The 71,039-nt window shown below is 39.6% G+C and overlaps 5 protein-coding genes across 10 annotated transcripts; 3 read left to right on the top strand and 2 right to left on the bottom strand.

Moving 5' to 3' along the window:
• The first annotated feature begins 6,865 nt into the window (after positions 1-6,865).
• LOC119892180 (bryoporin) lies at positions 6,866-9,544 on the top strand. The gene is given in 4 exon segments (XM_038704329.1): positions 6,866-7,352; positions 7,706-7,814; positions 8,846-9,088; positions 9,090-9,544. Coding segments are annotated over 4 exon segments (657 nt in total). The 5' UTR covers positions 6,866-7,231; the 3' UTR covers positions 9,274-9,544.
• Positions 9,545-9,696: 152 nt separating this feature from the next.
• Positions 9,697-11,710, top strand: apnl (actinoporin-like protein). 2 transcript variants are annotated; one of them, XM_038704339.1, is made up of 3 exons: positions 9,697-10,182; positions 10,637-10,759; positions 10,847-11,710. In XM_038704339.1, exons 2-3 carry the CDS (start codon positions 10,659-10,661, stop codon positions 11,301-11,303), a joined length of 558 nt encoding a protein of 185 aa, XP_038560267.1. In that variant the 5' UTR covers positions 9,697-10,182; positions 10,637-10,658; the 3' UTR covers positions 11,304-11,710. The 2 variants fall into 2 exon arrangements, with proteins under 2 accessions (XP_038560267.1, XP_038560275.1); XM_038704347.1 differs by having other exon boundaries at positions 10,634-10,759.
• Positions 11,711-19,946: 8,236 nt separating this feature from the next.
• ramp2 (receptor (G protein-coupled) activity modifying protein 2) lies at positions 19,947-25,419 on the bottom strand. Of its 2 annotated transcripts, none has more exons than XM_038704317.1 (6): positions 24,326-25,419; positions 23,782-23,844; positions 23,663-23,692; positions 21,803-21,835; positions 21,464-21,641; positions 19,947-21,351 (listed from the first exon to the last, which is right to left on the bottom strand). In XM_038704317.1, exons 1-6 carry the CDS (start codon positions 24,483-24,485, stop codon positions 21,102-21,104), a joined length of 714 nt encoding a protein of 237 aa, XP_038560245.1. In that variant the 5' UTR covers positions 24,486-25,419; the 3' UTR covers positions 19,947-21,101. The 2 variants fall into 2 exon arrangements, with proteins under 2 accessions (XP_038560245.1, XP_038560236.1); XM_038704308.1 differs by having other exon boundaries at positions 23,782-23,847; positions 24,326-25,417.
• Positions 25,420-31,224: 5,805 nt separating this feature from the next.
• Positions 31,225-44,665, top strand: ezh1 (enhancer of zeste 1 polycomb repressive complex 2 subunit). 4 transcript variants are annotated; one of them, XM_038704286.1, is made up of 20 exons: positions 31,225-31,361; positions 33,018-33,198; positions 33,371-33,496; positions 33,910-34,032; positions 34,512-34,629; positions 34,806-35,030; positions 35,636-35,738; positions 36,025-36,188; positions 36,430-36,521; positions 36,624-36,786; positions 37,957-38,141; positions 40,397-40,488; positions 40,817-40,845; positions 40,943-41,068; positions 42,172-42,350; positions 42,476-42,571; positions 42,687-42,768; positions 42,853-42,933; positions 43,044-43,128; positions 43,257-44,665. In XM_038704286.1, exons 2-20 carry the CDS (start codon positions 33,022-33,024, stop codon positions 43,315-43,317), a joined length of 2,307 nt encoding a protein of 768 aa, XP_038560214.1. In that variant the 5' UTR covers positions 31,225-31,361; positions 33,018-33,021; the 3' UTR covers positions 43,318-44,665. The 4 variants fall into 4 exon arrangements, with proteins under 4 accessions (XP_038560214.1, XP_038560223.1, XP_038560197.1 ...); XM_038704295.1 differs by having other exon boundaries at positions 31,236-31,421; positions 36,669-36,786; XM_038704269.1 differs by having other exon boundaries at positions 31,238-31,421.
• Positions 44,666-45,840: 1,175 nt separating this feature from the next.
• cntnap1 (contactin associated protein 1) lies at positions 45,841-66,386 on the bottom strand. Its single transcript, XM_038704256.1, has 24 exons — positions 65,325-66,386; positions 60,936-61,037; positions 60,002-60,195; positions 59,565-59,718; positions 58,966-59,169; positions 58,426-58,610; positions 57,979-58,128; positions 57,606-57,867; positions 56,840-56,989; positions 56,576-56,750; positions 55,972-56,078; positions 55,730-55,852; positions 55,248-55,451; positions 54,985-55,141; positions 54,763-54,890; positions 54,483-54,656; positions 54,168-54,386; positions 53,797-54,036; positions 53,461-53,700; positions 53,137-53,264; positions 52,222-52,315; positions 51,856-52,086; positions 51,729-51,773; positions 45,841-48,239 (listed from the first exon to the last, which is right to left on the bottom strand). Exons 1-24 carry the CDS (start codon positions 65,383-65,385, stop codon positions 48,040-48,042), a joined length of 3,927 nt encoding a protein of 1,308 aa, XP_038560184.1. The 5' UTR covers positions 65,386-66,386; the 3' UTR covers positions 45,841-48,039.
• Between the last annotated feature and the right edge of the window lie 4,653 nt (positions 66,387-71,039).

Raw genomic sequence — 71,039 nt, 5'->3', positions numbered from 1 at the left:
TGTCCATGGCTCAGCTACTTTCAGTGCAATAAAGCCTTCACCGGTGACAACATGCTGACGTAACATTTCACTTCACAGTATCATGGCTGAATAGACAAAAAAATAAACAAGCAATCTAATGGAAACAGTGTTCAGTAACATGTATTAAATATTGTATTTGTTAAGGTTTCACTCAGATTTGGGGTTAATGATGCCTGCTACAATCTGTCATATGATTCTGACAAATAGAATTTATTGTGACCATTTCAACAAACCATTAACTTGACACTCACTTTTCTCATAAAAAATAGACTGAGAGAGGGATGTAAGTAAAAGTGTCTGACAGACTACAAAAGCGGCGTGAGTTACATGAGGTTGAGACACTGATAATGCAACCACTGTAATTAAATATGGTTTCATCTTTAACATACATTTATCCTTGTCATCATAACACTTTAAAAGGCTCAGCAACCTTTGAATAGAGATTACTGACATTCTGTCTTTTTGTCACCTTCTTAATTGCCTCTTATTAACTGTTCTCCAGAACTGCAAAGATAACTCTACAGCGTGATTAAATTTAACAGACTTCCATAATAAAATAAGGAGGAAATTTGAATTAATTCTGACATAAATCAATTGATGATAGTTGTGTTACTGAATGGGTCATTATGTATTGCGGGATAGAAGACGGCCACTTATAGAACATTAGGTTTTTTGTTTTTTGTTTTGCATTTCAAATTCCTTAAACGTAGTTCAAAGGACACTACTCAAGACTTGTGGTTCAGTGGGGCTCTGTGAGGCTGCGATGCTCTACACATAGAAAACAGTCTTTTGGATGGCTGAAAAATTCAGTCCTGACCTAGGAAAACAGAAGTTTGTTTGAAAATAACACATGCTATTGTGGGTCTGTTTATATCAACTCTATTTTATTTTTTTCCATTAGACATACATGGCTCTTGATGCCTAATGTTGCATCTATGACTTTTCACAGGACGTAATGAAGGGCATGCTGAATATGTAATGTTTGTCAGAGATTTTTGGTCACTGTCTAACCATCAGAAAGCAAACATTAACTGACAAAGTCTGTGTAGTGCAAATGCAATTCTGCAAATGCATGTTTGGTGCCATCTGGTGACTTCAAGCATTGGAGTTGAAGGATTTAAATAAAGTTCCAGACGCCTGATGTATGGAATAGAACAGCTGCGATAATATAACTTGAATTGGTTAGATGATAATCTCAAAACACAAAAAGTTTGCAAAACACACTTAATTGGGAAGACACTCATGCACAATTATCTTAATGATAAATACAACACTGCAGTGTACCATACTGTGTTAAACGGTCAAGGTAATCTTTATTATCATACAAAAGGAAATGCATGTGGTCATAAACATCTTAGTACTACACAATGCAACAAGTACACAATACATGCACTGACAAACACATACACACACAAAAAGATTTCTTGAGCTTTGCTAGCGATATAAAATATGCGTCATACAATATACAATCTAAATATACGACCAGAAAATAACACTATGCCCACAATCAAAATACAGTCTAATCTACATCAACTTGTCAGTGCTCTCTGGTGGACAAACTATGTAATGGTGACATTGTCAAACGTAGTTAGTCAGTTTCCTATATAAAAAAAATCAGCCAGTCTGTTGCCATGCACATTCATTAAATCTCATCAATTGTGATCATCACTCCAAGATATTTATAAGTTGAGACCCACTCAACAAATTCACCTTTAATCCTTGTGGGGAAACTACTGTCCTTTTCCTTCTAAAATATAAACCGTCTCTTTCCTTTTCTTTACGTTGACCTCAATAAAATGATCTGAACACCACTGAATAAAATACTCTCAAAACCAACTGCTGATGAATTGTCAGATTTTAGGAACCCTATCAATGCTGTGTCATCTGCATATTTGACATAGGTGTTAGTTGAAGCAGATACTTGACAATCATTGGTTTAGATATGGGACAAAACGCACCCTTTGGGGGAACATGTGTTAATGATTTTGGGGTGTGACATGGCAGAAATTAATCTAACTTGCTGAGTGTGGTCAGTTAAGAAGTTATTAATCCACAAAGTAAGCTTGGGATTCACCAATTTGTCCACCATAAGGTGGAGTTGGGTCGTATAGAAGGCACAGCTAAAATCAGCAAACACAGTTTTGATCAGGCTCTGAGCCTGTTCAAGGTGTTCATAGATGTTATTAATCATAGTCAGCAGTGTGTCGTGCACACCTGTATTTGCACGATAGGCAAATTTGTTATGATCCAGAAGAGGCGAAACCTCAGAGAGGAGTTGTTTTAACACAATCTATTCAAAACATTTAATCACTACAGAGAACTGGGCGCATGTCATTAAGTTCCATGGGTTTGTTCATTTTAGGCATAGACATTTTTCACAGGTTAGGGACTACCGCAGTGTCAAAACAGCCTCTGGAAAGGCTGCACCAGCTTATCCTACACCTATGCCACAAGGGTTTACACTTTTACACATTAAAATATGATATAACATCCTTAATGAAATTACAGTATCCACATATCTCTCTTGCTTTCATAATGACATTTGCCTGTTCCAATTGTATGGGGGTAGTTATGTTTCAATATTATTTGTGTGAACAGATAAGCGATCCGTGTGTAAATGTGTAATCTGTAAATATAAAACACACAAAATGGAGATTTGTAAACTCACAAAAATATTTTGCAAATAGAAAACAAATTTCACAAATAATAAAAATATCTGTGAATATTTAATAGTTTACAAGTAAATGAACCACATTTGTGAATATCTTCCTAACATTTACAACTTTCAAACAGGCATTTGTGAGTCCAGTTTTAATTTACAAATTGTAGAAAAGTATTTGTCACTTTCAAACAGGCATTTGTCAAACTCAGAGTTTTGAAACAAACTTTCCGCCAATGGAAAGAAAATCGACTCGTGTCATTCGGCTGTTTTTCGGAGACCACGTGATAATGCCTGCTGACGCCTGCTGATGACGTCATTTCCACATTTCAAAGTAAAACGGCCTCTGAACTGCCTGAATGTGCGAGCCTGTTGCTATCGCGAAGGAAATATCAGCTGCTGTTTCAACAAAATGTGAATGCAGACTGAAATTCTACCATGTTGTTGTATCGGGAAAGGCAGCAATTCAAACCAGCGGTGATTAAGAAATAGTATAATTATATAATATAACAATGAATTAAGCTATGAGCACAGGGAAAGTCCGCTAGCCGCTAGGCTAATTTCAGCAGTTTGAAAATGCCACCGGCTGTAGGCTAGCTAATGATGGTGTTTAGCAAAAATTAGTCATTTTAAGCAATTGAGGAGACATTTCTATTTAATGTGCAAATTAAATGCTTAGTAATTATCCAGAAATCACAGGGAAAAAAAGATGGATCGCTGCCCTCTGAACTGTAATCAAATCGAATCTTAAGGTGCCAAGAGACTCCCTCCCTAACTGCCCCTGTCTCCAATTGTCCACTGCATCTGTTAGGGCCTGTCCATATGGTCGCCACTCTTTCACCATGATGTAATTAAGTTGTTTTTGTGCTAAACTGCAAAGTGTTCAAAACTCAGATTGTTCATAAAGTGAAGAAACATAAATAAAAGTTGTTTTCCTGTTATAAGTTCTTATAATTAGTTCATGTGGTATTATGCCCACCTGTAATATTATACAGGGATGGACATTTTAACACTTTACTTAAACCTATCAAAGCTATTATTCCATTTTATATCACTAATTCTAAATTGTGACTAAAGTGTATTTATTTAGAGGCAGAGTGGATGGTTATATAGAACATGGTCGGAGATTCTTTGCACACAGTGGTATAAACTCGTATTACTATTAAAATATTAAATCAGAAAGTCATAATGACTTATGAACTTTGCAATAGAGCCTAATGCATGTTTTTAAGTGATTATAACAATTGTTATAAGGTCTTATGGAAGCATTATATCGTGTTATAAATAAATGCATTAGTCATTATAGCGATGACCTTCATAGAAAGTGTTACTAAACTTATCAGTGGTTTGTGCTGTGGCTCAGGAGGTCTGAGTCTGTAGTAGTGTCTTTGGGCAGGACACTGAACCCCAAGTTGCTCCTGATGGCTGTTCCATAGTTATTTACATCAATTACAAAACCTTGTTACCATAGCCTGTAACTGAAATAATGTAGCTAACCTGACTACATATGATACAGCTCTACAGACATTACAGTTCCATTCCACAATTTCAAGTGTTTTCTGACTTTTACGCACCTGAACATTAAAGGATGAGTTGGTTGGCCCTCAGCGATGACTGCCAACTCAAGAAGCAGTGTCTATTAAGTAACTATGGTGTCTTACCTCAATTGTGATGTGTTACCACAACGCAATAATATAAAAAGAGAAATAAAACCATTAATTTGTCCTGCCTTCAGAAAGACAGCCACACTGCAGGGATGTGCATGTATTCTCCTTTACTGTATGATTAGGAATAAGAACAAGTTTAGAAAGTCATCCTGCACTGCAGCAGCTTATAAGACAGGCTGGAGTGGATAACAAACGTATCTTTCTCAACTAATACAGTGATGTAGTAATGTGATATAGGCTATATGTATGTATGTGTTACACGCCCCAGGCACAGGGCATGTGGACAGATGATAAAACCTGTAAAACAGGAGAAATGAATAACACAAAAACCTGCTGCCAGTGGGTTTGACAGTCTTGCCAGAATGGCAAGATTACCACAGCTAGGTCATCAAAACAGTCCCCAACCAGTAGTAGGAAAGCGTTCTGCTTCCCCCTACTGTCTGTAGTGGAGTACATATTCGTAATGCTAAAACATTGGAGGACTTCGGTGACTCAACATCAAAAGATCTTGTTAAATTAAACCAATAAAATTTTGTGTGCGTCACATATGGCCTATATGAAGTGGGATCAAGCATATCTTAAATGAGCTACAGAGGAACCTAGTAAGTGTCCACTGTTCTCCTATACTCTAATTACGCAGTAACGTTACACATATTCTTCCTCTGTATTTACACAGAAAAAACAAGACGTGGGGTAGATTATAAAAGGATTTTATTATATTGTTTGCATTAAACTGTGATTTATATCTTAAGGACTTATGAATTTTTAATTTCGTTGTTGTTCTTTTTGTCCACTTCTTGATGCTGGTGTCGACCTCAGGACAGGAACTACCACCGATGTCCACTCGGCTTTTGGCCATACTAGGAAAAAAAGTATATGGTTAAATGTAAATTCAGTACAGTCCACTAACATGCACCGAACATATCTCACAACAACCTTTAACAAACATTCGGCTCATAGTCATGGTTTGCTTTTTGCTAAACACCATCATTAGCTAGCCTACAGCCTGTGGCATTTTCAAACTGCTGAAATTAGCCTAGCGGCTAGCGGACTTTCCCTGTGCTCATAGCTTAATTCATTGTTATATTATATAATTATACTATTTCTTACTCACCGCTGGTTTGAATTGCTGCCTTTCCCGACACAACAACACAGTTGAATTTCAGTCTGCATTCACATTTTGTTGAAACAGCAGCCGATATTTCCTTCGCGATAGCAACAGGCTCGCACATTCAGGCAGTTCGGAGGCCGTTTTACTTTGAAATGTGGAAATGAAGTCATCAGCAGGCGTCGGCAGGCATTATCACGTGGTCTCCTGAAAACAGCCGAATGACACGAGCCAATTTTCTTTCCATCGGCGGAAAGTTTGTTTCAAAACTCTGTGTGTGAAGAACTGAGATTGACAAATACAGGCGGGACTCACAAATGCCTGTTTGAAAGTGACAAATACTTTTCAACAATTTGTAAATTAAAACTGGACTCACAAATGCCTGTTTGAAAGTTGTAAATGTTAGGAAGATATTCACAAATGTGGTTCATTTACTTGTAAACTATCAAATATATTCACAGATATTTTTATTATTTGTGGAATTTGTTTGTGTATTTGCAGATCTGTTTTCTATTTGCAAAATATTTTTGTGAGTTTAAAAATCTTCATTTTGTGTTTGTGCAAAGTGTTTTATATTTACAGATTACACATTTGCACATATAATTGAAAATCACATGCAACAAATCTAGAGCAGAAATTATTTAAATAATTTGCCATAACAAGTTCATTAGCAACTGTCAAACAATAGCTCTTTGGCTTGTATCCCTGTCATGCTCTTGTTGCATAATTTTTAAAAAGACTTTCTAATTTGTGTTTATACGCTGCCTTACAATCAACAATCTTGCCTTTAATCTTCATCTGCACTAACCTTTCCTCTCCAAACACCTTTTCTGATTAAGAAGTTGCTTTAACTCAACGGTTATTGTTCAGGAAGACCTTGACAGACTTATGTGATAGGGAATAATTACATCCTCGCAAAATTGTATGTACCCCAAAATAGCGAGCGCTGCATCTTCAATGTTATCAGTCACATCTATTACTACGTCCCAGTCCGTGCACTCCAGACTGTCCTGGAAGTCTACAGCTACATAACACATAGTTTTAGTAAGTTGCTCCTACATGGAAGAAGGGAGTGTCTCCTTTTCTACTCCACACACTCACACTACTTCACCAGTGGGAGTAGAGTCAGCAATAAAAGAATTAGTGATATAAGAGTCAGTGTGTTGAAATTTGTGACTGATGGAGGGAGGTTCCCACAGCTATCTGTGCCATCACCTGCAGAAACAACAAGCATTCAGTTGAGCAATGCCTGGAGGATTATAGTTTCAATCTAAGCAAGTCAGAGCATGTAATCTTCCACAAATGAACTGAGCTGAGCTGCAAAAGGTCCCATATGAGCAAAGAGGTGAGTTTATTGAAAAATGATGAAATGAATTGAATTAAACTAATAAAATAACATAGGAACAACAATTGAAATAAGGTTTAAACAACAGAATATATAATCTCATAATATTTCACAGCAATGTGCTGCATAAAGTTACAGTTGTAGGAAAAACAATTTTCTTGAAATCATTTTTGGGCCTTCAAGGTACAGAGGTGATATCACTATCAATGTCTGATGTGCAGGCAAATATGCTGACATTGTGATGTTCTCTAATTAATACATAATTTTATTTATTTATTATTAGTATTTTGTTATTATTTATTAGTAATTTATATATTATTATTTGACCCCCTAATTAGTATTATTGATACTATTTACTGGGATGGGATATTAGGTGGCCCAAACACTTTTCGAGATGTGATTTTCCATAAGGGAAGGTGTGTGCTCATTTCATGGTGGACACGCCCGTGCTTTTGTTGGAGTACTGTAGAGGTGTAATCACACAAGGAGACTCTCTGCAGGAACTGAGAAAAAGGAACTTGACGCTGCTGTCTTGCAAAACTCGTGTTAAAGGTGAATATAATTACTCTCCTACTTTTAGCAAGATTATAACTAGACCGTGTCTTAATTATTCTGTAGAAAATATATATATTTAATCTATATTCACAATGTATATAACGTACTAGAGCAGGTATTTTTGTTATTGAAAAGAAGAAAATGAGCTTGGTTTGTGCATATAAAGTTTATTTGCCTTTGTAGCAATAAAAGACTTGAAATTTTCCTTTGTCCCAATATGATTTGATCTAAAGAGGTCTTTTCTTCAAGTTATATTAAAGAAAAGTATTTAGTTACTGCTCAATACATGCTGATTGGTGAGCTATTACCAGATAAACTGTTCTAAGCTTTCAGTCTTGTTCCTCTTGCAGCCAAGATGCCAGAAACAGCAGAAGCTGTGTCAGCCACTCTCACCACCAACAGAAACTGCACTATAGAAATAACCAATGTCAGCAGTAGCTACTGCCTCATCAATCCCAAGTAAGTCTGTAAATGTATTTTACAGTTTATGACATTAAAAGTCATTCAATTAACATACAAGCAGAGAGGCCAAAACCCAACTGGATGGACAAACATGTAAAAGTATAATTAATTAATGACCTCATATAGTAACAAGCAAATATAATGTGATGAAAATTGCTATTTATAAAAACTGTTGGTAATGTAGGTCAAATTAATTTTAAAGAGCTTTTGTCTTTTGGATAAAATTAATTTCCAAGATGCAGTTCAACGCAGGTTTGGAAAGTCTATTAGTTACCTGCATCAACTTTGTTGAGATAAGTCGCTGCATAGTATCAAGGACTTTGTGTGTACTCAAGTTTGATTGGTTGCAGGGAGAAGTATTCATTTTCAAAATGCTTAATGTATCGCTTTGAAGTGCTTTGAGATTGCAATACCTGATTACAGCTCTAAATCAGCTAACTGAAAATATTAGCATGCAATGCTTTCAGAAGTACCCACAATGTTTTTTCTCTGTAATAGCCATAAATAAAGCACATATTTCTAGCATAAAAAGTCTGTTAATTCAATGTTGTTATACGGCACTTCATTACAAGTCAAGCCAGTGAAATGCCAGTGTAACATCTATTTAACATGAATAAATTATTAGATTAGACCCATGTCTTTTGGTATTTCTACCAAGCGTTTACATTTATCTAGCTGTGGCAGGACAGACCATATCTTGGATGGGTGGTTTTCATGTGTGACATCACTTTGCTGAGAACATCCACCTATCCATCATGCAGTGACACACACTGCCTCATTGCACATCGCATGCAGGTACACTCACTGTTGCTTAGAAGTCCACCGCAGTACTTGTACAGTCACACTTCATCCATCAGCATAAGGTATTTCAGGTACCCCGGAAAGTCCAACACTCAAAAAGTACACTGACAATCTCCACAAAACTTAGAAAACTCTGTTTTTTCATCAAAAGTCCGGGAAGTGTGACATGAAAGTTATCGATTGCTTGGTAGTGATGGTAAGGATGTGTCTCCTACTCTCCTGTATAGGGTATACATGGAAAGTGGCTTCTGTCACCACCCGCCCCAGCCTACAATTCGCCCCACCAAGATCGAAGTGTGCTCTTTCATCAAGAATGACAACACTGCCACAGGCGCTGTGGGCATACTAACCTATGACCTGTTCCATATGCAGAGCCGGGTTTGCTCTGAGCGCATGGCCATTATGTTCTCTGTGCCCTTTGACCACAACCTGTACAAGAACCGGCTGGCCGTGGGTGTGGTTGAGCAGTCCTGCCTGTGACAAAAATCTGTACAAGCAGATGTATGATGGGAAAGACCTCAATAAATTCACCCGCTCTGAGACAAACGGCTGTGGGCTGGAATATAAAGCTACATATGTTGATTTGAGGGCTACAATGTCTTCCATTGGCAAAGCTATTGTAAAACTGGAGCTCTATGATAAAATGGGTCATTAGTGTAGTGTAGTCTAGTTTTTTTACTTTGTTGATTTGTACCCAACAGAATAAATAAACTTCATTTGATTTGACTACTGTTGCATGTTGTCACCCAGAGAAAAATCCAGTGGAGAGGAAGACTGATTTTGCTGTCATCTGTATTTTGCGTCCACTGAAAGATATCAATATCTGACAGCCAGCTCATTGATTCTCCATTAGCTTATTCCTTGAGCTCATGTATATTGTACACTCCCCTTTTCTTTGATTATGGTAATAAAACATTCAGACCCAATGCTTGTGTTACTTTGGATATGTTTTCACTCAGTATGCTCTCATTATTACTGATGAACAGTAATCATTTTTTAATCTCTTAGCTGGATACATCCAATTCTAATGAGTAGCAACAGATGGAATATCTGCATAGATGTTTTTTTAATCGGCACGATAACAATATTGTTCTTCACTGGCTGTGAGACTCTCCATCGTGCTCTGAAGTGTGTGGTTTTTGGAATGCAAGAGATAAAACAAAAGAAAAGATAAGAGTAAAGTAGCTCCTGAGATATCTGTCTTAACTTATTCAGGTTGCTTTTTTCTCCACAGGATACCACAGGAATGAGATTCTCAAAGCACCTCAGTCAGACAAACAGTCAGTAGGAGAAAATGAATGTGCTGAGTGAATGATCCGGCTTACCTAACAAATTAGGGTGTGGCAGTTTAATCCACAGGGAAAACACAGGGATGTTTGTGTGAGTGATAAATGTGTGTTGAAAGAGGGTGTGTACTGTCCAACTGCCATTGTGTTGCAAGTAGGAGGGTTTCTAGGTGATGGCATGCCTCCATGTTTTTCTTTTTTTTAAACTACCAACACCTCCCTTTCAGGTAACTTTTCTCATTTTGGGACTTGAGTGCACCAACAGAGGTTCTTAGCAGGTAAGTGACTTAGAACATTTGGGGGGAAAAAAACTTTGACAAGAGGCAGGACAGAAAAAGGCTCATTTGCTCATGACTCTAAGAAAAAAGCAATTTGTAGAGGCATACAGAAGCCTGATGGGGCATTTGTTTGATTTGTATCTTATATCGGTTGATAAAAGGCGTAATCATTTTCTCTAGTGTTTTCACTGCAACTTCATTACTGCATGCTACTTAGTGCTGTAATTTAAGAGGTACACTCTCTAATGAGGCAACGAGAATCTGCAGTTATTCTCTGATTGTTTACAACTGTTTTGAAATCTCATTAGCCTCTTAAATGGATCATTCGTGCCCAGCACTGTTGAAGGTCACTATAATACTAATACAGCATGGCATCAGAGGTCAGGAGGATATTTTATATTAGAGTGCTTGTCACAGCTGTGTAACATCTGAATTACCCTTGTTTTGCAAGCAGATCTCACAGCCATTCCAACACGATGGAGTCAGCTGAAGCCGTAGCAGCCGATGTGACCAGCAAAAGAAGTGTTACTATTGAAATCTCAAATGTCACTAGCAACTACTGCCTCATCAATCCGAGGTAAGTCATGTATTTTCAGGCTTATTTGAAACATATTATAAAGATTAAAAAATGTGTAAAGTATGCTTTTATTTGTGTACTGGTTAGGGTGTACCTTGACAATGGGGAGACATACAACCCACCTCAACCCACAGTGCGCCCTCTAAAGACAGAGGTCTGCACTTTCACCAAGTCCAGTGGCAAAGCAACCGGCAGCATTGGTGTACTGACCTACGACCTTTTTGAGAGGTCAAAGAATGACTACATTGAGACTCTGTCCATCATGTTCTCAGTTCCTTGGGACTACAACCTGTACAAAAACTGGTTTGCAGTGGGCATCTATAAAAAGGGCCAGAACTGTGATAAGGATTTGTTCAAGGAAATGTACTATGAGAAGAACCAGCATGAGCACGGGTTTGTCAGAGAGGAAGCCACTGGCTCAGGAATCAATTATGTGGGCAACTACCTAGATATCAAAGCTACCATGGGTCCCTTGGGCAAAGCCATCATGAAGGTAGAGGTATGGGATAAGCTTTTCACACCCATTGGCCAGCAGGCGTACTAGAGACCCCTCCTCACCAGTATTTCTGTCATGAGTCCCAGTATCAAAATTCATCCCTTCATCTCAAGCTTTTAGCTGACAGACTCTTGCCAATACAGTCAACACGCATGATTTAACAGATGTATTGTTGCTGACATGTGTCTGTATACCTGGGTATTACCCTTCGGTAAATCTGCTTAAGATCAGAGTTTAGTTTGTTTATAAATCCAGGCAGCTATAACCCCCCCTTTATAGTCGAAGCCCCTGTCTGTTTCAATAGCAATCGGTTTTAAAATGGACTCTTTAGAAATGAAAATCAAAGGATGACTCACCAAAGAACCAGGGCACATAGCTTAATAAAACAAACTGAGAGCTTCTCTATATTTACCTTGACACTGTAGTCTGAGGAATAAAGAAAGCCTTTTGCAGAACCATTTGTGTATGTCTGTTGATTGAGTTGAGAAAAGCGCAAAAGTGCATTAAAAGAAAGAATTACATTTTTTAATCTAAAATGATGTTGTTTGTGCATGCATACTATGCAAAATATTCTATGTGTGTTTGCAATGGATTCAGAGGGATCACTTTGAAGTGAAATTTAGATTTGAACAGAATCAAAGACTGCGTAATTTCTTTCTATAGGGGTTGTATGAGTTCAGCAGGGACACACCCTTTCTCGTGTTGCCCAGCATCAAAGCACATCCATCACTGTATTAACAGTACACCAAAGGTTCTAACATTTTATAGAGGTTAGTTTAACATGAATCACATTAAAAAAAGTTAATCAAATAGTTAGCACTTTGTTCAAAATAAATATTATTGTGATTTTTCAGAACATAAAATTGTTGCATCTTTTCTGCTTTTCTGTGAAGATTTTCCATTGTTGTTTTTTAGTAACCTCTAGCTAAATTACAAGACACCAGAGACTGAAAAGACTGATCTGCAGTAAATATATTCTAAGTAATATCTACACAAATTCCTAGATGAAAACAAATAGTCAATTCTTGGCTAAATAAAACCTTGTGTTATTAAAATCTCAGATTATTTAGATAAACAGGGTTTAAATTGGGTTCAGTTATGCGGTTATTGTTCAAAACTCATTCACTGGTTCATTTTTCTGAACCAGTAAACTCAAGGAGAAAATGAATAGATACATTTGCTGTTTTTGTGATAATGATCTTGGCAGACTTTGAGGTAGTGGTGAATGACACAGGAATGGGTTTAGGTAAAGACCCTAGTATGACTGCTCAGAAACTCATTACACTTACTAAAAGCTTTATAATTCTTTAATTGGGTAGAAATGACAATCTTAATTTGTTGTATCTCCATCAAATAACTTGTTTTGCAGTAATGCCACAGCCAATTTTGTGTAGGATACAGTCATTAACTTTAGGACAATATGAGTCTACAGGCAGGAGGCAGTATATCAGCTCTTAATTTACATCGCAGGCAAAGTTACCAGGGTCCCCTGATTCTATTCAAAATCTCAATACTGCATTCTTGATAATGTTTTCCCTTTAGATTTATGATGTTTTTGCTGCATTAACTGTTCCAGCCACAAAGATCAAAGGTTTTTGCTCACTGTCAGAGTTGCATTTTCATAAAAGCCATACATAATACAGTGGCGTTAACTAGGCCTGTTTAGGCTCAATCCCTGAGGCATTGTTGGGTAGTGTATTGCAGAAATGTTCCTGTAAACAGATGGAGACAAAAGAGAAACTTTTGTTTGTCACAGCAAGTTCCAATACATTCCTTTCATATTTTGCCTTTCAGTCTCTCCTCTCTGTTTACTATACCTGCACATAAGCCTTCTTTCATGTTTTGTATTGTATTGTTTACAGTGTGCATTTGTGAGTGAGTGCTTTTGTGTTTGTGTTTGCATTTGTACGTACAGTAAATGTGTTTGCATGCTTTCGTGATGAGCATCTCTGAGTATTGGTACAAAATGCACCTGGGCATGCAGAGATACATTCTTTTGTGCATTATGTAATTTCTATTTAGCAAGTCAAAATCTTTCAAGAACAGAGTAGGATTAGACTTCTTAAACAGGAAACAAAAGATATGTGAAAAATGTATTTCCAGGATGCTCCGCATTTGTGGATTGAAACTGATGCTATTTACCACCAAGCAGGAGTGAATCTGTATCTGGGAGTGAATGTTTGTCATGGTAAAAGCTTCTAATCCTTCCAGGATGTTAAGATGAAAGAGAGGTGGATGAGTTCAGGTGCACCACCGAAGTCAACACCTTGGCATGTCTTTTCATCCAATAAAAATCAGCTGATCACACTAAACAACATTAAGGCTCCAGTTAAACCTAGTGCATGGAGATGAGCGAGAAAATGAGAAAGAAATTGAAATCCTGGAAAACATGATTTTACCAAGAAATTCTTACAGCCTGTTACAGTCTTTTAAAAATATTTCTTGGTATTTTCTGTATTTTGACAACACATGGGTTAACTTTTAATTAATTTACTTTGTTGAAATGTTTTTGTGCTATCAATAGAAAAAGGTTGAAATATAAAGTTACACAGCAGCATGCATCTCCTCTCCCTGTTATCATCACCACCTATTATAAGAACGTGCAGTGGTCTCTTCAGAGCATGAAGAAAATGATTTAGTCAGATATGAGTCAAATCATAACATATGTCTCCATTAAATATTCCATTAAATATTCAGCCTCCATGTTTGTCTGAATTTCAATCATTCTATTCGCTTTGACACTAAGCCTACAGTACACGAGAACTGTACTGTATATTGTCCAAAAAGAAGCATAAAATGACTATATTTCAATGACCTGAGGTTTGAAAGTGAACCACCGACTTTTAACAGCCTAAACCACTGCATTCCCATGACCAACGATCCAATGAGCAATAAATTACACATTGTTCTCTCTCAAAGGGAGTAGAAAAATACTACACATTTTGAGTGCCTTCAACTACTAAATATGCTCTCAAAGACTGCCATCTAGAGGCCATCGCTGATATCAAGTGCACTCACACAATTTACAGTTTATATACTCAAAGCACTCCTGGCAAGTCTTGAAAAAGGAATTTATTTCCATGCTATTTTTAGAACTCTGTTCAAAATATTTTCTAGATTCTACTTGACAGTAAAATATAACGTATACATTCAGAAGGGTCAAGAATCTGGAAAGGACTGGTTTTTAGGAGAAAAGCTGTCTTTGTGTCCTTAAACCACATAGCCATGAGCAGACAGTGGTATCACTGTGGCTCACCACTGTCTTCTCCTGCTATTCTTGGCTCCAAACAGTTCTTGACATCCAGCAGGGTCTGGTACTCACTCTGTGTCTGCCCTGATGTGTGTCAGGTTTGCAACAGGAGCCTGCAGCCCTATCATCTGAGCTCAATTACAGACCTCGGTCTCAGTCAGGTTGCCCCACAAAGAGTCTACATAGATAAAACAATAAAGTCAGATATTTTTAAGATAAGCTGTAGTTGCATTGTTCTGAATGTTTGTTTTGTTTTTCAAAATTTCACTTGGTCAAATTTTGCTGACTGTTAATTAATAATAATAATTTCTTTGGATGAGATGTGAGGGTCAAATGTCATGTTATTCCTAGCAGGCTTTGGAAACTGTCTAATCATGTTAGTTTGTTATTTTGGATCTTCTCATCGTGCAGAATGACACATACGTGTATCATGTAACAATAGAGATAACTTAATGACAGGTACTCAAATTTTTTCTGTTAAATTACGTAAACTAAATTAGCAGCAATAATTTTTTTTTCTTTTGAAGATGTAAGATCCAAACACCCACACAATGTTACTACTCAAAGCATCTATAATGAATATTTTTATGTTAATAACGGATCGCAACACGCTTCCAGTGATGATCCCACAGAGAATCATCTGACTCTGCCTGGCACCAAACAGCGGGACAGACAAAGTTAACAACTAGATGGTGAATATAGAGGAGAATTTATCAGCTTCAGAGTCAGTGTTAGTGGAAACCAAACACAAAACTAAAACAGGGTGTTGGTTTTACATTCATCCACAGATTGTTTCCACTGCACCAAAGTGACGAAATGCACATTTAAATTATCCATGAGTGAATTACTTGCTAGAGACTAGCAAGTAATAGGATCAAGTCTTCAGTGACAATGTGAGGTGATCTCCCTTTAGCACCTACGTTATTGCACATGCTTATTTACTCATCTTTTGTTTCACCCTTTTTGCCTTAATGAACTAACAGACCCAGCAGCTCCTGCTTTATTTGTCTTTTGCCAACTATTATATCGTTTAATATTAGAGCCCGACCAATTTATCGGCCGTCCGATATTATCGATATGAGCTAATTGCATTTAATCGGTATCTGCAGTTTATAACAGCAGATATATGACAATTAAAAAAAGAAACAGAGAGTCAGATCCTTCACTCATATCATGAGTGTTGCATAGTTTGCGCACCAGTTGTTGCAGCTCCACTATTAACAACACTGCCTCAACACAAAAACCACAGAAGAAAACAATCAGCTGACCAGAGTCTACCGCCTGTCTGCAGTTGCAGTCGGCATGTCTGAAATTATTAAATCAGAGCGGACATGTCAATAAACTGAGCTGAACAAGAATCTACTCCCTGAGCTGCATCCACTTCCTTTGCATGTGACGACTCAGCCAGCAATGCATGTCAATGTATTGTTTTAATTTCCTGATTCTGGTGATCCCATCTCCCTCCGGTAGCGGTGTGGTAGCAGGTCTATTTTTATTTTTTTTTTCAGGGATAAATCTCTCAGGATCTTACTGCACTGTCAACCAACAATATTGACCTTCACAGGTTGGTGCAGGCCCTGCTCCTTTTCCATCATCATCAAAGAAATGAGGAAAAAAAGAGGAAAATTCCTTCCTCTTGTCACTCAGATTTTCAGCTGGCAGAGCAACACAGTTGGTCATGCAATGTATTTCTTTCACTTTATTCTGGCTGATCGAGCTGCAGTTTTGATGTCAAACCTACTTGAATATACAGTTATCTGCTGCCAGTTTGGTGTCATCCAGCTGACGGGTCAGCTCTGACAAAGCAGTGCCAGCTGCCTGGATCTCACACAACAAAGTAATTACTCTTGTCACACTGAATGACTCGCATCAATGCTTGCAATCTTTTAATTTCCATCAAGTCTGGCAAAACTCCAGCAAGTGCAACAATAACTAGTCGGTGAGAAAACATGTAATTCAAACAGATTTTTATGAATGAAGACATCTATAAATCCCATGAGATATCAATATCTCATCATTACCTTGGCATAGACTCCAGGAAGCTGACCCTCTCTGGCCAGCTGTAGAGATTAACCAGCAGTTATTGATGCTGCTGTATGCTCCTTCACATGAAGCAGTGAAGTTGACACTGTCAGCCACCTCTATTATTTCCAGAGGCAAAGTCCCCAGCTATACTACTAAGGCTGCCAAAGGAACCAGCAGTTGATGTACAGATGCCCTTACCCGCTGTCCTTCCAACCACTCTGCCAGATCTCTGGGACATAACAGGCATCGGCTCCCAGAGACCCTGACAGAGCTCCAGAGCCAAGAACCACCACCCTGCAACTGGAGACACAGCTGTAGCATCATGAGTGTGATCACTACTGCAGAGTGAGGAAGGTCTCTGGTGTCTTCTGAAAACACTGTCTCAATTCTAGAAAAAAATATATATGTGTATTCATGTGTGTGTCATACATCTTCTTATTTCTAAGCTAAAATAAAGCCTCTATGTGTAGGATTAGAAATGGGCTAATTTTGGTGGAGCACTGTGGCAGGCAGCAATGAAACAATTAAAGCAATAAAACTATTTCCAATTATATTTTATTTTAAATTGGAAATAGATTTATTTTGTGGAAACACCACAAAATAAAACTGAAAAACTGCTTAGCCTTAGTTCTAATTTTACTTTTATTTTCATTATCACTAAGTTATAATACAATATATGTATAAATGGTGCTTTTGCAACCTTTGTACAATAGGCCGAAATTTATTTTTATATTGTTTTATGTTCTGTCAATTATAAACACATATTTTTTTTGGCTTAGTTTAAATATGTTTAACAGTAAATACCTTCCCCAATCACACATACTGTACCTAATATTTTAATCTTCTCAGTGAGTTTAATCCAAGTATTCCTGGTTCATTGTGCCTTTATTTTCCTAATATGTCAATCAAAACTTTCTCTGTCAGTTATAATATTACAAAATATATCTGGAGGAAGACAGACATGCTCCCTGGCCCATTTCAGCCCCACAACATCAAGTCAACCCACTTCAGTGTCAGCACAGATCATTGAAACCGAGGCCCATGGGATTGTGTTCACATCAGCTGATTTATATACAAGTTGAAGCATCTCAACATGTTACATAATCATGCTGTGGCATAGCTGAGGGGCTGGAGAATAACCTCTTGGCCTCATATACTGCTTTAAAGGATTTTTGGTGATCTATGTATCAAAGGCTGAGCGCACCAATTTTGAATTGTAAGCATTTACAGTACCTGACATTATTGTGTTGTTAGTTACATAAAAATATGACAATGTTTTTATATATTTAGAAATATTACTCTACATGACATAAGAAAATTTTCCATGTTAAAAAAAACATTCTGTAAGGTGGGTTTTTTTGCGTTTTGGCGCAACTGCCATTTCAGAGTGTCTCTTCATTCACTGCCGTTGTAAATAAGCAGAGCTGTACACATGCATTTGTTATGATTACATTCCTTATGATCAAAAACTAGCAAGTCGATAACGTTGCTAACACAGCCAAACACCAAGCAAGTGTAACAACACAAGACACAGCAATATTACTTAATAGTCCAACAGCAAGCTTGTGCAAAGTTCTCACCAACATCCCGGAGCCTCTTGCTTGGTCACTCTGTTCTGTGATGGAACCCACCTCTCACTCAAAGAGAACACGCATTTAATTGTGCATATCTTTAAGCCTTAATATAATTTAAATGGGTGAGTTGTATAAACATTCTAAATTCATTATAATGAGAATTGCTTGCATGGCACATACCCCAAAAAAAGTTTCTAGCTTTACTTTCGGGGTATGAGGTCCACTAAATATGCACTGTAGATTTTCTTCCACTGGCCCCGACTGGGACCCATAGACATTATGATGATGTCACAGATTTTTTAATTGCTTTTCTTAGTTCGAGGAAAGTTTTACAAACATAAAACCTCCATGGATCAACAATTCTTAATAGAAAGAGTCATAATTTACCTTATTTGCAGTCTGAGGTGTCCTCTCAACGGTTTTACAGTCTTTTTTTAATGGTGGTCTATGAGGAAAAAGGGTTTGGGGCCACAGGGCTGAGTGGCAGCGCCATATCCAGGTCTTATTATACATCCATGGTTACCATGGTATGGTAACTGCATAACACTCTAACTCTAACCCTAGAACTGGGGAACATGGGACTCTGGGAACATAGCACCCTTTGTCAGTTCCCATTATGTGCCATATAAGTCTGGGGAACATAGGATCCTGGAAACAATGACCCCTCCATGGGGAGTAAAAGTCCATACATCAGCTTAGAAATCATAAAAAAACGCCCTTTTTACTTCACAACTTGCCTGAGAATCATTTTTAGGGTTTTTTAAGTGTTTAAGTAATATATTGATAGTTGTCTCACATCCATGGGTACATTGCAAACAGGAATTGCTAATAGAAATAAACAGCACACTTTTAACAGTGGTAGTTTGAAAAAAAAAAGTAAACAAATATAGACTAAAATGGGGCCTGAAGTTGTAGCCTCACGACATACTTGTTAGGTATTATAGAACATAGGGTAGTTAGGTAAATTAGCTCTCAACTTTGTTCACTAGTTGCTGAATGCAAGGCATCTTTTTATATCTATAGACTACACTGTTTGCCTGTATACAAAGATAAGCAGCAATGGGTCAGCCAGGAGTTACTATGATCCTACTGTAGCTCAAGAAAAAATTAATTTTGAGTTAACCTCTTTTAACATTTACTGTGTTGCTACTGAGTCATAACGCAGTTTGTCACTGCATCACCCACTAGAGGGCAAGGTTTCCTGTCTGAAAATAAACTCATGTCCTGTATATTGACCTTGGGTATATGACTGATCGCACGCACATATTGTTTAGTGAAACAATTCATGTAATGTGACTTATAAAATCCAATTATTGTTTTCACAATCGCGTCTTGTATAATGCAATTAAAAATGGTTTCTGGCTTGCTGTAGCAATAAGGATTAATGCAGAATTGGATGAGATCAGAATGGGGTGGGGATGAGGATGACCTGACATCTAGAGAGGAAGAAGGTCACCAAACACACTTTCCCACCCAGCCCTGCAAGACAGACACACACACACATACACGAAAACACAGACCCACCCTGCAGAGTTGTGTTTGCCAGATGAGGGCGTGATACATGGCTGCTGTCACTGCTTCGTTCACTGCTTCCTACATCAGCATAGCAACTACACCACAATATACTGTGCTGCTAACTGATGATATGATGAAATACTACCTGAGGCACAAAGCACTGTCATTTGCACTGCACTCAAGGGAAAGGAGTGTTTAATCAAATACTGACGAAAGTTAAAGGCTGTTTTGCCAGAATGATGCAGCAATTCTCTTTATGTATCCTTGTGAACATGAACAAATTTTGATGGTTTTCATTTATCTACAGGAGTAAAAATAAGCAACGGCTAAGAATCCAACTGTAGATTTAATTGTATAAAATATAAAACAGTATATCAAAATACATACAGTACATGGTGTGAGAGCAGGCAGAATGTGTTCTCTCAGACGGTACAGTAAGTCCATTAAGTCCTGACAATGGCAGAAATATAACACAGTATATAAATAAACATTTTGTTCCAAATCTAAAAGCACTTACAATGGCTTTATCGTCATTCAAGGCTAAGCAATACATAACGACATTATCATGATTCAAGCAAAAGATAACCTAACCTTTATCTTCCTGTCATTGCTCAGTGTTTATCACTATGCTGCACAGACAATTTCAATGTCTTTTCGTCATCACTTCAATTAGCTCATATGATCATGAAGATTTTCACTATTTGGACAGAGGACAGTACTAAAGGATTTCTTACTGTTCTGAGCATACCCACTCATCTGCAACCTCTGTCCCCAAACCTTACATACACTATGACTCACATAACCAGATCCATGCATCAGATTATACTAATTTTTTTATCCCTCCCTTTGCACATACAGAGGACCCTTTTCATAGATCTAACATGGACACATACCTGCAGACTTAAAAGCAGTTTAGGTCACACATGTCCTCTGCATACATTGTCCAATTGTCCAATTAGTGGCTCAAAGCAGAGTTAAGTTTGCTCAGTAGCAATAAAAAATACTTTTTCTTTGTTTTTCTTATCAACACAACTGTTGTCCAACATAATGAGGACTGTCAACACAAATATAGTTTCTCTAGGTTCTCAAATAAAAATCAAGCTCTGTTTTCTGAATAGTGTGTGCAAATTGGATGTGACCAATATATAAATCAGGTGGTTGAAAACAAAACTTCTGTCACAGTCTGGTACTGTTATAGAACAGCTGCAATAATTGGGATGTCACTGATTATGACATTCACTCTAAATCAGTGTCATTTTCTCGTTTCCTCTGTGGCTGATATCTCAGAAAAGTTGTAAAGCGCAAGTACACTTGTCAGAAAGATTAAGTCCTCTGTAAGGTCACTGATGAGTTGAAAGCACATCAGCAGCGTATGTGTAAACAAGCTATAGTCCTCAGGTTGGGATAGGGAGAGCATTGGTCAGAAACCAAACACGATTTTGTCTTCTTGGTGACTGTGAGCATCGCAGGAAATTAGGATTTTCAGGAGCTACCATCCCCATTCTTGGTCTTGAGCACCACTAGGCTAACCATGACAGGGATCAGGCAGATGGGAGTTATCACTAGCGCAAAGACGATGACTGGTTGTGGGTCGCTTAGCTCCTCTGTGGGACAAGCATTGAAATACCGGGTGTGAATGTTCACGAAGGTCTGTTCCACCAGAGGGTTGGGCCATGGGATCAAGAGACAGTCAGATATCTCCTCTGTGCAAAGGCTTAGGTTACTATACAATCTGCAGTGTAGAGAGAAGGAGTGTGTGGAAGATTAGTCCAACACTGGTAAACATTTAACAATACTTTTAAGTAAAATATGATTAAGTGCAAATATAAATACAAACTACTTACCCACTGACATTGCCCCAAAGGCACCAGCCAGTGCTGTTTAGTGAGCTCATTGCACTTTCAAAATTGTAGAGACATAGATAGTCAAACAGTTTGGAAAGGCAATCCATTGTTGGTGCACCTTGATAATAATTACATATTTCGCAAAAATTCTCACAACGGTGAGAATTATTCCCACAAGCTGCATGAATTAAAAGAAAGTTAGAAAAATAATGAGATTAGAAAATGATGATAAAGATATATTGGACATCTTCAAAAGATCTCCATTAAATTGTTCACAGAAGTTCACAGAATCATATGTGGTTGTATGGCTATCTAAGGTTATAAAGTAAAGTTACCTACCAAATGACAAAGGATGATCTAGAAAAGTAGCATCTAAAACGGAGAAAAATAAGATTTTTAGATTAAAAACCTTTACATAGTAGTAGACCATCTAATTCAGTTCATTTAAGAAGTTCATCAAAGACATGCATCGAAGCAAAAAAATAGTATTTTTTGTCTATTGTAGCTCATGAGCTCCTTCACATTCTGAGGCAAACATTTGCAGCTGTAGAACGGAGACCACACACTCACCGGAGAAAAAGGAGAGGAATACCCCAATGAAACCAAGTGCTCCCTTCATGTCAGAAAAAATGAATAAAGGTGCGTTTTTCCCAACTGATAACCATGTATAATAAACCTGAACTTCTTAGATTGTGTACAGCGAGGCATAACAGGAAACCCGACAGGATGGAAGAGACGCAGTGTAACCTTCGGTTACCAGATGTCCAAACAGTGTTACCCGCGGTTACCAGATGTTCTTCGAAGAGCTGTCTGACGGCCCTGTGCCTTGGCACTCTCTCCAACACACGTTTCTTTAGGATTTTCTTCCTCTTTTAAAGGGGTGGAGGCAACAAAGATTGTCCTCTCCATTCTCCCAAATAAAAGGGAGCACACCCAAGCTGGGCTGGACTCACATCTGAAAACCCTTTACTCTTTAACTCTTGTTCTGCTTTTTAGTCTCAGTTTCTCACAGTGGAAGGCCTGGCCAGCTCACAGCATGTGATTTATTTGCCTTTTGGGCTGCCTCTGCCAAATAGGAAACATAAGTAAACATTTAGGGCTTAGAGTTTTGGGGTGGATGTAATCATGACTCTGCAGGGTGTGCTGTGCAGACAGACATGGTTTCATATTTAGGTTAATTTGACCAAACCTTGAAGAACTTATTAGTCAGAGTTGACCAGCTGTTTTAAAGGCCAACTATCTTTGCACACACATACAATTGAAGAAAACAAACTGACATTCTTTACCACAAGTGTGGGAACCTTTGTTTTTCATGTCTTGAGGAGCTCATGAGTGTGCTACATCTGTTTAGTTGTTTCTCTCTGTCACCATTCACCACTTAAAAGAGCAGTGTGAATGAGGTGGTTTCATTGATTAAATGAAAAACAAAATGTATGGTTCATGTTTTCTCATGACCAACTTGTTAATTTATGTCACTGAATCCACATGTTGGGCCTCTCATAACATCTGTTTGCCGAGCAGCATTTTGATTTAGTAATGACATCAGGAAATGTGCCTTTTCAGCAAAGGAGGAGCTCAGAGTTGGGGGGAGTTGGCAGGAAAAGGAGGGGGGACAGTCAGGGGAAAGAGAAAAAAAACGAAGGCACAGGATGAGGAACAGTGAAAGGGGCTCTGCTCCAAAGTTCTAGTTGTTTCACAACTTGGAGTTCATGCGTTGATCACAGACGTTGCATGGGGTGAATGACGAACAAATTCAGGCAGTTGAGCCAGGTGGGGGCTGCTCATAATGAGGTTTAAGTTAACCTTTAACCCCAAACCATTATGGGCCTCGTGTCTACTGCTGTTGACCCCTCACTTGTAGAGACCTCCCCGGGAGTTTGTCTTGGTTTCTCATGATAATACACACAAGGAGATCTTGGCAGAAACCAGGATCTCTGAGTTCTGCTTTCTGTGTTTGTCAGTTCCAGGCCAGGCAAATGAGTTTAAGGAACTGATCCAAAACAATACCCCAGTCCCCCGTCTCCCCCAGCGACAGACATGTAAGTGAGTCTATAATGTTATTTTTCATTCTTATTTTACTTATCTGTATTTTTTTTTACGTTTATTTCACACTTGCTTTGGCAATGTAAATTTCTGTTTGTCATGCCAATAAACACAAATTGAAGTGGATTGTCGAACAGAAAAGGGTTGTAAACTTACTGGCATTTGTGGTCCCTGTTGAGTGATAACCTGTAGAGAAAGGAGGTCAGGTTAGTCAAAGTATTTGTGGTCATGCATGAGATATAGCTATTTCCTTTTATTCTTTCAAATAAAAATACCTGTTGTTGTGGTAGGTTCCACCAGTGACTTTTCATTAACCAGACAAACCACTGTTGTGCATCCTGCTATAAGAGAAAGAGGAATTATTAGACTGAATTATGATAGGTAATCCTGTATGCACATTTCAGAACTTGTAAACTATTGGAAGTAAAAAGTTCAAAGCATCCTCTCTTTGTCTGCCACTGCTTAGAGGAAATAATAATATATTCAGTTTAAGAACATTTAAACTATATTTCCCTCCCACAAAAATAAATTAATAAATTATTCAGTAAATAGGAGAGAATAATAACTAGTTAGCATGAACACACAATTCTTCAAAAAACAAACTCATATGATGTCTCAGTTTGATGAAAATCAATCAATGACTCTTAAACCCAACTGTTTAATGGTAAAACTTAATCATGAGACTCGCTAAGCTCCTTTATGAAAGCCACTCAATCACTGAAAGTCCCTAAGCATTCCTCTTGAGAGGTGAGATTGAGGACAAGTAAAGAAGTTATATCATAAGAGTGAAGAAATGGACAGAATAAATCCTCTACTTACCCCAGATGAGAAGAGTCACAAAACACACAGAAAACATAAATGAGAAACTAGTGGCTGTCATTTTGTCTGCCAATGCTCTGTCCGTCTTCCCTGGTGGGTGCGGATTACATATCTCAACCTTTTTGCAGGAAGGCTCTATAAAATAACAGGAAGCACTCATTTCCTATGATGGGCGGATTCACACAACAGGACGGTGAGCCTCTGATAAGGGTAGAACGTCTGTGGTCCACTGGTGCACTACCATCACACTCTCTCTCTATCTATCTATTTCTTTCTCTCATCCCGCCCTGTTTTTAAACAGAAAGAGAGAAGTTGGGGAGAGCCTACCCTCTGTTTTTCCATCTCCCTTTCTCTGTATCTACTAGCCTTTGACTTTACTTCACTTTTTTTTAGTACAAGCAACAATTAGAATGAACGAATTAATTAATTTTTATTATTGTGTCATGCACATAATTACAGAAGACACCAAAATAAATAAATAATATAGCCAGGTCCAGAGAACATCATATACAGTGTGACCCAAAAGTAGCAGTTGAAAGTAAAAACAAAATTGCACTCCTTTGTCATTGTTGGATCATGATGTTCAGTTTCTTCATTGTCAAAACTTGGTACCCACAATGCAACTTGACTGCACACAGTTCGGGCCCACTAGTTTAAGCAGAGTTGAGGAGCGGACTACAGAGGTCTTGTAAGCTCACTTCCTTCGAACTCCTCGTTCCTAGATTTTTAAACTTGTAGTCTTCAGCCCCAACCACCACTGATTCAAGTGACATCACTTCATGCAATTTATCTGATTTCATCATAGACTGTGTAAAACATGGACTTACAGTATGCCGCGTTCTAGACCGGTCGGAACAGGGAAATTTCCAAGTTGAAATATCCAATTTCCGACCTGAAAGCATTTCAGGTGAATGGTGGTGCATGACGCCAAATGTAAACAATATAAATGGCTGACCGTGACAAACCTATGTTTCTTTGGCAAGTTTATGCACAGTGCATTTGGTGTTAATAAAAAGGATGTCAGTCTATGAAGATTCTCAGTCATCCAGGTCATAGTTATCCAACAAAGGTTAAAGTCAAGGGCAACTGGACTTGGTTGAAGATACTGGAAGACGTTTCGTCCCTCATCCAAAGGACTTCTTCAGTTCTGACTGACTGGCAGGGAAACTCAGCTATTTACAGCTGAGTTTCCCTGCCAGTCAGTCAGATGGAGATTGGATGAGGGACGAAACATCTTCCAGTATCTTCAACCAAGTCCAGTTGCCCTTGACTTTAACCATCGTTGGATAAAAACGATGGTCATTTTATTAAAAACAAGTGATAAATATTCGTTACTCGTTAACTCTGTATCCTTCTAGCAACATCAGTTGATAATCCTCAAAAGTCAGCAAAAGTTGTAGGCTATTAGGGCTGACCCCAAATAGTCGAAGATTTAATGCTTCGATGGGCGGAGCCTGATTCGACTGTTAGTCTCACAGTCGAAGCTTCGCAGCGACACAAGGATCATGCCAATTTGGCGATATTGGGGTGCTCAATGTCTGATTTTACAAAGAACTACCAGTTTTCTCCCAATAAGTTAATATACAGCTTATTACAATATACATTTTAACGTTTAATGCTGTAAATAAACATGTAAAAAGAAAACAAAACTTCCAATAAATGTCTGCGCTTCGCGGGACTTTAGTATAATTTATCACCGTTCACGAAGCACACAAAGAATATTATATCGTTTTTAAACAGCCGCTACTTGAAATAGACCCGTGAGGAACCGCGACGCGCATGCAGTTGCGCAGCATGGCAAAAACTCTGCACAAGACCAGTGAATGGCAGGTGAGGGGGAGAGAGAGAGAGAGAGAGAGAGAGAGAAAATGGTCAACAATAAGCCTCATTTTAGCTTCGGCTCGCAATTGCCATGCACAAAGACACACGATTTGACTATCAGTCGACTATAGGCAGGATTTGACAATTCTGATTCCACTATGTAAATGTGTTTTTTAACATTTCCCAGAATAACTTTCAGATTGTTTCTGTAACCAGCTACCTAGTAACATTAACAAAATATTTCTAAATCAATTTCATTGCAGAAAAAGTTTTACTATTTGATACTAGTATTATTTTAATTTATACTTTACTTTGCCATTTAGTTTATGGTTTATTATTTACAATGTGTGCTTCCATGGGAGCTGCCATTGTTGTGTGACGTCATTCGGCAGTGCAAGGTTGTGATGTTGCAGCAATTGAGTGGTTCCAGTGCTGGTGCTTGACACCCCTGCCTCTGACATTCAGTAAAGTCAGGGTTTACTGGCATCACTTCCGTCATCCATTAAAAGAGTAATAGTCCACATGGGAACAAATTACACAATTCAATCTGATTTTAACCATCTTTTTAATTTCCTAAATCACGGTGGAAAGTCTGTTTTTATCACAGGTCCCATTCCCACAGTTGGGAACAGCAGTACTAGTTGTGTTACACCATCAGTGCTGATGACAAGCAACCTCTTCCCACCACCTCTGGATCTGACGTCACACTGAGCTTCTGTGGTTAAGAGAGGGAGCTCCAGTGGGAAATTGATGCACTCATCCACGTCACTGAAAAATGAGTACTCTTTCTCAGCTGCTAGTCTTGGGAAAGAGCCAGGCTTGGGGCCAAAATTGCTTCCACATTTTATTTCAGATAAAGGAGACCGCTCTTTTTTATGTAACTGACTAAATGTTTTTTTTAAAACACACATAGACGCTTAAATAGGCTACATTTGGATCAAACTTTCAGTATGAGTAAAGTTAAATTGCTGAATGGAGGAGCTAAAAACATTTCAAATGTTCTGTTGAGGTAAGGTAGAATGAAGTGAGAAGTCAAAGTTTACTTGCCGCACCTCTTTTCAATGAATAAAGGCTTCTCACACCAGTCATGACTTAAAGAGGTAACTATTTAATCAGATACTTTGTGAACCTTTGTCACAGATCATAAAAGGTACCCCATACTTGAAGACAATAGTCCCACAATGATAGGCGCCAGACCAACAAACAGTTTTCCTTTGTACAGAATTTAAAACTTCCTGCTGATAATAGCCCTATTCTCTAAGCCTATCTCCCTGTGTGTGTGTGTGTGTGTGTGTGTGTGTGTGTGTGTGTGTGTGTGTGTGTGTGTGTGTGTGTGTGTGTGTGTTTGCTTGTGTTAGACAGTTCAGTATCAACATGGCATGGGCTATTTTAAATACCACTGTAGACACTGCAAATATGCTGTATCATTAAAGATACAATGAATGCATAATAAGTAGGTTGGGCTGATAGACGATACCATAGTCCATTGGCGATGGCTGACAGACATCATGGTGTTGAGCAGGCATAGTGATTGTAACACCCCCCCCCCCCTTTCCCGGTGTTCCCCAGTGTTCTGTCGAGTTATGCTACCTATCGAGATGTGCTACTTAGCAGTTCTGTGCATGCGTATGACCCACAAGCTTGGTCTGTTTCCACGCCCATAAATCTGTGCACCCTTGTTGTTGGGCATGCCATCAAGACACTGGCTGATCATCAGATATACATATTTTAAAAAATCATTATTAGTCTATCAGAATACGCTAACCCTGATATCTTAAATAAAGATGGCATAATACAGTATTTCAACTAGTGATGTGCGGATCGATCCTAAAGTATCCATATTTCTGATACCAACGTTTCCTACTCCAGGATCGATACTCATATAAAAGGATCGATATCTAAACTCAGTCCTTTGGAATGAGTGTGTGTTTTATCATAAGTATCTTACTGTCACCAGGATGGTCTAATTATAGGCTACACGGTTGATAGGAACTACTTTTCCTTCCGCCTGTCAAAGTCATGCTTGCACTATGGCTCTGTGACAGAGCTTCTTTAAAGTGAGCCGCTGCAGCCCTCGCGATTTCTCGCGATTGAATACTGACTCTGTAAAAACAGTCACATCTGGCTGTATTTTAGCTGTGAAAGTAATAATGTGACATGTGAATAATGTGACTTGACAGTGAAATACTTTGGCCACACTCCAAACTTCGCTAAACATATGAGATTAAGTCAAAATAATAGGATGAAGTTTATGAAACAGCAGTTCTGAGCAGGATATTTTTATTATAATTAAAGAATATGTAGTTTGATGTCTTGTCATTATACAGCTATTATTTTGAATTGGTAAGGCTACAGCCTACTCCTTATTTCTCTCATAAATACAGAAACGGAAGAAGGGAGGTCACATTTTTCCGATACCATTAAATTTGAAATATCACATTAAACTTGCATTAAATATGTAAAAAGTATTGGTATTGGTATCGGAAAAACCAGCCTGGGTATTACTTGGTATTGGATCCTATAGGAATTAAGGGGTATTGCACATCACTAATGTGGTGCAGTGGTTAGTGCTGTTGTCTTACAGCCTGTGTACAGGGTCTCAGGGGGCTGGAGAATTTCAGCTTATGTTATAATATATTCAAAAAACAGAAGATGTCATAATACTGTGAGAGTTATAACTTTATGGAAATAGGAACACATAAGGTAGCATTTTTCGATAGGCAGAGTAAAGAGAGAAAGAGTCTGCTATCGATTTACACTACGGTAGCATTTTTTTTCCACAAGGCATCGTCAGAACACTGGCAAAAAATCTAAATTTTTCACATAATACCGCCATACAAAAGCAGGTTTTAATCACCACTCCAGGATTATTATTATTATTAATTAAAATATGCTTTGCACCTTTTCTTCGGAATTCTCTTGTACCCACATTCAGACACACAAGAGGCCTACACCTCAGTTATACACACCGGCTTGTTCAGCCTCTCTCTGTCTCCCTCCCCCGCCCGTCTACTCCACTTTCTCCATCAGTACATTTTATAAAGTCCCCTAAAAGACACAGAACTCGTCTTTTTTCCATTATCACGGCAGCAGATATCAAACTACCTAAACCAACATCTGCACAGTGTGTTTACTGCTGCTTTACCCGGTCTGAGCTTGTATAATATCCACCGCAACTTGTAACGTCATAGGCTACCACGTTGTTTAACCGAGTTAAGTCTGTGCGAGTGAACACGTGCACAAATGACGACCGCTACCCCCCCATGCATCGTCCATCCTAATGTTTCAATGTAGACATCGTCCGATGGAAATTTTGTAGACATCGCCCAACCCTAATAATCATTAACCAGGAATGCATGACATAAACACCAGAACCAGAGAGCAAAAGGGATAAACGGCAGCTCAGTGATCAGAGAGAAACTCAACGAGGCAGTCATGTTGGTGTAGCATGATATCAAACCAAACCATGTCAAGCCAGGTATGTACTTGTATAAGCCCGTTGTGTCATGGTATTACTAGCTTAACAGTGCCATCTTGTGTGCCAGAGAAGAAGCATTTCTGTGGTTTCCTTTTTATCCATTAAGAGTTTATTTTCAAGAAATAAAAACCTAAACTGTAAATATTAACAGAATAATAACAATTAAAATCTTTACAGCCTGTCAGATATTATGCTGGGTTACATTTTACAATATAGCCTACATTTATGAACTGAACTGATATTTGAATTTGCCCTCATATGTCCACAACTTCAAAACAATAATAAATCAGTAGGCTATGTAAAATGAGACATATTTCTTCTCTGAATGTCCTTGTCCAAAGGGACATCAAATGCAAAGACTAAAGATAACAAACACCCTTAGAATTTGTTTGTTTTTTTCTTTTTGATTTATAAAACTAAATATATGTTTTGCTAATATACTGAGTTTCAATGTCTGTGAAACAGACAAATTGTGTTAAAATATCTATTGTAAAGAGTGAAAACAGCAATGTTTGTCAAAGCAGCAATACCTCAAGTAATCATGGACATTTAATATTAATAGCCTATGCAATGTATGTTGCTTCCTTAACATTAAAACATAAGTAGTATATCCTGTTTTGTATTTTCACACTGTCAATTTAAACTTATGTAAATATAAAACTGCTCCAAATACCAAATGTAATGATGATCAACAAAAACAAAGGAATTTGCCCTACCATTCCAATACTTTTGGAGGGGACTGTATAATGTAAGGTATATAATGTAAGTATATAAAAGCAATAATACATGCTTTAAATCAATAATAATCACAATCCCTAAAAGGTAACTGATTAGGAATTCACTTGGTGGCCATTTGCAGTTTCCATTGGTGGCTACTTGTCAATAATTTGTTCCATTGATCTGATAACTGTACCACCAGTTTACACAGGGCTGTTGTCTTTGTCAGATTCAGCAACATGGTCAGCTAGCTGTCCGTTCAATGTGTGTGTGTGTGTGTGTGCACTGAAAAAAATCGGAAACTCTGGCTCGGGTAACACTGTAAATGGGAAACAAGTGGCTCGGACCAAGTGTGTCAGATAATGTTAATGTACTTGCCCACTGACATTCAGCTTACTTCTACTTCGCCCCGATATGCTGTTGTGGCGTTAGCTAATGTTATAGCAGCAGGAGAGTTGAATTGGTGTGCTGGCTCTATATAACCTCCTCTGCATGTTAGCTTCACAGCAGCAGCTGTAGGGGCAGTTTGCTAACCCACGTTAGTTTCATTCCTTTCTGTGTCGTTGTTTGCTTTATGTCCTGGTATTTGTCACTGTCTTGGATTTCTCCAGAATCACATACCCTACCTTTAAAGGATATGACGTTGCTGACGTTTCTTCACCACCATCTGTGAAAACATTTAAAACAAAAACTGTTTATCATAGATTGAAGATTATACGGTTTAAGGAATTCTTCATTAAATTGTGGCTTTAATATGTTGTTCTACTCATCAGGATAACCCTTTCCAGAATTTCAGCACAAACAAAAAACATGCATTTGATGCTTTTATCATGTTTTCTACTTAAATTGTCTAAGTTAGGATTTTATGTAGAGTACGTGACCGCACCAGTGTCCCGAGGACCTCTGTTTCAACACGGAGGATGAAATGCGTTGGGTTCTCCCTGGAGGAGGAGTGCAGAACAACAACTGAACTGTTTTCCATCCGACGAACTCCACTGTTGGAGTTTTCAACTATTGATGGTTTTTAAATCTTACGTTTTTTATACAGTTCATTTTATCTACAAAATCTGCACAATCGGGGTAATTACTCCTATTATGTACATGTGTTTCCGGTGTGTGAGCCGTCTATTTGTTTCGCTATTCAAAAATACTATACTATTCCTGTGAGATTGTTTCATTTATTTATTTGAAATTATGCATTTTAGACCCCACAGGGTTTTATGCCGTCACGCATTTAGATGGCGATCTAGCACTCAGGACAGTTGCATCAGTTCCTGTGTGTGCGTGTAAACGGCTGTGCTGTGGCTACTCCACGCTACTTTTTATTCCCAGGATGCAGAATAGTAATAAATCCTCCTCTGCTAGGAAAGGCTGTGATCATAATAAAGACGTCACCCTCCTGCTCGGGTTGGCTCAACCAAGCCAAGTGCGCAGCTATTTGTAAGCGACAACAACAACAACCTCCAGCACCATGCCCATGGATAACGTAGGGATTTCTCTGAGATTCCCTCGCCGTGCGGAGACGATATATGCGTCAGATCCATAGCAAAGGCAGCCTTTAATTGCTCCGGATCGCTCTACTATTGAAAAACACACAAGGACTTGGTCGCGTTGTGGGCTCCTGTAGCAACAAATAAGACGCAAGACGTGGATTTGAAGGTATTTAATAACTGCGACACTGGATGTAGAGGCAGACGTGCACACGCGTCCCCTAGAATAACGTCCTGTCATTGTGGTGCTCGGTGCGCACGTCTTTAAAGTATTGCACATTTAAATGGATACTGTGCAGCTCGTGTCTTAACGGGCTGCAGCTACAGGACGTAGCGCACTTCATAGCTGTGGCTGAAACGTGTGCACGGCTGATAGACCAGAAAAATGGACTACAGCAGTTTTCCGAGCTCAGTGTTCTCTTTATACGTATTTTTGAATCTGTTTTAGCGCAGACAGAAAAGTTGATGTTCAGTAAGAAGATTATGAAACATAGAAAAACTGTACTACGCACTTTTCTGCTCTGCTTCATATTGGTTTTCTGGAGAGGCACGCCCACTCCGGAGCAATGTGGATGCCCCGTGCTGTTAAATTCATGGAGACCTTACTTATTTGTGTGCACACCATGGGTCTGTTTGTTCTTTATTTGGTCAGCTGCCATCCATGATTAAAAAAGGACCGACGGAAGTCTTACCGTAAGCAGTTAAAGCACCCGTGTGGACGGCATTTTTTTACATTAAATGTCAGTTTTGTTTTTCCAACAGAGGGGGGCACTCTTTCAAATGCACTCAGTGAGGGTGAATGGGGAAGTTTTATGTCTGTGAGAGGCATAGGGAGAGTATTTAGTACGTACTGTGTGTTGTAATAAAGATTAAATAGGCTAGTAATTATTATATAGTAATTTAACAAGGGACTCTATCCCGCTATCAGTCATTAATTATTGAGAATTATAGTGATAGAATAGTTGAAAGCAGTATTAAATTCACTATACACCTACTATTGAGTCCCAAGCACACTTTAAATAAATAAATAAAATTGCCCAAAATTATTATTATTTTTCTGGGAGTATTACCTTGCACCCTTTAAACTCCCTTTTTGTATTTACCCTGTTTAATGGTCTTGATGCATCATGCAGCCTACCACAGTGAGGTTGGACTGGTTTTTCATATAGTATCTGTCTTTTTAAAGAGTCATGGAGGAAACAGCTACTGCAGCCCCAGCCCCTGGCACGGGTGCTGCCCCACCAACCCTAAGACCTCAGCTTTCCTTTGCACCCTCCCAGAGCCTGCTAGAGTGGAGACGAAGGGTCAAGTCTGAGTATATGCGCCTTCGCCAATTAAAACGCCTTAAAAAAGCAGAGGCGGTCAAGGTGGGTCAACTTATTTATGGACACCTTTGCTTATAAAAAATATAAAAGATGCCTGTGAACTGTATGCATGGTATGGGAACTTGCATTAGGTGTGTGTTTTATATACAGCATTCATTGTGTATGTTTATGTGCACAGTGAACGTGACATGCTCCTTGTTCTGTTTGTTTCTAGACCCTGTACATGTCCAACAGGCAAAAGATTGAGCAGCAGACAAATGTCCTGAATGCAGAGTGGTCCAAGCTCAGGATTCAGTCCATCCCTCTATCAACTTCTAGTGGAGCTCTTGCCAGCAAGAAGGTGTGTGTGTGTGTGTGTGTGTGTGTGTGTGTGTGTGTGTGTGTGTGTGTGTGTGTGTGTGTGTGTGTGTGTGTGTGTGAGAGAGAGAGAGAGAATGTATGCTTTGTGAGAAAACTCCTTAAGTCCATCATGTTGAGTTTTTTTTACCAGCCCCAGTGTTCTGGTTTGATTCCCACCTGGTTGTCAGGTGTTACTAAAATAGCTCGAGACGAAGCTATGTGCCAAAAGTGGAACATATGGCAGCCTAAAAGTGGCTGGAGCTAGTGAGGGCATAACAGCATCATTCGCTTTGCACATGCTGTCAGAGTCTGCTTTATTGTGTTTACTGGGTTTAGGTTATTTGTTGGTTGTTGCTCAGCATGTGTCTTCAATTAATAATTCTATAACCCAACCCACCTCTGGTTCTCTTACAGATGTGTACAGTGGAGTTTGGTTTCCCAGCATTTAAAGCTCAAGCCATTGCCATGAGACCACTGTCAACAGTGGCAGGAATCCCTTTCATGTACTCCTGGTCACCTCTGCAGCACAACTTCATGGTATGAAATGAACCACATTGTGTTGTCAGCATTTACATAGTTATTACAGGAACAGGAGCACTTTATATAATATTTTGCTCATTCACCTGATTCCAATTATGAATATTTACACGTGTTCAATGGAAATAGACATGATCATCTGTGAGTTGATTGAATTCCACTATTCATGAGTTTATGGAACATCTAAGCCAGTTTGATGAACTCAAGAATGCATGTAATCAAGCCAAAAGCGGGGTTTCCAGGGTTCTACCTGCAAAAGGGGTCATGCCCACAGAGCATAGACACACATTGGTGAAACACATCTTTTTTTACATTGCTTATATTTCCAGTGCCGTTGTGTTCCTTTGTTGGACAGTGAAATGTCCAGAGGCAGGACCATGGCTTTCAGCTGTAGGTCCTCAAAAGCACCACAGGTAGTAGTGTGACATGCAACATCAACTGGTTGCATACCTGTCTTGATGGAAGTTTTTGTTTCTTAGGTGGAGGATGAGACGTTCCTTCACAACATCCCGTACATGGGCGACGAGGTGCTGGAACAGGATGAGGCCTTCTTGGAGGAACTAATTGACAACTACGATGGTGTTCATGGTGACAGAGGTGTGTGTTTACTGCTCTGTGCCATGTCTGCACAGATCCCATAATCTAAATCAATTGAGAACTTGATGATGTAGATGATGTCATTCTTTATCATTTCTAGATGCCTGTGGAAAACATAAATACAGTATTTAAGGGGTTGACGCTTGTTACATTCTGACATGTTAATTGTATCCCAGAGGGGGGGTTTATCAGTGACGAGATCTTTAAAGAGCTGGTGGAGGCCTTGAGCCAGTACTCTGACCACGAGGAGGAGGAAGAGGAGGAAGCGGCGGCTACAGTAGAGGTGATGGGAAAGAAGGAGGACGAGAGAGTGATGAGGAGCAGCTCAGTGGAGGGTTCAGAAGATGCAAAACCTGGTGCAGTGGCATTCATCAGGAGGAAGAGGAGGAGCACTACTGAGGGTAAGCAAGTCTTCAGCTGTGTTCAGACTTTGTCCTTTGAGAGAACAGGGCTGCAGCACAAACAAGGCCAGTACTGTTCCTCTCATTACACTGTACAGCTGCCACAAGGTCGCCCTGCCACAGCAGCTCTTGCACAGGCATTGTTTACTTTAAAGCTGTCCCTCAGTCCCTGTATGGGTGCTGTGTGTGAGGGAACCTGTTTGTCCATGACACTGATATGGCCTGTCTCTAATTACAGAACTTATTGACCTCTTGTACCAGGCTTTATGGTAAACTAGGCTGTAACACTTAGTGATGGAAGCATATCTGGCTACACAGTCACTCTGCTACTGGTACACAAACACATCCATGGATGATGAATCAATGAAAAAAAGACACACAAATACATTGTTTGTATTACATCATGATTTTCACTGAGAACTTTTTTCAGAACATGTAATTGCTAACTGGCCTTGAGCACTGGGAAAACTTGTGTGCCATTGCAAATGTTTAAAAGAACACATTGCATAAGCTTTATTGATGAATCTGTATTAAAACCTTATGTGTAGACAAAACTAGGTTATTTGTATAACCAACTCTGTTCACTGTCTCTTTGTCTCCCAAAGTGAGGGACCTGTCCGGCAGCAAGAAGGTCCCCAGCGATAAGATATTTACAGCCATCGCCTCAATGTTCCCTTACAAGGGCACCATGGAGGAGCTGAAGGAAAAGTAAGAAAAGTGCAGTGAAACTGGGGATCTATGTGCACAATGCTGAACAGGCTGTTGCTTAGTGTTCACCATGGAGACGCAAGCTGTCAGGGAGGAAAGTAATAATGGTGGCTCCCTCTCAGGCTCTCTGACTCAAAGGAGCAGTTGCATCAGCATCTGAAAGAGCTTTACTTAGAAAGACACATCTACAACTTCACCCAGCACCAACTTCAAATGAGTATATGAATACTGTGGTAAGATAACAGGTGATATATTACTACTAAAACTCACCATGTCACCTCCATAGGTACAAGGACCTCTTGGAGCCCCCTAGCCCAGTGAAGCTGCCCCCCCTCTGCACCCCCAACCTGGATGGGCCTTTTGCCAAGTCTGTGCAGCGGGAGCAGTCGTTACACTCCTTCCACACGCTCTTCTGCAGACGTTGCTTCAAATATGACTGCTTCCTCCACCGTAATGGCTTGATTTATGTTTTGTTTTGTTTTTTCTCCTGCAGATTTGTTCAAATTTAGGTTTGTTTATTACCAGTGAGATTGTGGTAAATACATTATAATTACACTATGACTTCCCAGCACTTTTTTGTGCTTTGGGTGTTTTTATTTACTTACAACTTACTTACTTTTGTACAGTTGCTAACTACTAATCACCTGATGTACAATAGAGAGTCAAAATATGTTTGTTTGCATTCATAAAGCTTTCCATGCTACACCTAATGTTTACAAGAGGAAAAGTAAGGAGATCCGGATGGAGACCGAACCATGTGGTGTAGACTGCTTCTTGTTACAGGTATGCCAAGCTCACAATTAATTACCTATTAATGCATTTTGTACGCAGTAGTACCATTGTTTACTCTTTGTGGTTTTTCCCATCCCGTATGCTCTTTTGAAGAAAGGGGCTAAAGAGTTTGTGAATCAGAATATGTTACGATCACAGAGGTCTCGAAGGCGCCGAAGGCAGCAGCGTCCCACCAGCTCCAGTTGTCCTGGACCATCTGGGTCTGCTGAGGAAGGCAAAGAGGGCGACAGTGATCATGAAACCACCTCATCCTCAGGTAAGAGTCTGATCTCACAAGAACTGTTTGGAGCTGCTTTTTGAAACCACCAGGTACTTTGTCTAGTCTAGGCAGGACGACTAAGGGAGTTAAGGAAAAGATTCAGTTTATCTACAAGTTTCTTATTTTGGAGTTTTTATTTTTACTTTGACTTATTACTATACTACAGTGACTATTTGCTTTGAGACTTCATACAGTATAGACACAGTTATTTTAATGTGCTTCTGAGTCACTGTATGACTGAGTGGATGCATCATTTACCATAACCTCCCCCAAATCCCTCCTTGTCTGGAAGGCTGTTGCCCTGACTGCAGTCTTTCAGAAAAGTGAAACTTGGCTGAAGATGATAGCTTTCAAGTCATATCCTGCTCTTTCTTCTGTCTCCCTTCCTCCATCTCCTCTCAATATCAGCTCTCACTTGCCAAGCAAAATAAACCTGCCAATAGTTTTGCATGCTTCAGCCCCAACACAAACATTTTGTTCCCTCTCCCCGTCTTCTGACTTTGTATTTTTTGTTGACATCTTCTTGTGGAGAGCAGCGGGAGGGAAATAAAAGCAATCTCCCCTGCCTCTTCATCGTCCACTCCTCCCCTGGAGCTCTTAGGTTGTTGTTCATCGCCATCAGGGCCTAACTGGAAGTCTTTGTTAGTTTTGGAAATGCTCTTGCTCAGCCAGTGACTCAGCAGACTCTCTTGCACGTGTTGAGATAATGTGGAAAAAACAGATTGTTGAGCGGATTAATAAAGATACTCAGTGCTGGAGCATGTGGCTACAGCAATGCTGGATTCAGCCTGTTGCCAAGCAACATTCATCTGCCTTGAGCTGTGGGTGTGCGAGCATCAGTCTTGAATTTCCAAAAAGCTAAATCAAAGCCCATGGTCCCCTGTGACTTTGTGTGTGTGTGCCTGTGTGTGTGTGTGTACATACAGAAGATGCAGATAAACAAAAATGGCACCAAGAAATAGCAGTAAGTGTGTCAGTATAGGGACAAATTAGCAAAAGTGATGTGTGCATGCAGATAAAATGCTATCAAAAATCTTTTGCCAATACCAAGTAATAGATAAGTGTTAGTGTGTGCAGCTGCATGTGTGTAGATTCAAAAAATATGAAACAAACTTTCTGTAGTATTTAGTGTGTGTGTGTGTGTGTGTGTGTGTGTGTGTGTGACAGAGGGTAATTCACGGTGCCAGACTCCCACCAAGCTGCGTCCAGGGGATGATGACGGGGAGCAGCACGCGTGCTGTGTGGTCCAGTGGAGCGGGGCCGAGGAGTCACTGTTCAGGGTGCTACACGGCACATATTTCAACAACTTCTGCTCCATCGCTCGCCTCATCGGTACAAAGAACTGCAAGGAGGTGAAGTGTTCGCACACTTACCAGTTTTCTCATCTCATATTTCCTCTTGGACCATAAGTAGAGCATGTTGCGCTAAATTTACTGTATTCATTCACCAATTAAAAAATGTAATGAATGTCTAAAAATGATTGATAGCACATACCAAATTATGGCTTACATCTAAACAAATGATGTTTTTTTAAGTTGTTAAACCAGAGATATTGTCTTTTTTATTCCACTCCTTCTTCCTTGTCAAAACCTGGTGCCTACAATACCTGCAATCATAGGTGTCATTTACACTGAGGATGCTGGGCACATGTCCCCACCAGTTTTTAAATTGGCTGATTTTGTCTCCATCATTTTTAGAAAGCATTTGTTAAAAATGTTCTAAAAAAAAGTTTGCAACAAGAAATAACAAATGAAATTGCTTGGAGAACTTTTATTTGCACAATAAGAAAACATGCAATGCAATTTAAATCTAGAAGAAACACATGTGCATTGTCCAAGAAAGTAACTCAAGCAAAAAAAGCTACTGATTACTGTATTATATTCCATTATATTTTTATATTTTGAATTGTCACCTGCCACCTGAGTTTTGTGTTTCCCTTCATGTAAATTTAGACATAAAGACATTTAGACCATAAATTGGTGCAGAAAATGTCTCCAGAATGCAGTAAATTAAAATCCTCTGGCGGAGGACCCCTTGACCCCCCACCCCACCTGACACCACTATTTCAGCATCAAATATTTCTTCAAAATAGTGTTAAAATATCTTCTCGTCTTGTTCTCGTGACCTGAGTCTTTCATCACAACGACCTTTGTCCCCACTTTTCAACACAATAGTGACGCCCTTGTCTATAATGCAACTGGACCACCAAAAGTTTAGTCAGAGGGGGTTATGCCAGTAGTGGTTAATGTAGCTACAAGCCGCTAGCCTCAAGCAGAGATGTGGAGCGGGCTGCAGAGGTCTGGTAAGCTCACTTCTTTCTGACACCACATCCCCAGAGTTTTATTAATTTTCACATTTGTAGTCTTCAGCCCGAACCAATGCCTATGGATCCACAAAAGGCATCATGCAACATTTTTCACTATGCAGTAATACTCCCCAAGACCTGTAAATAGACTTTGATGTGTAAAAAAGTTCCCCTGTAAAATACCAGATGCTGGAACGAGAAAAAAGCTTGAAATAGATGTAAACATTCTGAACACTTCAGTAGAGCAGAAAAGAAAAGGAACACACAAAACAAGTGCCTGGAAAGAGAGCGGTGACAACTAGGATATAAAAGCAGTAGGGTTTATGAGAAATTAGATCTTAATTTAGAGAAACAGCACTAACTACTAAAATAGCAACCCATAACTGCTATGCCAGTTATGTGTTGTTAGCGGTCTCATTTCTTGTTTACTAGCTATATTAGCTATGACATATAGTTTTAGTTAAATAAGTTAAATAACGAACTCTGACTAATGCTTTCTGAAACTGACGCATAGTTGTTTTGAATTGAAGGAGACAACATACTTACGTTGCTGATTTCTATTGCGTTTGCGTCAGTGGGAGTGTAATAACACATGTATCCTGTGCCTGTGGTTTTATGGTGTGGATAATTGGGCTGACTACAGAGAGAATGGCATGTGGCACCATAAACAGGGATGCTTACCAGATGTGATGCCTCTCATATTCAATCAAGATGCAGTCACCTCAGGCATTACCAGACAGTGTCAGTTTAGTGTCATGTGGGCTGCGCATAAGAAAGCTTGTAGTAAATATTTTAAAACTTCAAAATTATTTTATTATATTTTTATTTTTGAGCACAAAACATCCAGATCAGGTAAGACAAATCTTGACATTTAAGACATGTTGAAGCAGCCTAGCTCGTTTACATCCGAACATTGTAGCGCCTCTTGTCCCATGGCCAGACTAGTCCAGTCTGTTTTGGACTGTCTTAACTGAGTGGAATTTCTGAAACCAGCTGCATCATTATGTATGTCTGTGTCCGGGGAAAGAGTCCAAATCTGGGTTTTGGCAGCCAGAGGTGGTTGAGTGTGTGTGCACACTGATGCATGTGTATGTTTGGCCTCTGCAGTAGAGTTTTGATAAGCGAGGATGAAGGGGGCAGGATGTTCTGTGGCGTAATCGCGGCAGTGTGCTTTTCAGCACGAGCAGCACTACATTATACAACATAACTATGATGAAGAGAACAGAATTTCTTCACAATAGTGTACATTTGTAATAAATTAGCAATATGTGTTATTGTTTATGTCATTTTTCTTTCCCACAGGTGTATGAGTTTGCAGTGAAGGAGGCCCTGATCCATCGTGTGCCTTTGGTTGATGGAGGCATCTCGCCCCAAAAGAAAAAAAGGAAACACAGGCATGATATCACCAGTTATTCTACCTCTCTTGCCCACCCTTTTCTGACTGATGGAAACATGATCACAACATGATCTCTAGCTAAAGGGAACTCGGCCCTCAGTAAAACTTCCCTGAATAGATTAAGGTTAAAATAAAAAGTCAGGCAGAAATAAATGTATTCTGCACTCTTGTATTTCTATTAACACCGCATTTAGTCTTTCTTTCACTTTTCATTGTTTGTCACTTAATAAGCCATGACAAGTAAATCAACTAAATAGGTGTGCAACAAGTTAGAGTAGTTTTAACCAAGCTGATAGACCCTGTCATTTGTTTGTTTAATGTGGCAGGTTATGGGCAAAGATTCAGCTAAAGAAAGGTAAAACATCACAGCATGACTATTACTATACAATGTGCTCTGAAATACAACATAGCTTGCTGTGGTAGTCTGAGGGCTTTGTCCTCTGTTGCTCTAGATAACTCATCCAATCAGGTGTTTAACTACCAGCCATGTGATCACCCCGACCATCCATGCGACAGCTCCTGCCCATGTGTGATGACCCAGAATTTCTGTGAGAAGTTCTGCCAGTGCCAGCAGGAGTGTGAGTGTCACCTTTCTTATTCACCTGTGAGACCATGCTCTATGCTTCTGTCTTTGTTACACAAACAAACACATAATAAGCTTGCTCCTTCCTCGTGATGTTAAAAGAAAATAGTTTGTCACATTTTTCCACTGAAAGCTCTCAGTAGCTTTAAAGCCCTTTTGCCAGGCCACAATAGAGCAGGAAAGGAGAATGTAAAATGATTCTGCAGTATTCTGGCAGTGGTCAGACGAGAAACTGTCCTCTGGCACGGATAGGTGGGTGTCTGTTTAATACAGAACTGCGTTCACAATGAGCCATTTGCTGCAGCAGCAGTGACCCAGAACTGAGTTTTCCGAAATGGCCACATGGTGGAGGAATGCATTTTGGATAGAGGATAAGACGAAGTAAACATTTTGCTATGTTTTGGAAAAGATAGTTTTGCCTCATTTGTTCATCTGTTGTGGTTCAGTCACCTCCCCCCACCCCCACCTTATCCGACTGTTACCTCGCCTTTTCCCGTAGCAGAGGAGAACCATGGCCAAACAGGAAGCAGCCCTCGGTTGCACATGTGTGTGCTCTAAAGACTTGGAGAGAAATCAAAGGGATGTGACAGGCTCTGAGCCTGATATACATGCATCATCTGCAACATCAGTATGAGTCAGACAGCTCCAGCTAAACAATGCTTGATGATACAGACAAAAAAAAACACACACACACAGGCTGCGAGTGGGAGGTTAAAATGGCGCATACACAGACAAATACTGCCTGGAGCTCTTGTTATGGACAGTTTTCCCAAAGCAGAGTCTGCTGGAAAGACATTTTGGTTATTTTTGCCTGATCCTTCCGTTCATCTGCCCGCAGGGTGTTGTATTACACTGTGCAAAAGTGCATTTCAGCATATCTGCCAGCAGAGGTCGCTGACTGTTGGGCTTCTTAGCATTAATCAGCCATTGAGCTTCTGTGCTGCAACTGCAATTTTGAGATGGAATTATTTATCATAATCATATTGTGTTCTGCCAAGTCATAATGTATCATCTCTCTGTATTGCCGCATGCAGTTAGCTCATAAACGTTCTCAGCACGTCCCCTTTCAGAATAGCTTTCTGTCAAAATGTTTTCCAGGCCCAAACCGCTTCCCAGGCTGCAGATGTAAGACACAGTGCAACACTAAACAGTGTCCCTGCTACCTGGCTGTGAGAGAGTGTGACCCAGATCTTTGCATGACCTGTGGCACTGCAGACCACTGGGACAGCAAAGGGGTCTCCTGCAAGAACTGCAGCATCCAAAGAGGCCTAAAAAAGGTACACGAGGATACTTGAAGGTCTGAAAGGTTGAATGTTTCAAATGTGTAAATCTGTTCATCTGGAGTGTTCAGTGTTCAGATCACACATACGTTGTGTCCTAACCTGCATCTGACTTCTCTCAGCACCTGCTTTTGGCTCCATCAGATGTCGCCGGATGGGGCACCTTCATCAAAGAGTCAGTTCAGAAGAATGAGTTCATTTCTGAATATTGCGGAGAGGCAAGTCCATGCACTGTAGTCAGATTGAGGGCACCTTATTTCGCTCCCAGTTTGATAAAAGTTTTGTAGTTAGTACCTTAGTATTTATTATTACTGTGTGTGTGTGCTTGAGCAGCTGATCTCCCAAGATGAGGCAGACCGACGTGGAAGGATCTATGACAAATACATGTCTAGCTTCCTTTTCAACTTAAACAATGGCAAGTATCCCCACTCCTCCTCTGGTCATAACCATACCATGGTTTTATTGAATATTCCTTAATGTACTCTATGTCTCTCAATAGACTTTGTTGTGGATGCCACGCGAAAGGGAAACAAAATCCGCTTTGCAAATCATTCAGTTAATCCCAACTGCTACGCAAAAGGTATGACTAAGTCACTTTGTTTTGCTGTCAAGTCAAATGTTAATGGATAGGATTTTTGTGGGATGAAAGCAGTGTTTTGTTGGCTGATATTGTGTTTGCTGCCATTGCAGTGGTAATGGTGAATGGAGACCACCGGATTGGAATCTTTGCCAAACGAGCTATCTTGAAAGGAGAGGAGCTCTTCTTTGACTACAGGTAGACTCACGGGCCACAAGCTTCAAAGTAAAATAGCAAAAAAGGTTGCTGTGTATTGTGACTGAATCACTGGTTTCTGCAGATACTGTATACTAACTCATATTCTTTATGTCATTTTACTCTCGTAGATACAGCCAAGCCGATGCCCTCAAATATGTGGGGATAGAGAGGGAGGTAGACTGTACTTAGCTGCTCCTGCTGCCTACCTCCATAACCTGTCCCTAACTCCTCAGCCACCCACTAATGCTTCTGCCCCTCCCTGCAGCGTCACATCTAGCTGACTTGTTTGTATGAACAGTCGCTGCCTCTGCCGTCTCTGCTGCACTTCCCAAAATAGAAAGTCCCTCCCTACTGTTTGCTGGTGCTCCTGCTCTGCAGACACCATACCACATCCCTCATTGACAGCCATCAGCTCTCCCCTCATCTGTCCAAATCCAACCACCCACCTGCAAGACTGTATACCCCAAGCTTATTAAACTAAACTAATTAAAGAGAAAATACTATTAATCCGTACCGCTTACTGTACCAAGAGGATCACATGGTTGTTTTTTTCTTCCATTTTGTCAAAGCAAAGGGGCCGTGATTACCCATCATACTGTGTGTTACTCTCTCAGCAGTTATGTTACTGTACTTATAGACTGGCTTTTGTTTGACCTCTCAATACGTATTGCAAGTTATTACATTGTACCTAATGATGATCAGTGAAATGCATGTGCTGTCTCTTAGATAAACAAACCATTAAACATGTTAGACACAGCATTCGCTTCAGTCAAATGCTGCTCTGTGCATTCACTTAGTATTGTAGTGTGATGTTACCCAGAAGAACTTCTGAAGAACAGGCAGGTTTAACAGCTTACAGGTATGACAGGTATGTTCTATAAACCTTTTCAGCAGCTAGCACCACCACTACATCTTTATGGTGAAATAAGTTATTGTGCATTTATATGTTCTGCAAAAATAGGCAACGAGACAAGAATCCGACTGAGTGAATGTAACCTGTAGATGATGGTGAAGAGATCTCATCCCTCTTTTCATTTTACACATTAGCCCATTCTATTGGTACTCTGAACATGCACATCAAACATTTGTCGTCACGTTTACATGGTCTTGAGGCCTTCACACTTTGTGAGGGAAATCATTCAATAAATTAACTAGTCACACAGTAAATGTCTTCCTTCATATAAACATATAAGTGCCAAATGATTCCACACTGAAAAAGGCTGAAACAAGGTGGATGTGTTGCATAATTATCAGAGGTGTGTTAAAGGTAGCCTTTGCAAGGTTATGCCCATGGGAAAAGCAAAATCATCAGTGTGTGACCAAATATTAAATGTCCCCCACATGTGAATGTAAAATATCATTTATCATCTTTTGTTTAAATGTCCAGATTTGTTATTCACTCTGTTTTTCATTTATAAATCATTAAAGCCCACTTTGAAATGAGATCTTTCTCAATAGAGGTGAACAAAATGGAGTTAACTGATATGTACAGTGTATGCCTATAAAAATAAAAGTTTAACTTTATACATTAAAACAAGCTGTTCTAGTCCTTGAGTGTGTTAACTGTCACAGTGCAAAAACCATCTGATGTAATAAGCAAATGTAATAATGGAACATCTTATTTTATCTCACCTAAAATAACACACTAACAATTTCATTCAAGCTTCTTTTATTGAATTGACAGTTTGCTTTGATTTACACAGTAATGGTCATTTACAGTGAAAGTATTACAAAACAAAATCGAGTGTACTGACAAACAGAAAAACATCTAAATTTCAGTGTGATCACAAACACAACTGTAATTATTATTTCTGGTACTTGTTGCGGAAGTATTCCATTTGATGGTGCAGATAAGTGTAACCTGGTCTAACCTGCCTACTCCTTATTCTGGTACTTTATCATCTGGTGTCATACAGACATCACTGTTGACAGGGTGTCAGGGTCATGTATGTACGAAAAAGTCTTTAAATCTCTATAATAACTGTTCAACTCAGAACAGAATGATATGCAAAGCATTACCCCAATTTACCTTCATGTCCTTTTAAATATGTTTTCTTGTTTTTTAGTTGAATTCTGGTGTCAATCTTTAGTTTTACTCCAGAAAGCAGAAGATGCCCTGTCTGAGCTAACAACATCCTGCTGACCTGCTCCCTCTACTGGCCATTTTTAATGAATCCCTTTTATTCACATACTTGCCTCCGTTTTTTGGATGCAGGACACTTAAGGATAAGTTCAGCACATATTCTATATGCCTGTAATGTTCCTTACAGACACCTGATACCTGGACATTTAGGAGCCACTCTGAGCTACATCCAAACCTTGTTTCTGTCTCACTGTACAACTGTTGGTGCACTACAATAAGTGAATTAGATACAGTAGTTGGCATTAGTGCACATGTTTGTTTTTTAATGAGAGTCATTAACATCAGTAGGATGTATCTTGGTGGGCAAACTATGAACACACAAACATCTAAACATCCAGTCAGTCGCACACACACACACGCTCCAGGGACCACACATGATTCACTAGTGAGTGGCAATGAAGTGAGACTGCTATGCCGAATGTTTACAGTCAATTTACCAATGAACAGTGAGGTGTATACATTTATATATTACATAAGTCGACTCTTTCCTAATAGGCAACAAAGCATATTTGACCCAAGTTTGTTGTCTTGCGCCTGATATGAACTTTGAGTGGTGATTGTCCATTTAACCAGTACACAAACTATTCTTTGCATCAATCACAAACCAACAGTTTCACTCTGTTTTCTCATTTTTCATCATCATTCATCTTATTACAGCATTCTTAAAAATAAAGCCTGTATAAGCCACTTTTGGCCGAATCTGTACATTTTCATATATTATTTCCATGTCGTGCCTTTACAGTAATTGCAGTTTTTACATCTACTGTACATTCTTTCACTCTACAATTTCGCACAGTTCTGCCCATCTGTAATGGAAGAAACCAACAATGTTGAGTTTTGGAGGTGTATTAGTGCTACAGAGAACAAGTACTGTACTTTCTTTTTCCTGAGCATTCTAAAAAACTACCACACATAATTTTACTTTCAGTGCTAAGCAACCTACAATGAAAACATCACAGCAGGTCTTCACTGTAGTATCTATACATTACAGAGTCAGATGATTTACATTCAGAGTACTCCTTTTAACTGTTGTAACTTGTTTTATATAAACCATAGGAATAAAAAAGTCGCTTAACATATTATTCATATATTCACGTATACACTCATTAGATCCTACTTGCTATTGTGCATTTGCAAATTAAGCTGAGACATTAACATCACTGATGGCTGAAAGAAACTCAAGTTATTGCCTGTTTTTGCAAAGTGCGGTCATGCTCTACAAATGCATAGCTGATATGTTATTAAATATATCACTTTTTTACACTTTTTTTCACAATAATGCAAGAGTGCTTTAGCATCAAGGAGAGCTGCAGTAAGTGATGAAAGCCCTAAGCTTTGGTTGCACCACACATCAAACGAAATTTCATCTTGCCAGAGAAAGAAATTTCATTGGACTACATGTAGACTTTTCAACTTTCCACTGAAAGCAACTAAACAAGCAGCAGCAGCAGCGATGACAGCGTGGCTGGCTACTGTCCTACAGCATTATGCAAAAATATTCGAGCAGTATAAGTTAGAAGTAAAAGCTTGTCATTTACACTCATGTGGTCCTCTGTATATATTATTGTGTGTGTGTGTGTGTACATGTGTGTTAATATTTATGTTTCTCCACATGGCCATTTGGAGCAGCTGTTTCCTGAAAGATGCTTACTATTGGGGATGAAAGGGTTATGAGAAGACTTTTTCTTTTGTAATACTGTCGTTAGAGATGTCTGCTGAGTTAAACACTCTGTAGCACCGAGCTAGTGGCAGCTTGACCATAATATAAGTAACCAGAAGAAAGACAGTCCCTGGCGAGTTCAAGATCAACTTTTGTTTTGATCCTGCAGTACACCAACAGCCTGTTAGCTCTCACACCTGGAGGTACAGTATCTTCATATCACCACACTCTCATTTCCATGTGTTAGGAATCTGGCATAAAGTGATTTGGCAAAGCTGCTATCTACTGACACTATAGTAATTCTGAACCACTTACATGTGCCATTCTGTATAGGTAATGCACTGTTAGAGGCTGCAATACAACAAATATAAGCGAATATACCTTTTACAATCCATATCATCAACTCAAAGCTTTATGCTTGTCAGTATGTCCTCTCTTCGGTTGGTTGTTTTTATTCGTGAACACCAGTTTTGTATCATTGATCAGGATTTTTGCTGCACTGGTTAAGTTCACTAGTTCTCAGATGTGCTTACTGATCAAACCCAAGACGGATTATCAGCTATGATGTAAAAATGAGCTCCATGAGAGATTGTCATCATAAGGTATATTTTAGATGGCAATAAATCTATACAGTAAGATATTGTTAGCTTTAATCACTCTCAACAGTGGCTCAGGAAAAAACTCAATCAATAAAAGCCTGAATATGTTAAAGTGATGTTCCAAATGTAATTAAATATCCCTTAAAATCCTGTTCCCGCAGTGTCTAATCTAAACCCTGTCTGAATAAGCCATTATGATTACTTCAGATCAAGCTTGCTCAGATGAGGCACTTCAGTATTTCACCCTGCAATACAGTGTGAGACTTGTTGGCTACTCACGCAACATGGGGCTTGATGAGAACTTTTAACCCTTACCAAAATACACACTATTTAGAGCACCAGGCATCAGATCCAAACCTCAACCGGGGAAAGGAACAAAAAACAAACTATAAAAAAAGAAGAAAAGAATTTGAAAATGTAATACAGGTATCTGTGGTTGTTGTAAGTGCTATTTCCCTCTCCCTAACCCCCAGTCAAACCCCACCCATTGTTCCAAAGGTCCTGTGATGCTAGTCGCTCCTGAACTCCTCTTCAATTTGTGGGAGGTTCTTTTTTTCTCGCCTCAGGGTCTCCGTCAGCGGCCTGGAACTGCTGGGGGACTCCAGGTTCTTAGGTTCATTGGTGCGGTAGCTGCCCTTCTGCTGATACGCATAGACATAGATGCTGTACAGCCCTCCAAAGAGCAGCAGCAACGCCAGGATGACAATGACTAAAGGATAAAAATAGCACAGTCAGAGTTAATCGGCAATACAATGAGGAATGAGGTGCCTACTGATTAGGATCAGGCGCTGTTAGACTGGATTTTTAATGCTATTTTATTACATCACAAATCACCAAACTTGCTGTGGGAGAATTTAGGTCTGATATTATCTATAATGACAACAAGATAATTGAGAGAGATAGTTTTTTTTATAAATGACATTGACACAGACTGGCCAGTACTATGTAGTAAGTATTTTTCTTTGTTTGTCTGTTTATGAAGGGCACATTTTGTTGGTGGTTATTTTTATTTGTCAGCCATACAATTTTTGTTGAAGTTGTTTGTGTATTGCGCCTTTTCATAGAAATGCAGTTCAAAGTACTTTACAGGAGAAAAGGAGCCAAGCCATATATATATCATTGAGACATAAAGAAAATAAAAAGCAGAGGCATTTAAACAACAGAAAATACATAATGCATAACAATATTATTGAAAAAAATATTTTAAAAGATAGAAAACTATTTAATGAGATGCTTAAAGTAAATAAAATGAGGTTGTTCATATTACATCTACTGTACATTCATTTCACTCTACACTCTATATATATGTATATATATATATATATATATATATAAGTGGGTGCAATTCTCAGAATACCACATTAGCTATTCCATATGTTTGGTTTATAAATACTGAATGCAATCTCACCAGACTTAGAGTATGCTCTTTGGATATGAAGGACCCTGGTGCATTGTGACCAGAGAGGTCTGCTGTGTTTATACATTGAGAGCATAATCTGATATACTGTGGCCAGGCACTACACACCAGTGGATGTTTCTGAAGACTGGGGTGACTTAGTCCTGGTTTAGCATGCATGTGGCTTTTTGAATTAGCTGCAGTCAACAAGAGGTTTCGGTTAGTTCTAAACTGCAGTAATCCAGCTTGGTCATGACATTAATTGCATAAAGCTCTTTGTTACCTGTATTGAAAGTGCTCTATAAAATAAAGCTATTATTATTGTAAGTAGCCTGTCTTGGCACCTACAACCAAAATTATTGTTTAGTAGTTCAAGTTAAAGTCTCAGACCTCAGCCCATGTCCTTTCAGCATGTCCATGTCTGAGTGTAGTTTTAATATTCTCCCTGCAGTTGCTTGGGTTTCCTGTCACAGTCCAAAGACATGTAGGTCAGATGAACGGAGACATTAAATTGCCTGTAGGTGTGTGTTTGTTTGTCAGTCAATGTGTTCACTGTGTAATGGACTGGTAAAATGTCAGCAGTGTTTCCCAGGCTTTCTGCCAATGCATGCTGGGAAAGGCCTCAGCTACTCAGGTTCATACCCTCAATAAATGGGTATAGATATATGGATATACTGCAACACAGAGCTTAGAGCAGGCGAAAATGTAGCTGGTAACAATTGAACAAACCATGCAAAACCTTCCACGTCTCTCTGCTGTGCACTCTGCTTACCACCGCCCACCAAACCCACAAGAAGGAGCCGGTTGCCCTGCAATACCTCAGTCCATGCAGGGCTTGCTCTACACTGCAAGAGCCTCACCAAACACCCCTCCAACGCTTCACAGCCCCAGTGCAGCAGAGGCTAGTACACCACTGTTCCCCCTCAAAAGTTATTCCCTACTGTTTGTAGTCATGCCTCTTTGCCGCTCATTGATACAAGCTCCATGGCATTGAATATAATGATCTAGAAGCTCGGTGTGGAGCCGGGACGTGATCACACAATTGTTTTGTACTATATAGGGTTTCATTGTTGGTCAGCCATTGTGTTGGCAAAACTTCTGAAGTCACGAGCTGAAGATATTGAGCTTGACTTGAGTAAGAGCATGTGCGGGGAGAGGGGCTGCGCAGCGTGTGCATGAGCTGTGATTGACACTGCGGTTGAGACTGCTCCTGGCTTTGATTCGTTGTTGTGACCCAGGAGCTGTGGATTCTAGCAAATTGCATTAGGAGCAGTAGGAACAAGAGGAACATAATCTTTTTCACAGATTCTGTCTCATGTCCTACTGTCAGGATATAGTGACAGTTTTAGTTAATATGACAAAAAGTTATTTTTAAAAGAATTCCCTACTGCAGGTCTAAAACGATTTTGTCACAGGACAAATGAAGGAATAACACATGTATTCAATATCTGTGTGCAATAATTTGTTCACCAGCCCAACTGACCATTTTGTATTATCAACTACATTTAAAACAATAGGTGTAATTTCTCAGTCAAAGCCACTTTACTCTGGGCCATATGTCAGACGGTGATGTGTCGGATAACCAGAGGGTCCATTGTTGGGATGCCTGAATGGCACAGCAATCTTTAATGGCACGCTAATGTCCTGCATTATCATAATACCTCTGAATCTGAATGATCTATTAAGCTGAAGCATCTATCAATGATGAGCAGTAAGCTGGGCCCATGCAGACTAAATATAGCTGATCCAGTAAAGGTCTCAGACAGGGATGGAGCAGAGTCTCTGTGCTGCAGTTTAATCCTGAAACTCCAGCCTCTCCTGCTCATCAGGGGGGACCAGCTCTCATTTTTCTCGTCATCTGTAATGCTGGGTTGTAAACCGATCATCTGGTCTCAACACTCAACATCTCCTCTTGTAAAAAGGTACAGAGTATCATGGGTATTAAACAGATGAAGGAATATATTAAAGGTTCATGTTTTTCTAGAAATCCATAAATACAAGAGAAACATAAACAATGTTTTCATCTATTCATGTCTGTGTTGACATAATGATATAACTACTCATTCATGTTATTTTTGATATTATCACACCATTGCTACTCCTTAGGTCAACATCTTTTTTTGTTGTTGCCTGTTGTATTTACATGATCGCTCTATTGTTATTGCAATATGATTTTAGGAATTGTTTTTATTGTATAAGGGAATAGAGGTTTATGGTCCTGTTAAAGTTATTGTAATCATTGTAGATTATTTCTGAATAAGTATTGTATACAAATGTATAAGAATAAGTATGTGACATTTATATTCTTTAATATTAATTTATATATCAAATATCTCAATATAACTTACATTCATTTTACTCACATTCTCAAGGAGATTAAAAAAATAATCTGACCTCAACTGAATGGAATCAAATATAATCTTCTTCAGTATGATAATAATGTATTAGATATGTCTGGCTGTTTATTTTTCTCTAAGTATGTTTTGTTTTCAGTTTTGTCCCCACATATAATAAATTTGAGTCTGCAGTCAGATACTTGGGAAAAAAACACTCAAAAGCCCACATTAGAAGCTGACAATCCTGTCTAATTTAGGATTAGAGGATTTTCAAATGGCTGACTTGTGTCATCTGGGACAGTAAGAAAATTGTGAGTAAAACAGAAACAAGGTAAACAAATGAACTGAATAAACTGCTAAATATCACAGTCCATGCCTTATTTTTGACAGAAACAAGTCGGATATGCAGTATTTCTGTATACATGGCAATGTCTCACTTTAAAAGAATAGGAAAAATGGGTCTTACCCGTTATCCAAAACAGGCCTAGGTCATCATGGATATAAAAATACTCTGAAAGGGAAACAAATAAGTTGATGAACACAAAATAATATTCTCTTTTTTCACTGATTAATTATGGGACATATAAACTCACCTATGCCAGTAAACCAAGGGTCTACCTCCCATGGTACATAACCCAGGACAGGGGGGAAGGCCCCACAGTTGGACTCAGACACATAGCCTTGTGTCGTTACTGGAGGGTCTGTTTCATTTGGACGGAAGAAGGCCTTTAAAGGGGCATAGACATTGTATCTCACCCCAGATATGCAGCCTATGAAGCCTGGAGCATTATGCCTCTGGATCTCATAGTCAATATCACCAACCTCTGAAAGGGCAGACAGGAACAATAAAACATCAACAAATTTTCCACTTTAAATACTCAATGTATCACTGGCAGCAAGATTAATACATAGGCTACATGTTCTCATCAATAAGTGGTAAATAAATTATTGATATTTACCCATCACTCTCCCTAGGAACATTGACTTTGGAGAATCAAACCTGGCGTCCTCCACTAAGGTTATTTTTTCCACAATGGGCTCCATGTAATCCACCTGTGGGCAAGGCAAAACAAGTTAAACACCATATCTATATAATTCATGACAAGAAAGAAGGTAAATTACCACCATAAACAGAACTAACTGTGAGCAAAACACATCAGTAGAATGTATTCAACATATTTTCTATGTAGAAGCTATTAGTGTATTTAAAGAAATTATTTGCTTTCTTGCTGTGAATTAGATGAGACAATTTATACCACCCTCATGTCTGTATGGTAAATATATAGCTACAGCTATCAGCCAGTTAGCTTAGCTTAGTTTAGCATAAAGACTGGAAACTGGAAAGGGAAACAGCTAACCTGGCACTGGAAAAAGTTAACAAAATCCACAGATATAAGACTAGTAGTACATTACATTAATTTTATCCAAAGCGATTTCCAATTGCTATATTTGTCAGAGATTGCACGCCTCTGGAGCAACTATGGGTTAAGTGTCTTGCTCAAGGACACATTGGTGCAGTGGGAATTGAACCCCAGTCTCCCACACCTGTGTGTTATCCACTGCGTCATCAGCACCCCAATCCTGATATCAATTTTCTTATCTTACTCTCAGCAAATAAGCAACTAAGGGTATTATCAAAAATGTCAAACTATTCCTTTGAGATGTTAAAATTCATCACTGATTTATTGTAATTTCTAACAAAGAAGTAAAGAAACTGTTGGATAGGTTTGTTAGTTGGATATCCTTAAAATGGCGCACATCAGTCTATGTTTTTTATAGAGATCATACATTATTTCAAAATTATTTATTATTATTTGAAAATAACATAAACCACAGATCAGAGTTTACACAGAGACAGCAGTGAGAGCATGAACCTGTGTTTTGATTGTTCTGTTGTGTCTGGTTATGTTGACGTAGTGGGGGTATCCATCTGCCAGGTTTCGGTGAGTCAGCTGGTACTTGTGTGTTATGAGACCCAGTTTATACCTCAGATCTACACTACCTGTGGTGGGGGGGGGGGACAAAAGACATCAATAGCATAGAGTATATTGTTTTGACGAATAACTGCATTACATAAAATACTTGGGTAGTTTCCCTAAACTGTGAATAAAATGAACCTGCTGCCCTGCAAATGTAATTCTACTTAAAAAATTCCATCTTTCACATTCTCAGACAAAATGTTTCTGAGCTTCTCTTACCATCATTCTTAAGGATGATAGCAATATAGTCTTGGACAAAGGAGCTGATGTAGAGCAACACAGCTGGCGTGTGAACAGTGCTGAAACTGAACTCTATGTCATCTGCTGTGTCATTGTAACCAAGGCTGAAGTTGTCGTAATGTGGGTCGATCCAGTTGGCCCATGCTGCTTCATCTGAAATAGGCTTCTTTCGTATGTTGTATCTCAGCCACGAGCCAATCTCAAAGTAGGCTCCGATGTCTTAAAAAAGATTATTGTAGAATTAGATATCTGTTACAATGTATTGCTGCAGATGATGTAAGTTACTATGTGAAGGAGAAACACATATGAACTCACCTTTATGGCAGTAGAAACCATCAAAAGCTGTGTTGTTGCAGTCACAAGTGTAGGAAGCATAGCCCTCAATACACTGGCCACTGTTTCGGCATGGTATGGTAGCATTGAGGCACTGTCCAGTACAGTTCCTCCTTATACCCTGTTCTTCATTTACTTTCCCCTCTAGATCAAGAGGAACACCGTTCATCCGTAACCCTCGAAGACACCCCAAGAAAGGTCTCAGGGTGCGGTTGGCTGCACCTAATACACAGATGTTTTTTAATCAGTGGCTATTCACCTTCATCCAAAAGTTTAGAGGAGACACATTAAGTTATTTGTATTTCATGCCAGTTTTAAATTTCAAATTTCTAAGTTCACCTCGGCCAACCTACCTACTAGGATAGGATGTGTAAACTTCATGGTGACAAAGGTCTGACCTGGAAAGCGCGTAACAGCCCAAGGCTGATAATCAACCTTGATGCGGGCCAGTTTCACATTAATCTCAGCCTGAACAAAGTGCCACTCATTGTCATTGAGAGGCACAGGGGAGCGTAGTGTCACATTTATGATGCCATCACCAACCATAAATACAAACACGAGGTTATGGGTGGCTGGAAGAGGAAAGAAGACAATTAAAAAACGTACAGTAATTCTTAGATAAATCTTTCAGTTGTATGTGGAGAATAGCTCCCTGCTAGTCAACTCACTATTCAGCTCTATCCGTATGAAGTTTCGAAGTTGGTCATCAGAGTTCTCTAAGAAGACGCCGTGGTCACGATAGGTTTTGAAGTGGAAGGAGATGTCAGCGCTGGAGCCAGGCCTGAAGGTGGGGAAAGTTATGTAGGTGGGTTTGGTGAAGGCTATGGTGTTCCAGATGTTTCCTGTGGAAAACATTGAAATATGTATATTAAAAAACAACTCTGAACCCTTCGACAACTTCAAACTGAACTTTGCGGTGTGAGCATAATCCATAATACTTTAACTCACTGTCCCCATGGCAGCGGAGGGGCCCAACGGTGAACTGTGCTTCTGAGCCGGTCCTGTTGGTGTCCCCGACTACTACCTTTCTCACAGGCAGATGGTCTCTAAAGTCCAAGTAGCCCTTGTCGGAGTACCTAAAAAGCCACAGTGGGGATGTTCACCAACTTTCGACTTCATCATTATTACAACAGATACAAGCTAATCTTGATCAATGTATCTGTCCCTCACCATTGTCTATAGTCAGCATCACAGTTGCATTGAAACTTGGGATCAGTGCAGGTTTGGTTGATAGCGCAGCCACACTTCTGGACCTCTCTGAATGTTCCTCCCCAGTAATAGTGACTCTCATTGTTACGGCCAATCCAGTAACCAAAAGGTCTTCCATCTATTTTGAAAAACAAATGGTGTGTTAGTGTGTCATTGACGTTTCCTATCTTTCTTGATTTCCATGAGCATGCTACCAAATTAATAAACCAACTAATCCCACTTACTGGGGGTGTTGAGGAGACGGGACTTGTAGCAGGAGTAGTCAATCCACTGCTCACAGTACATTGAAGTGTTGGCTAGAGCAGTGACTTCATCCCAGGAGGCATTCCAGTAGTTGACATCTCCTATATAGGGCCGGTCTATTGAACTCCCACTCACCTTGGTACCATCCACACGGTCATGCATAATCACTGTCCAAGCTTTATATGCTGTCAAGAGGCATGACAGATATAGGTCATAGTAATTAAATGTTAAAATTAGAAAGATGGAGGCAACAAAAAGGTAACAAACTGAAAAGTTAGACACAGGGTATTTGGACCTACCTTGTTTTATCTTTTATTTCCCATGAAATTTCAGTGAACATTTCTCATTACAGGAACATAATAACCTGACTTTTCACCTTACAATAACAACCCACAGAGGACTCCGCAAATACTGCACACATTGCTGATGAAGCTGTATTTTGTTAGTGTCAGTGATTACTTACACTTCATTTTGCAGTACACTTCAAATGGTTTCAGCGGTCCACTGAGATCAGGATCGATGGTGTAGTTTCCAGACCAATACTTGCCGCTGAGTCTGTAGGCCTCGCATGACTCTTTATAAACCGCTGTTCAAGAAGCAAGATGATCAATTTGTTATTATTAGGAAGAAATATGGTATGGGCCAGGTGTAATTAACTGTAAAGAAACATTTATTACAGTGATAAGATTGCCAGCCAGCACTTACACATGTGACACACTTCTCCTTTATAACCTGTATTCTCACACAGACATATAAAGTCATCCCAGGACTGGATGCATCTGCCTTCATGTTCACATGGATTTGGAGTACATCTGTAAACCAAAAACATGCTTATACTGAGTTACAAACGTGAGACTTACATAAGTGTGCTATTCTTTCATTTCAATATTCTCCATATTCTCTGTGTTGTTTGTGTCTTGTTGAGAGCCTTTAAGTATGGTTTTATGAAAGGAAAATAACCATGAGATGATGAATGCTTTCAGCTGTAAAGAAGTGATGTCTCATTCTAAAAACTCACAACAATTCAGTGCCAAAAACTTCACATACATCTTGAATGAGATCACATTACTTTGACAACATAAAAGAGCCAAGACGATACAGAAATAATGAATCCTTATAGGAATGTGTGTATCTTTAAACACCTGTGGTATAATACGGGTAAATAATTGGAAACTTTATTTAATCAGATGATTTAAATCTAGTTTTGCAGTGCCATACTTGTCGGTTCACTTATGCACTTTCCTGCTATAAATTATATTAGGCATGTATGGTTTATGCTACATATTGTAAATTAGTTGATATTTCTTACCTGTCAGTGATGCCACATGTGCCCAACAACAACTCAGCATAGCGCCCCCACTGTCGTTGCAGAATAATATCGATATCAAGCTGTTCATTGTCTATGAAGATATGCTGCATGCAACCATGGAAGCGGTTCAGCTTGGTCTCACACTTCCTTATTGTGTTATTGGTTTTCGGACAACCTGAGTGCAGGAAAGTAAATGTATTAATTGAACCGTACACTTCTAAGTTGATTTCAGGAGTTGTCAATTGTTTTAAGTCATCGCTTCACCTCCAAAAAAGTAGCGGTCTCCTGTCCGAATTGTAAAAGGGTTGGTGATCTTTAGGGGAGAGCCTTCCTCCTCATCAATTGTGAGGGTCAGCAGGCTGTCTCTGGCTGCCAAATCCACTGTATGCCAGTAACCATCATTTAGCCTGTATCCTAGAGAGTGGAGTAATGCATGTCATGCAATGCTTCTACAATCAGATTCAGGAGAGAGATCCTATGCACAACATTCACAGAACTGACTCCCCAAACAGGATTGTCCAATCAATATATATAGCTTAGCAATTGAACAAGATGGCAGGTCTTCTCAAGCTTTGTATTTCCACCATAGACTGAATAAAACATTTCCACACATACTAAAACAGTGTGCATGGGACTATAATAATAACTATACTCTGCAGTTATACTGGGTATCTAAAGAGTTTGGAGGTTGGTGTCTTTTTTTCAAACATGAGCTGCAAATGTTGGCTAAGCATGTCTGGCTAACAAGTTTACCCTCATTCTTTTAGCATGATATCATGTATGTATGAAGTAAATGTTTAGGATATTTTTACAGGATTATCAAATTATTATTATTTAACATTAAAGTCAGCTGAAGACAGAGTATTTAGCCCCTTCACAGAGGTTTAGCATTAACATTATTTTAACAAGGTAGCTACAGCTGATAAAATCTGTTAGCAACAGTAACTAACTGTCAGCATTAATCACTGTATGTTCCAAAATCTTTAAATGTTATTTGTATCTGACATGGCCAAAAATTGCATGAGCTCACCTGCAGCAAACTGGAGTTTCTTCTTGCCAGGCTGGAATATAGTGACGTTGATCTGTCCCTCGCTTAGCCCCAGCTCAAGGGCACCCAGGTCATCCGCAAATCGCGTGAACATTAGCAACCCTGTGTAGTCCCATGACCGAAACTTGAACTTGACAAACATACGAGGCCTCCTGAAGAAGCCCGGTACCTGCAGATAGTTGTTGGGCCCAGCAAAAGTCATTGGTTTGAGCAGAATGTCCCTGCAAGCAAAATGCATCTTTTTCTGAGGGGAAGAAAGAGAAATCACACCATCATCATTTACAGTGAAAACATTTCCACTGATTCTTATTGTATTGTAAATATACAACAGAATAAGTAATTTGCAAAGCCCTACCTTTCGTGGGATGCGGATGTCAGATTCTTCTCTCTGTGTCTTGTCAATGATGTTGATGCCATTGATGAAGACGTTCTCCAGGCAGCCCCGGAAATTTGGTGTGGTTGGCAAGTGAGGCAAATTTTGCTCTATAACACCTCCTACGTATAACTAGGAGAAAGATATTAAGGTACTTAGTCATCGTCATTAACTAGAAAATTTATTCAAATTGTAAATATATGCAAAAAGTCTTTGGCACTCAAATTAGCTCATTACCTGGCTTGTAATGAATATTTGAATAAAATAGTTTGCAAGTTAGTTATAATTAGAGTGCATTTGGAGTTACCATCCAAAGGAGCACTTATTAAATGTATTCAGCATACATATCGTTGATCATTTTGTTTACTTACCTTCAGTTTGCATATTACACTGTAACTACACAGTAGATATGACCAGTTTATGAGGTACCTGTGTATCAAGATCCAGGTGTGTAAACTCTCCGTTACAGATGGCTGACACTGTCTGACTGTCCACTGTGAAGTTCACCTGTCGACCATAGCGCTTGATGGTGACATAGTGCCAGTGTAGATTATCAAGAAGGCTGCCAGCAGTCAGTGTAGTTCGACCATTAACTTTGTGTATTACACTGCTTCCTGAAAAACAGAGGGAATAAGTAACAATAAAAAACAATGCTCAAATCAATTCTATGTAAAGTAAAACTGAGAGAAAATGCTGCATTTTTCACATTACAGGAACTGTAGGTCAACAGTCTGACCAGCAATATTGTGATTTCCCCACTAGACAACAGGGCTTTCTGTCAGGAGAGAGACATGCCTGCTTCTTTCTGAGATGGATGTCATTGTCACATATATCAATAGTTTCTTTACCCAATCTCCCTACATCAAGATCCCTTCCATAAATTTCAACTTCATGGTGAGCATGTCTGTATAATAAAGGATGTCCAAAAAAATTTAACTTTCTTTATCCAACAAATGACTCAGGCTATACCTAGGCTGATGTGCAGGTAAAGACGACCTCTCTTGAGCTCAAGGGTGAAGAGGTCTCCTTGAATCCCCTCACTATGTAATAGTAGACCATCCTGCTCCAGAGTCTTGAAGTTTATGGCAATATGGTCTTGTAGTGTACGAGACCTTTTTCCTGGGTACATGTAGACCACTGAGTCATCCCCGTTGTACTGTAGCACATAGGAATCTGCAGACGAAATTTCAAAATGAATCCACAAATTCAAAAATCACTAAAGAGGATTTAGATTTAAGATATTGCTCAAATTGAATGTGCATACTAGGTTATACAAAGTCGTATTTAGCATTTATTGAGGTTTTAAGGATTATGCGAATAAATGCTTCATGGCACATTTCCTGGAGCTCTTCAGATGTGTTGACATTTAGCTAGTGATGTTGCTGAGTATGAATCAGGTGATAGTGAGCTTAGTTATTTATTAACTATGAACATATTGTAGCATATATAGCACTTAATGGATTTAGTGGCATATACTGAAATATAATTAAGTACTGGGATTGTAGAAAGTCCCTGGATGGGAATCAGAGGCAGTAAATCCCTGTGTAGCGTCCATCAGTCATTTTTACCATAAGGGCAGCCAAATAGCTCCAGCCTCACACCGATCTTCCCTCCATTCTCTGTGTTCCACTCCAGAGGCAGCAGACGAATGTGTTTAGCAGTAAAGGCGTAATGGAAAACATTCCTCTTCACCTGATAATAATTCCAGTTCCCAGGCAGTGTCTGCAAACAGATGAGATTTGGAAATAGGAGAGAAATTATTGAGACAGTGCAATGGTGTTAACGCCTTATTAAGAGACTGGAGATGAATTGATGATGAGATTAGCTTTGTCAGTGTTGAGAGAGATAATATGCTGTGCTGTGCTGTGTTTCGGGCCAGTGACAATAAATATAATGGAACACCCACTGACTGGAAAATAGGCTGTAAAGATTAATTTTGACTATTTAGTCCTCGTCTCATGCCTGTCTTTATCCCACCTAACTATCCTGGCTCGTTGACACCTACAGAGTTTCCTCCTTTCATGATGTACGGCGTCCAGGAGTCTGGCCTATCTCCATAGAGCAGGGTGTACTTTGAGACCCAGTCATATGAGTTGAAGGTCCCCTGGGTGGCAATGGCCACCAGTCGATACTTCCTGCGCAGGTCTATCTGCAGCCATGGCTGTCTGTCCCTGGGGGATGGGGACCAGCCGCTGCTGCCTGAGGAAGAAAAAAGGATTTGATTGGGGATTAAATCATGAACTTGTAACTGATGGCAGTAATTTTAAAAGTCTGTGAAATTTGGGATGGGGAAATCTAATGAGCAGGTAAAGCTCAGTTACTGTTTTGTCTGGGATTGGACAAGCACTTTTGCTGATTACCCAATACAGTTCTAATTTATTTAGCTAATTGTAGCCAGTTACTTATACTGTAGGCCTATATCTGTTAGCTAACTAACTAGTTACATTACATTTAGTCATTTTATCCAAAGCGACTTACAATTGCTATATATGTCAGAGCTCGCACGCCTCTGGAGCAACTAGGGGTTAAGTGTCTAAGGGACACATTGGTGTCACAGTGGACTTGAACTCAGGTCTCTCACACCAAAGGCATGTGTCTTATCCACCGCACCATCACCACCTCTCTAGAACTAGATTAGATTGCATTACATTCAATTTAATTGTAGGCATTGGGATAGGGATCCCTAATGGCATACAGATGCTGCAAGTAAGTTAAATCTTTTTGCCATGGGAATTGCCCTTTGGGCATTTTGACTTGTAAAACACTGGTGTAACTAATTACATTAATGTGCCTGCATCCCTAAATAGACCAGAATCAGTATTAATGTTATTCGTTACACTTGTATTTTTCCTGCTTGTTAAAACATCTGCCATTATAAGGTCTGAGAGGTGAATGGAGTGAAATCATGGATGAACTCAACACCACAACAAGGAACTTACCATATAATTTGGCAAAATTGGCAGAGTAAAGAAAGTTATATCTGGACGAGGCCAGGAAGGAGGAGGCATAGAGCCCGGAGACCAGCGGATCAACACATTCTCCTGCAGTGATAATAAGGAAGACACCAAGACTAGGAGTTATTAAAAAGGACTTCTCATAATGCAGCACTCACACATTGCTTTCAAAATGATACTGGCCAACAAAGACTGGCACAACTGCCCAGCTTGATAAGAAATGGCCATTTGGAGTTTAATTAGAGGCTAGAGCATGCTTCATGAGGCATAAAATACAGATTTGGACTAATCAATCAAATTAAATTCAAAGCAAAGCACAAACATACTGAGCCTTTCTGCTGGTAAAGGTATACAGATAGTGAGGTCACAGATTTATATTCCACAGTAAACCACATTGCCTCCTTATAAGGCGATGGACCAAGACTCATTAACTGTCCTGACATCTTCATTTCTTTACAGGTGGGGGCTAACAGTAAAATATGAGACCAACAGCTACTGATTATTCACACTATTTATATAAACTATTATAAATGTCATGCAGTTACATAATGCCCCCTTCCTATTTCAAGAGTACAAAATGGATCTGGTCTTGTGTTGTTCAGTGATGCAGAGACGGAATAAAAATGGTCGTGGGTGTGTGTACATGTCTGTCAGTGTCTGCCTATCTGTATACTTCTGTTTAATTTCTTGAAAAAGTACGTGCAGTTGCATGGACAGGAAAGTCAAAGTCAAACTAAATTGCTGCTGTTTCCTGTTGAGTTGCTATTCTATACTGTATGTGTCTATGGGACTGATAGGACCATCGCCCATCTGCTCAGGCTCGTTCTTCAGCCAACGGATATTAAAACTGACCATAATTCTACCTTATCTTGCTGTGTCACTGCTGAGGATAAATGTGCGATGCCCTCACCTCGAGCTGCAAGAGAAACACTGTCTCATTTTAAGTGCCTAAGTATGCTCTTTAATACTCCCAAGAGATTTAATATAGATAGGCTAAAATATAGATGGGTTTTATTTGAATATGATGGTAGGCAAGTACAAAAAAATGTGAATGTGTTAATCTTAGTGTGTACAGGAGCAACTAAAATTGCAATAAAGTAAATGAAATCAGCTCCAATGTGACCCTCTTACTCCTCCCTCATAATCCTCTCTAAACATTTTTAGTTGTTTACTGGTAAACAACTAAAAATGTTGGCATTGGGATAGGGATCCCTAAGCATGGATGGAAACAGGAGAAGTTAGCAGAATTAGTATGTAGGCTGCAGATGGAGCAAGATGAGCATGGGTGCTGCATATACTAAAATTTTAAATAACTCAAGGAGCAGAAGACTGAGTAATCACAGCAAATCCAGCAGAAATTAGGAGAGAGATTTCATCCACTGCCACACTACCTTAAATGACACATGAAACACACAACGTGAGCCATTCACAGCACAGATACACCATTATCTGCCTCACCTGGTAAGAATGAGTCAGTCACTTGAGCATGAGTTCTGTCACCTTTCGTTCAAGGACACATTGCACATTCTGGTGGAGAAAACATGAGCAAGGGAATTGTGACCTTGACTTTCCACCTCTATCTGAGAGGCTAAGAGGCTTTTTCAAAATCTTCATCATCTGCTATGTTGCACAGATCTCTGCATCACTCCATTACTGCAATGTAGAGTCATTTCAAGTGATCCACTGCTCAAATGGCTATTCAAACAAAAATATTTAAAAGCTCTGTGCTGCAGTTACACAGACAAAGCTCATTTGCTGCTAATGGCCTAATGTATATTGATTTGTTTTAACTCCTCAATTAGTAGTAAAAGAAAAGAAATTTGACTTTAAATGTGGAGCAGCTCCTTCCCAGAATACAGCAGGTTAACCCAGGCCACTCAGCTTCTCCTTATAGCAAGACTGTCACGCACTCTACACCCCCACCCATTCAGCGTCTCGCTTCCTTTCCCACACTCTGAGTCCTCTCTCTTTATCTCCATCCCAACTCCGAAAATCATCCACTCTTTCTTGCTCTCACTGTGTCCCATTACCTCATATGCTCGCTAATCTTCATCTTGCTATTTTTCACTTCTCTCTCTCTCACTGCCTCTCTCTCCCCAAGTGGGCGTTGTCATGTTGCAGTAGCTAAAGTATACCTTACGACTGTGTGGAGCATCCAGTTACCAGGTTTTCACCCCTGTCCTTGTGATCCTGAATCCCCCCTCCCTTCTCTACACCACACAGAGTAGGCTCTTTCTCCATTTATCATTACGAGGGTTGTGAGGAAAAATGTGCTGTGTAGAGCTGTAGCACCACTCTTGCTGAATCATCAGTCTGCTGTAAGTGTATGCTGGTCTGTCTGGGCTGACACATCATTACTGCTGGTTAAATACAGTATGCAGAGAGGCACCTCCTCTGGCTGTCGCTGGCACAAGATGCCCGGAAGCTGAGGATTCAGACAGCAACCCTGTATCTGAGCTGAATGCAGATGTCCACCAGTGTTATATCAAAACTACTGCAACAGAACAGTAAGGTATTTAAAATATAGCCTGTTCTGTTAAAGGGATTTGATAAATCATTCATACCCAAGCAGACATCACAGTGGGTGGTGTCTGACTGCTGCCGGGGATAAAATCACATACTATGCAGCACATCAGAATCAAATTCAGACTTAAATTCAAATTCAAAACTGCTTCATTTTCTGTCTAAACAAAACAGCCATATCTCTAGATATCAATTCCCATCACAAGGACCAAGAATCAGTCTCCTGCTGCTTGGGCTGCTAACCATGACAGAATACACAAAGCACACATTTGAGATTTATGCGTATGATTCATCCCCTCCTAATTCAAGCACACACACATACGTTACAAGGTGAGTCTCAGCTCTACCACAGGCTGGCTAAATGTGCTCTTCCACACAGCAGATATACAACTGGCCTGGCCTGCAATAAAGTATCAACAGGATCTACAGTACTACAGGCCCCCAATCATTGGTTGGCGATCCAATGAGGTTCCATCCAAATACTGTTCTTTTCATTCTCTTTTTAATTGTTTTAAGTTTACAGCAAGATAGCAGTATAATTTGACCAAACCTCTAGTAGGCTAGTCAACAGCAGCATGGCATCATTTGCAAACAATCAAAGCACTTAATGTATGTTCAAATATTGACTGACAGAAATGCTATTTTCCTAACAGAAAGAGCTCAGAAACGTGTACAACATCTATGTAAAGTGGATCCACTTACATTAACAATGTTAATGGTTAAACTTTTGTTCCCCAAAATACAAGACAGGTATTCTGAAGTATATCCTTAAACAATCAGTTGTATGCTGCTGATCCTGAGAGATAAATTGCCAGTAGGCCAGTAACTAACTCCTTAATTTCATATCCCCATCTATCTAGAAGTCACATGACAAACCATCGCTCTTCCTTGATCCCCCACTGATCATCAAGACTAATGTGTTATGTAATGCACTGTATGGGGTTAATTAGCAGTCAAGACCCGCTGATGTCATCCTGACACTGACATCACCCATAAAGCTCATTTGCATACGAGCTCTGTGATAGATGGGTGGATGGCATCTTTTCCCCAAACACGATTTTAGCACCAAACACAGCCCCACCTCAATCCAACTTAACCCACCACATGACTGCTTCATTGATGTTGCAGTGAGTAGCTAATAATTCCCCTGCCAGGTGAATCCACGCTCATCGACTGCAGGATGCAGGGCTGTATGGGCAGGTGATGGGAACACAGGCTTCTCAAAAAAGTACTGCAGTGGGTTGGTCCCGGTCAGGAGGCTGAGCCCTGCTCTTTCAACCGCCACTTTGAAAATGTGTTCAGCGGATTTTCAGGAACAACATCCACTGTCAAAGCAGTTTGGAAATGATTATAGGAACCAAAAAATCGACTCTCAAGCAACATTGTGCAAAGAAGTCGCGAGTTGAACCCACACGGTGCAGAAACTTGCGTGCTGGTTGGGAGAAAGCACTGCAATGCAGACAGTTCTGTGCAATGGGGATCGCCGCGCGCACCTTCTGCAGGACCGACGCGGTTAGCTTTTACACTTTTTTTGTGTGATCCCACAAAACCATGCTTTACTGAAATTACAAAAGCCAAGACAAGCAGTGAAATTTAATGATCTGTGTTTTAAGGCTGTCTGTTTTTATCGCAACGTGTGTTGCCCTTCAAAGATCCCAACACCTCAGGCTACATTTTGCCCTCCAGTGGTATTTTTCACTTCTTACCGAATACGATCGTGCAACTTTTTCTTAAGCATATGATCAGACGCTGAACACAATGCAGAAAAGGCATGTATATACACTTTGAAATATTTTCATAATATTCTAGCAGCCGACAATAGATGAATAATTGCTGTTTCACAAGACTTACGTGAGGAGCAATGTTGAAAACCCAAAAATAAGAGGCATATGCTCAGTATTTTGCAAGTCATCCTTCACTTAGGACACGTTTCTCCGCATAGGCTATGTTAATTTGATCGTAGATTGTTCTGCAGCATCCTCTCAACCCCCTTTAGCCCAACTTTAACACGCACAGCTCCAACTCCTCTTCCCGGGATCTCGGGCAGTCTCCACCGCGGCGGGGACGCGCTTCTGATGCTGGTGCTGATGCTGCGCTTGGCCGAGAGCGCGCACTTCTTCTTTTATATCCTTTAAACTGCTATTGTTATTAACATGGCCGTCGTGTAATGGTGTGGATCTTGCATGATATCATTCAACATAAACTTATAGTAACATGTGCTTAAATAGCAGAGCTGATTGGCCAGGTGGGAGAAGGCTTCTGTTGCGTTCCTCCTGCAGGAGTCTGGATGCAGAACAGACTGGAAGGGAGGAAAATAACTTTTTCAGTCCACTGCAGATTGACAGTATTTTTCCAAAACCAAATATTAATATGTCTTCAATCTCCAAATACGTCTTGTGGTAATGGTCAAAAACAACACTTTTCCCTCCGGGCTGTGGATCATAATACCAAGATTTATTCCTCTTCTCTTTTGCCCTGGCATCTCATATCATCCTTTGGCACACTTTTCATGGCTGCCAACTGGCCAAGAGTGCACTGCGCTAGTGAGGAGATGGTTGAGAAGTCTTTCTCTCCAGGAACTTGAACACCAAAATAGGGTGGAAGTCCTTAATATCCTTATCAGAAGCAGAACCACAGATAATGACAATCATAGCTGACCACCAGGGTGAACGGCTGGTTGTCTTTCTGTCCAGGTACTCAGTTCATGCCAGTGCATTCACAAATACAGCCAGACCAGAACAGGTTACAGGATGATGATGCCAGCTGTGCCTTTACTCAGACTCATCTCTGCACACACACACACAGGGTGGTGGGGGCGGGGTGGGACTGAGGGAGAGAGGGATTTGTGGCAATTGGTGGCACATTGACCACAAAATAAAAAGGCTTTGGGATTAAAAAGTGGGTTTATGGGACGGCAGTGTGTCAGTGATGAAGTGAGATTGAATGCCTGGGCCAGCGTGGGATTTACTGTGTTTTCAATCAAATCAGATTGACAGTTTGTAAGCTCCCTGCCTCTGTTTTTGCTAAGAGTATAGAATTATATCTGCAGAGAAAAGACAATGGCAAATGGCATGGGAGAATAAAATAGGACATCAAATCAGCAGGGGAACTGGCTGCAGATGTGGCCTAGGCACTGCAGAGTTATCTATTAACTGACAAGAGACAGGTACAAAAATGATTTGGTGAGGCAATTTATCTCAATCACAGTGGAAATCAACATATTCTTCAACTGTTCTGGATATTTAAGAGAGTTATTCTTATTGATGGTATATAGTAATCCATAATATTTCACAGATATACTGGTTACCAGGTGCAATGGCATTTATAACTGTATAATTATCCTACAATATTGCCATGCCACCAGGCTTCAACACATTACAGCTTGTATGGAATTTATCATCTGCCAGTTTGACCTATTAAAGGTAAAACAGCAATGTTTTCCTCTGACAACTGCTGTTCTGTTGTCTTCAGATAACATCTATAGTACACACAAACACATGCACACCATCTCTCCCGCTCTCTTTCCCTCTCTCACGTCTGCACCTAGCTTATAGATATGAGGTTTTGTGGTTAGGTTGGATTGCCATCTGTTTCCCCATTGACCTTTTACATTTGACCTTATAGTAATCATAGAGACTGGTTCAGAACAGACGTAATAGGGTGGGGGTTGAACTATTAATTTGGAAAACATAACAGCAAAGGACCAAGTGATAAACAGATTGACAAGAGCAACCAGACGCAGACTTTCCAGCACATACACTTCAGACTTTCCAACACCCAATCTCACACACAAAGTTATGGTAATTGTGGCACCAAGTTTGCTGTAAATATATCAAATCAGGCCTATAATCCCTTAATTTTTCTTACATGAATAGTTCTACCAATGTGGTGAAATAATTCCTCCAATTCACAATAAAGGCTGACTTGTTTCAAGGTAAGACAAAAATTAAATGTCTTTAATTAAATATCTTAAAATAAGGCAGAACTCTATATTCCACTTCAGGTAATATAAAGTACTTATTGCAATTGAAATATCATTGAAATGTCAGCTCACTGGCATATTCACATTTTTAAGATTGAGTCAATACCGGATTAAATAGCTTTTTTAGACTGATGTTTAGACTGTGCCTTTACTGAGAGAGACAGGACAGTGGACTGCATTTGGAAATGGGGTAGAGAGAGGGGATGACACACAGTGAAGGGCCACAGGGTGGACTCGAATCCCAGACCGCTGCAATAAGGTTTCAGTCTTGTACACGTGGCACATGCTCTACCAAGTGAGCTAACTGCTTATGGAGGATAACTGCTCCTGTAGACTGACAAGTTCACTTGATTAAGAGTTAGGTTTAGCATTAATCATCAGAGGAATAAACGTTTGTTGGACAACGTGACACATCCCTCTTTCATCCATGTGCATTTGAATTGAATTTGCATTTTGCAGATACAGCAGCAGAGTCAAACCGCAACTAACCACTAGATGTCAGATAAAGCTCAGACTTGGATTTCTGTTTCTCACACATGATGTTAGATTGGACGATTTGACTCATAAACTGTTGTCCAACTCTCTCCCACAATCTCTTCATCACTTAACATTATTCTACAGATTTTAAATTGTGTTTCATGTTGCCAACACGCATTAAACCTGCAAATAAATTATAAATGAATGAGCAAAGGATCTTTGGGTTAATAAAATGAGTCAAAATATGCCAGATCGTTTGCAGGCAGTTATTCAGAAAATCTGAAATTATGCACATACATCTTCTTTCATGTTTTTTTGTTCTTTTTGTGCCACTTTAAACTAACTGAAACACAAAAACAAACATGCCATAAAAGGACAGTCTCTCTCTGTCTTTCTCTAAATTCTTTTAAAAACACACACATGCGCAAACAAATTCACAGGTGGAGACCCATGATGTCTGTGTTTCTCACAGGGATTTTTTGGGATCAGATTGGACTTTGGTCTGCCCCCATTAGCATTCTGTGTATTTTCCATGGGGGTGCCAGTGTGCACTGCATAGGACACGTGCCGGCTTAAAGGCACAAGTACGAAGACACACAAACACTCGCAGACATTCTCACACACAGACCTACACGTCAAACACACTCCTACTCACAAACAGGGGTCAAGTCTTCACTCCTAGATGTTTCCAAGAGATAGTGTTGCTGATCTGTTATCATGGCTGAGTACTACTTGTCATGAAGATGGATGGAGGTTTTGTGTGATGAGCACTGGCTTGATTTCTGGGCATCTGATATGTCCAACAACAAACAATGGAGGATAATGCTGATGTTGGCTGGTTTGAAAATGTGAATGTGAGTCGGAAACTGCGGAATTCAGCAAGATTGCCGTCTAGGTGGACTCTCGTGACGTGTTTATTTTGCCCACCACCTATGGGAACCTGATGTCCCTGCATACTGGCGGCTGAGCTACTGTAAACAGGGTTATTAAAACAGCCTGCTCTCAGGTGCCCATGCACCAGTATGACCTCCTGCTGGTGTGAGCCAATCCCAGCTGCATATTAAGCCTAGCAGGGGATGCACAGACTTGGATCCCACCTCTGAAGCTCTACCCCCAGTGTTAGCTCAACTGGTGTGCCTAGACAGCTGCTACAACCTGTTCGACCACTCACACTTCTGAGTGGACACACCAACAAACTCATTTTAGGACATAGGCCGGGGGTGAAGGTGATGTTACAAAACCAAGTAATGCTGGCTTCTGCTGAGGATCTTATCTTAAAGGAACAGTTGAATATTTTGGGAAATACACTAGCTTAGCATAAAGGGTGGAAATGGGGAAACCGCTCAGTCCAAAGGTATCGTAATTGCCAACCGGCACTCCTGAAGCTCAATAATTAACAAGATCTGGTTTGTTTAAAGTGTAAAAATGATAAACCCACCATATTATTGAGGGTTATGTGACTTAAATGTCTCTGCACATGTAAATACTGTTTCATCTTGTGTCAGGCACAGACTTGGCACGTCGCACATATTTGTTGTTTGTTGATTGTTGATCTTTGTTGTTGTATATTTTTATGTTGTCAGTTTAAATATTTATATGTACACAATATTCTCTTCTGTTGCGTTGCAGACCCAGAATAATGCACTTGTATATATCTGTAATGTTGTTCTTCAATTCCATATTTCTATATTTCTACATTTATTTATGTTGACTGTATGTTTGTCTACGTGTAGCACCTTATCACCACAGCAAATTCATCGTATGTGTAAAACACTACTTGGCAATAAAGCTCCTTCTTATCCTGATTCTTCTGATTCTGATTAGGGTCTCTTGTTTATTGTAGGGATTTAACAAATAAGATGTAACGTGTTAAGTAGTGAGCTTTAGAGGTGCTAGTAGGTGGCTTTGGTTACCTTTGGACAGAGTCATGCTAGATATTTCCCTTGTTTCCAGTCTTTGTGCTAAGCTAAGCTAACCTTCTGTTGGCTGTAGCTTCATATTTACCGTACAGCTACGAATATATCTATGTTTAACAACCACATATCTTGAGAAATTAGGCCATGATTTTATCTCCTTCATTTAGATTGTTGCGCTTTATTCAGGCCTCACGCGTCGCCTGCCACCCCAACATTTTAGATATTGTATGGTTAATCCCCTCTGAACCCTAGCACATGTGAGATACTCAAACATACAGTCCATAGAATGTACAATCACTTCTTAACACTCTTCTGTTCCCTTTTGATGTTTTTAACTCTGTTGTACCTTGTTTTTGTTGTTTTAATTTTAGTGTTTAAACGTTTTCCCCATCTTGTGATCTTATTATTTTAGCAAATGTATTGTCTCTCTCTGTTTTAGCCATTTGTTCCTTTGTAAAGCACTAACTTTGTTTTGATGTCCATTGTAAAGCCTTGTTAATGTAAATAAAACATAAACGATGTAGCACTAAGAGATTAATGTACATTTGGTTTCTCCTCCGTCCATTTTGAAAGGTTATTGGTTTGTGTCTGCCTGCTCAGTACAACAGAAGAGAAGCTTGTGTGTTGACACCTATTGCTGTCACCGACCCATCTTTACACACATAGAGACTTTTACGCGCTTACATACATTTTCAAAATTGATTTATTCACAGAGGAGACATAGGCGATATACATACGATGACAGCTCCCCAAAGACAACAGTCCTGATACCTGCATTAAGTGTAAATACCAACAACAGCTGCAGCCTGGTAGAGATGTGTGGAGCTAAGACACTTTTGTTTCTCATGTTTGCTGTCAACACGAGCACACAAACAGAAGTTCATACAGACACAGATGCAGTGACACAGCCAGTGACTTTCAGAGACCACTGGGTTGTGTTTTCCTCACACAGCAGACAAGCCGCAGTTATTTAGTCTGCCTCCCAGTTTGTTTGCCCACTGTCTTCTCTCTTTTGTTGCTCTGCCTCTGGCTTTGTTTGATGTGAACTGCTGACTGTAGCAAATGACAGTTGCAGCTGGGAGGATGATGAGTGAGGATGAAAAGGGTCATGCTAAATGACAAATTATGAAGGTGGTCAGGTTGGATTAACAGCAATGTTTCTGTGTTTGTGTTCAAGTGACAACCGAATGG

Source organism: Micropterus salmoides, unplaced genomic scaffold (assembly GCF_014851395.1).
Source record: "Micropterus salmoides isolate LMB-PRFRI ecotype aquatic unplaced genomic scaffold, ASM1485139v1 Ms_hic_scaffold_10, whole genome shotgun sequence".
Lineage (NCBI taxonomy): Eukaryota > Metazoa > Chordata > Actinopteri > Centrarchiformes > Centrarchidae > Micropterus > Micropterus salmoides.
Note: the sequence above shows the minus strand (reverse complement) of the source record. Positions and strands in the feature narration are given on the sequence as shown.

What these genes read in the sequence shown, in the direction of transcription:
- apnl (XM_038704339.1), top strand. Translation starts at nt 10,659, where the DNA reads ATGGAGTCAGCTGAAGCCGTAGCAGCCGATGTGACCAGCAAAAGAAGT. An exon ending in TACTGCCTCATCAATCCGAG is followed by an intron (nt 10,760 to 10,846) that starts GTAAGTCATGTA and finishes TGTACTGGTTAG; the next exon opens with GGTGTACCTTGACAATGGGG.
- ramp2 (XM_038704308.1), bottom strand. Translation starts at nt 24,485, where the DNA reads ATGAGTGCTTCCTGTTATTTTATAGAGCCTTCCTGCAAAAAGGTTGAG. An exon ending in AACAGGGACCACAAATGCCA is followed by an intron (nt 21,836 to 23,662) that starts GTAAGTTTACAA and finishes TCTCCGTTTTAG; the next exon opens with ATGCTACTTTTCTAGATCAT. An exon ending in AGATCATCCTTTGTCATTTG is followed by an intron (nt 21,642 to 21,802) that starts GTAGGTAACTTT and finishes TAATTCATGCAG; the next exon opens with CTTGTGGGAATAATTCTCAC.
- cntnap1 (XM_038704256.1), bottom strand. Translation starts at nt 65,385, where the DNA reads ATGACTTGCAAAATACTGAGCATATGCCTCTTATTTTTGGGTTTTCAA. An exon ending in ACATGTGGCATCACTGACAG is followed by an intron (nt 56,079 to 56,575) that starts GTAAGAAATATC and finishes TTTGGTTTACAG; the next exon opens with ATGTACTCCAAATCCATGTG. An exon ending in CATACGGATAGAGCTGAATA is followed by an intron (nt 54,387 to 54,482) that starts GTGAGTTGACTA and finishes TTCCTCTTCCAG; the next exon opens with CCACCCATAACCTCGTGTTT.
- ezh1 (XM_038704286.1), top strand. Translation starts at nt 33,022, where the DNA reads ATGGAGGAAACAGCTACTGCAGCCCCAGCCCCTGGCACGGGTGCTGCC. An exon ending in ATGGAGGAGCTGAAGGAAAA is followed by an intron (nt 35,739 to 36,024) that starts GTAAGAAAAGTG and finishes TCACCTCCATAG; the next exon opens with GTACAAGGACCTCTTGGAGC. An exon ending in TGAAACCACCTCATCCTCAG is followed by an intron (nt 36,787 to 37,956) that starts GTAAGAGTCTGA and finishes TGTGTGTGACAG; the next exon opens with AGGGTAATTCACGGTGCCAG.